Source organism: Coloeus monedula, assembly GCF_965178545.1.
Source record: "Coloeus monedula genome assembly, chromosome: 17".
NCBI lineage: Eukaryota > Metazoa > Chordata > Aves > Passeriformes > Corvidae > Coloeus > Coloeus monedula.
In genome coordinates this window covers 14,347,375-14,418,557 of record NC_138797.1, presented here as the reverse complement: position 1 = coordinate 14,418,557, position 71,183 = coordinate 14,347,375, and the positions used below count along the sequence as shown (strand labels likewise).

Sequence of the window (71,183 nt, the reverse complement as noted above, 5' to 3'; positions counted from 1 at the left end):
CAAGCCAAGCAAACAGTTAAAGCTATAAAATAATTATAAATGAAGAACAACCACCACAGGCTTCTCTGGGCAAGCTCCCCACCCTCACATGGAGGAATTTCTTCCCAATATCCCATCTAAACCTCCTCTCTCAGCTTGTCCCATTGATTGGCTGATAACTGCCCCACCAAAACAAGAACATACCCCCAAAAAATCATGAAGCTGCTGCTGAGCTTGGTTTGAGAAGCTTGGGCTCGTGATAAACTTGGGGAAGGAGGCTGTTATCCCTGCCACTTTGTATCCCAGCCTGCCATTAGTCATTTGAACTCACAGCATATGTCAGCCAGGGAAATTTCTGCAGTTTGGGAATACATTATTGGAGGGTGTTCTCGTGGACAAAAGCTGTCAAATATCATTAGCACAGCCTGTCCATCTTTTGTGAGGTTTTTTTTAAAGATATAAAGCTTGGAGCAATATGGTGTCAGTCTGTAGATTAAATTAAAGGTGGTGAAGTAGATACTTTATCGGATTTTCTACACAAGAAGGTGCAGATTTTCTACTGCTAATTCATAGGGCTCAGGAGAGATTCCATCTGCTTATCACGTGGCGCATTGAGGTTTTAAAGTTTTCCTTTAAATCGTTGTAAAGCCTATCAGGATTCCAGGGAGCTGACACCATGAGGATCATTCCAGCCCTTCTCTGGGCCGGTGTATGTAAAGTGCAGGACAATTTAGGTTTTCAAATCTGATGAGATTTGGTGAACTGAAAGAGGGAAATGTCAGCAGGGCAGAGGCAGGAAAATCCTGAAGGAAAGGGAGAAGCACAACCTCAGGCAGGCTGGTGTTGATGTCAACAGAGCTGGGAATTCCTGACAGCAATTTCTGCTGGGGTTGGGCTGGGCAGCAACATGCGGCTGATGCCAAAGCAAAGGCTCTGAAAACCTACGGGGCAGAGGTTCCAGGATTCCCTGAGTTCCCATGGAAAGGAAGGAATGCCATTCCCACCCTGGCTTTGAGGACGCAGCACAGCAATGCCTTGCTTGTGATTCAGAGGTGCTCGTCTCTCTAACGGCACTGATGGCAGCAAAAAGGTCAAACCCACCTTCATTCATCATCCCAGTTTTCCCCTGCAGGATCAGTTTGGGGTTGGTGGCAGTTAAACAGAAGAGGAATTGATTTTCTGGGTGAACACTTCAGAATTTAGCTGGATACAAAAGCAAAGCCATTCCCACTGTCAGACACGGGGCTGGATTGTGTCCTTCACCCTGGTTTTGGTCAGCCTCCAGATCAGCTTCATACCTTTGGATTATTTAGAAAAAACTCTTAAAGTTTTGCTGAACAAATTGCTTTTGGACAACTTTTTCTGAAGAAGGGAGATGTATTTTTGCCTGTTTCTAGCAAAGTGATTGGAGCTGGCAGCTCAGTTATGAAGCCAGAGCTTCATTTTTCAGACTTTACACAGCCACCAAAAGACTTCCACTGGAGGAGGAAGTGTCAGTAACAAATGGTTACAGTAACTCTGTAGTAAGAATTATTCTATTGCCTGTGGACTGTTGTAAAATCTCATTTTGACTTTTCTCGAAATAATTGTGTTGCAGGAGATCCAGGCACTGAGACAGGAATTGCAGTTCTGACATCTCAGCATCAACGCTGAACGTTCCTGACTATCCCAGCTCCCAGGTTCAGTTCATTATTTCACAAACTTTGTCACTTTTATTTCCTTGGTGACTGAAGTCATTTGGCAAGTTCATTGAGACTCTTGAAATGCTGGATTCAGAGAGCCTGTAGATAGATTTTCTCTTTGAAGTATTTTAATTATCAAGTTAAAAATCTGTCTTTTCCTTTAAACACAGAACACTTCTTATGTGGGGTGGAGATTTGCTGTGCAGAGCTTTGAGAAAACAGCCAGCTACAGAAAAATCTGAGTCCAGAGCACAATTTTTTTAGTTTTTAGTGCTTGAGTTTAGGTGATGGCAGTGTGTCCTTTAGATTGTAGCCAAACAGATAAATTTGTAGATAATTAGTTCCAGTAAGCAGAGAGCATTCAGCAGCACGAAGCTGGTATTTACATGGATCTCATTTCACCACTGGCTGGAAAACATGTTTAACATTTTCTGCAAAGCAGAAGATGACTTCTTTTCTCTCCCTCTCCTGTTTGATTTGCTCTGGTGTCTTTGCCCACCGCATTTTTCCCATCCAACTTCCCCGAGCCACTCTGCAATTCTGATGATTAAATGTGCAATTAAGGCTTAAGCACTATTAGCACAAGGGATTTGGAAATTAGGATGAGACTGTAACATTGACATCACATTTAAATGTCAGCACTGCTGGAAGAGAAGTGTGACTTTCATCTTGCAGGGAAGGGCTGGGTGGCTCTGCCGTGCAAATTCCTCGTGGGGAGGAAGCACCAGGGCTCCCTGGACCCAGCAGCAGCCCTGGAGTGGATTTATCCACCACAGTAATTTCTGGAATTATGTGCATGCTGACAGCATACAAATGGCACAGTGCAAATTATATTATTTTACCTTGTTTATCAACTTGTCATCACAGCCCTTTTCTTATTTTTTCCCCCAGTGCAGCGTTTTAAATCTGACTCATGCAGAGAAAGTCACAAAGACGCACTGGCCTGGCTGGATTTCCAGCAATATTATTATGAGAAATACATTAATTTGTCTGTATGGAAAGGATTTAAAGGTTGTTGCATTCATTTGTTACCAGAGCCTGAGCACTTAATCATCCAGACTCGCTGCAGCAAGAAAATTATCTCTTCTTCTCAACTCCATTAACAGCACTTCTACAGAGTCTTGAAAAATATAAATATTGGAGGATGTTAATGGAAATGACACCTGTACCTGATGTATTGGTGCCAGGAAATGTGATTAAGTGCCCTGTTAATTAACTCCTTTGCTCTGGTACTTGTAAAAGTGGAGTCATTTTTTAAAGGCAGCTGAACTGCCTGGAAAAGGGCACTGCTCTGATCTGGGGGAATGTGGGGGTTTTACATGGAGAATTTTACCTGCTTCTGGTTTTTAAATACTTCACTTCAGTTGCACACTTGATTTCCAACACCCAACAGAGATATAAAGCTGGAAAATCACTTACAGGACCTGGTTCAGTGCCTATTTATTTCCTTTGGTCGAAATATCTGAAATACTGTAAAGATAGTTTAAAAATATCCCATTGCTCCCCATATAAAAATCCCTAAGATGATGATTAACTCAAAAACGAGATTGATTCCATCAGGATTCCTCTTTGACTGTTTCTCCTCTGTCCCAAGCAGGTTGCAGAGCTGGGGACAAATCCCTCTGGCACACATCATGGTGTGTAACTCATTATTGGGCATAAATCATTCCAGCTTGTCCACAAGATTTTCTACCCAAGCTCTGTCCGTGTGTTTCAGGATGGTACAACCTTGGTGAAGAGACACAGGGAGTTTTTCCTGTATTAAAACAGATAAAAGGGCACCTTTTGGTTCAAGACATCAGAGCCAACAGCATTGTGAGTTGTACCTTCCAGAGCAGCAATTTGCTGGCTATTTAACAGTGAAATATTCGTTCCTCTTAGCTTTCATTCGTCATTTTTTTTGAGCTGCTTTCATTGACAGGACCACTCTAATAGCAGTTGTAAAAAATTATCACCCCAGCTCCGGGACACACTTCACAAGCAACGGCGACATCGCCTTCCCTCCGACATCACCTTCCCTCCCTCCGACATCACCTTCCCTCCGACATCACCTTCCCTCTGACATCACCTTCCCTCCGACATCGCCTTCCCTCCGCTTCCCCGCGTTTGCATCCCGCAGTTGTTAATGAGTTAATGATCTGCTCAGTTTTAATGAACAGAGCATCAATGAGGGCACAGGGAAGTGGACGAGAGTTCATGAAGCCGCGAGTGAAGGCTTTAATTACACCCCATCTCCAGGTCATTAGCTGCATAACTACCTGTGCACGAGCTGATAGTTATTGTCTCGTGGCACTGATGAATTCGGGGTTTGTTTGGATTGGGAAAAATGCTGAAATCCTTCCCATGAACAAGTCCCTGCCCTGGCTGGATCAGAGACCACACTCTGCATGTCTTCCTTCACCCCTGCTGCTGCTGCACATTGGGTTTAATTCCCATTTTCCAGCCTGACTTTGAATTAACTTTGCTGCAGTTTGGACAGGAAATCTTTGTGGGACCTTGCAAAAAAAAAAAATCAAGCAACAAGCATTTAATTTTTCATAAAGGAGTTGCTGACAGGGTTTCTAGAGGCTGATCCTGGTTGTGTTATCCTTGAACTCAGAGGTGCCTCAGTTCCCAAAATCATGTGTAAAACCAATAATCCATACCCCTGATAATTTTGGAGTGGGTTCTTGGCAACTGTAATACACTTCTAAAATAAATAGAATTTATTTTAGCTGCTCTGAAAAGGGTAGCTTAAAATGTACATGGGGTAATTTTTTCTGAGAGGTTCCAAACCTGCTTAATCCATTTTGCTCTGCACTTTACATGTGTAATTGCACTTGCTGCAAAGAGCATTTGAGTGAATGCACAGATCAAAGGAGCTGACAGCTCACATATACAAATCCTGTTTGCTCCTCACAGAGCTACAGGGCTGAGCATTTGCATGCACAAATCTGGGGAATTTTTAAATATCTGAAGTTACACTGCAATCAAATAGTATCAATCTCATTTCTAGCAGCTAATCATCATCTTAGGGATTTTTATATGGGGAGCAATGGGATATTTTAAAATTCTCCTGACAGTATTTCAAATATTTCAATCAAAGGAAATAAATAGGCACTGAACCAGGTCCTGTAAGTGATTTTCCAGCTTTATATCTCTGTTGGGTGTTGGAAATCAAGTGTGCAACTGAAGTGAAGTATTTAAAAATCAGAAGCAGGTTAAATTCTCCAGGTCACAACCTGAAAGATAAAAAGATGATGACTGTCTCCAAATTCCATCTGACTTACACAGGACAATGACACTGATTTAAAGCACTGAGTAATCACCTGGATGGTTTTCAGAGGGTTCATGTTTAGTGTGTGACACCAAGGATTGGTTTATTCCATGTTCTGCCCTTCTATTTCCCATTTTCCTGCCTTTTATAGCTCTCCTCTGCAAGGCAAAGAGAAAGGAAACAGCCAGAAGTTGATCCTGCCTGGACACGACCCTGTGGGAAGGGAGAATGGAAAAGCTGCTTTCAAAGCAGACAAGCTGAAAGATATTCCCTGATTCCTACTCTTCTGCCTCAAGATGAAATTTTGGTGATGAAAATCAAGATGAAACTGTGGGAATGTTAAAGAGGTGCAGCTGCATCCACAGATGTAGAATTTCCTATAAACGAGGGGAGCACAACCGAGCAGGAAAGCAGAGCCCTGAGCCTTCCCTCCCTTTTCCAGCCCGTTTCTGCTCCAGCAGAGAACTCGTGCTTCAGGCCAAGAACAATGTATGGAAATGATCCAGAGGGGTCACCTAAAGGTATTGCTGGGGAAAGAAGCAATTTCCAGCCTGAGTGGCACCCTCAGTTTGGAAAACTCCTTTGCAGTCCCACAAATCCTCCTGAGTTTTGTTCAGGATGGCCCTGACCAGCACTGCTTGAACAGACAGAGTTAAACCCTTTGCCCCATCCCCAAGGGGCAGAACACAGGACAGCATTTCCCAGGCAGTCCCTCTAAAATATCCCAGTGAAGGAATGAGGGAAGGGCCTGTTTGTGGGGCTGAGGGAGGTTCGGTGGCACATCCATCCCCAGCCAGCTCATTTTTCACTTCAGTCTTTTTCCCTTTGGTGCTGTCTGCAAATCCTGGGAGGCAGCTCGGAGATGTGCTGTGGGTTTGATCCTCTTGTACCTCTGGAGCAGCAGCTCTGGTAGCATTCCTCTCGATTTAGCACGGACTAAATGCAAGCTGTAATATTTTATTAAACTATTCCCACTTCTTCAGCTTGCTGTGTGAGTTAGGCTGTTTATGAGATGCTGGATGGTTAGCAGAAAAAAATTGGATTAACAGAATGCTACATTCATTTTTCTCTAACTTCTGGGTCAAATTTAATCAGCTTACAAGTCAAAGAATGCTTTCTGCCACAGCAGTAAACACAGCTGGGATCCAAAGTGGAGCTGTTGGGGGCAGAAAAAAGGCTCATGCAGTTACATTGTCAGCTAAATTCTTCTTTCAGGCTCTTTCTCACTGCTTGTGATCCTTGGAAGAAAGAGGCAACTTTTTAATTTCAGCAAAGGCCAGGTTGCCTGGATTGCTCATGTGGCTCCTGTCAGACTTTTCTCATTCCTAAGAAATCCCAGCTCTGCAAGTGCTACAGGAGAAAATTTATTTCTTCGGTGAAGCCCAAGCGTAGGGATTAAAAATAGAGAGGAAACAGAATTATTGTGTGAGGTGGGGTGGGGTTCACCCTGCTCCGGTTTTCTGACAGTAATCAAAGCTGTCTGCAATATTGCACAAGGTGATATCCCCAGTAAAGGCAGGAGAAGGTTGGGCATTTATCATCAGTTTATCAAATTCCCACTCCTGGTGTGCACAGGCCTCATCTGCAGTGGGAAGCCACAGAGCAGGAAAAAGGAGGTGTCTGACTTCACTGAGAAACCGTGGAAAGAAAAGACTTTCTGTCAAACACTGAATACAGCGATATAATACATTATCTTTCAGAGATCTTCTTAATTCTGACAATTCCAGTGTAAATTTGGTGACAGGATCTATTTTCCCCTTCGAGTTGGTGGCACTTCACAAGGACAATATGTCACTAGGATAATGTGCTTTTTCCCAAATGCCCCACTGTGCTTTTAGCCATTTACATTTCTGACGCCTTAATGCACTCTCTTTGCTGCTGAAATGAATGGCTCATTAAAATAATTCAATAGAATTATAATTTGTTTTATCTAATTATGTATTCTTTTAGTTGTCCCTTGGAAGAGTTTAGCTCCTTATCTCACTGCTGGGATGACCCAGCCACAAGGAATTTTTGTGGGGTTTTTTTAACCTCTGACTCGGATGCAACAAAACATCTCTGGAGGATCCCAGTTTGGGCATGAGCTGTGCCAGGTTTTATAGAACACCAGGGAATTTCTGGACCTGCAGAACAAATAGAAGGATTTTTGGTTTGAGCACATTGACATCTCCAGGTGTTGGTTTTTTGGGAGGCAGGGAATGCACATGGGAAAAGCAGGACACTTGGCAGCCCCTTCCCACATTCCTGTGGACACAGAGCTGCAGAAGCAACATGCTGGGATACAAACCAGCAAGAAATGAAAAGGCAGTGCCAGGAGGTGTGAGGAAAAGAGCCCAAATTCTCACCACCCAGCAAACTCCAAGGGCTCGCCTCTACCTCTGCGGTTGTCAGGAAATGGGAAGTTGCTCAGAAATTTCTCTCTGGCACCTCTCTTTATTTATTTCCTTGGCAGGATTGCTCCTTCATTAAAACATGAAGCTCCATAGCATCCCAAGGGCTGCCAAGAACCCAAGCAGTGCCTTTTGGGAAGCTCATCCCACAGAACCAAGCCTGGCATTATTTGCAGTCTCAGGAATTCCCTGTGAAGGGAAAAGACCAAGGGCAGATCAAACCCCATCTCCTTGGGCAATCAGGCTGTTTTCCAGACTGAGCAGCACCGTGGAAGTGAGACAGGAGCAGAATTCCCACTGTTCCCACTTCTGCTCAGTCTGGGAACAGCAGGAGCTCTCACCTTCGCTGGCTGCTGCACGGGTGGGTTTCATCCATGAGTTTGTCAGGTTTGGGGGAAATCTGCTTGGAATCAGATTTCTCTTTCTTGGCGCAGGGAACCAAAGGACCTCTCTGGCTCAGGCTCACTCTTTGTGGTGGCCAAAGCCACGCAGAACTCGTGGTTCTGAGCTGGTGCTGACCAAACCTTCGGATCCTGAATCCTTTCAAGGGGCACTCCTGAGCTGTCAGTGCCCACGGGAACCTTCCCCACCTATTCCCCACCCTCTCCCCCCACTGCCCAGCACTTTGGCTCCTGGTTTTGCCATTTTTTCATTGAAATTCCCTCCAAAAATGTAAATTTTGCTTTATTGGGTCAGAATCTCACCTGGACCATGTTGCAGTGGAAACCAAAACTTTTTTGCTGGAGTTTTTTAAATGCTCAGAAAAGTGCTTTTTCTGGGTTTTTTTTACAGGCAATGCCAGCATAGCTCAATTAGAGGAAAGCAAAGAGGTTCATGGAGCACTGCTGTGTTAATCACTACTGAAATATTACAGGTAGCATGGTGAGCACCAGACTCACAGAATTGTTTCACCAAAATTTGTGAGTTTCTCTCTGTTTTCCCACTCCTGTTTCTAGTCTAACTGAACCCAAACAAGAATACCCTTTTCTGATCATAATATTTTTTTTTCTCCAATTGTTTGTAAAGCAGTGAATTGTACAGCATGTTCTGAATATTAGAAGGCACTTCCTCACTTGGTCTGGAGCCAGTAATAAAAAGAAATTATAATGAGCGAATTTCAATTCCAAATGAACTCGTTCCTATGCTGGCTGCTGAAAATGCACGAGCCAGGCATTGCACTGGCAAAAGCAACTTGGATTCTCCCTTCTTCTCCCTGCCTGCCCACAGAAAACATCCAGACTGGAGTAGTTCAAAACGAACATGTTGGAGAAGGAAATGAACACCTGTTACAGTACTGGCATTGTCTGGCCCGGTTTTGAACTCCTGCTGCACCCAGAGTGCTCAAATAAAGGTTTATAGGCACAAGAGCAGGAATGTGGTTCCCTGGGCTGCTCATAAAGTACAAGCAGGTTGTAAGGGGTGAGGAGAATCCTGCTCTGTGCCACTCTGGGCTGGGGGCTCAGCTGTTCTGTTTGGGTCCCAGAGTGAACAAGTGAAAAAATCCCTTTGCACAGGTGTCAGCTCAGTTTGTGTTTGATTCATGTCTGAAACACCACAAAGAGGAGCACTTAAAACCTTGAATTCCTCCCTCTAAAACACCATTTTGGGTAGTGGTAGCTAATCCTTTTTAAACTGAAGACCCTGAACAAGCTCTTAAAACCCCACAAAATACCCCCCTGCTCTTGTCGCAAAATTGCCACGATTGAGCTAAAAATTATTGACATAGTTTTCTGCTCCCATATTTTCAGGGTGTTTCAAAGGACTTTTTATGTCAGTATTTGGTGCTGCAACATACACTTTGAATGCCTTGAGGGACTTTATCTTAGTTTTTTAGTTTGGGAAGTCCTGTGGCAATCAAAACATGAACCTGCTAAAATACAGGGCAACACAGTCTACTGAATGATGGTAGGGCTGCTCTCTGTGGGAGAAATAGTTACTGGAGCTTGTTAAATTGGAATGTAATTACAGCCAATAATCAAATAGAAAATATTCTGGTAGGAGGCGTCCCTGCCCATGGCAGGGGGGTGGAACTGGATGGTCTTTAAGGTCGCTTCCAACCCAAACCATCCTATGATTACATGATTTTTTCTAAGCCGAAACTCCACCAGACTTCTCTTCCTACTCCTCCTTCCCTCAGTGTTGTCCTTCCCTACCTGCCCTTCCCATTTAACTCTGGATACTTTTAAACAGACACCAAACAGTTAATTTTTGAGAGCATTTGAAACCCCAATTCACTCTTCCCAAAAGCCCCAGGTTTTTCATGCTAAAGCTGGGACAAAATGATGATGAATCAGCCAAGCCAGTAATTGGAAATCTGATTTTGAGTCAGCAGCCTCAGTTTCCTCTGCTCAGGGAGAGGAAAACATTGACCTTTCCACCTGTCAGCAAGCCCTGACTCACTGCTGACAAACTCTGAAGCTGATGTGCACTGCTGGCGAGATAAACCAGGGCTGCAAATCCCCGTTTTATCTTTGCTTTGGTGCTTCTCATGGGCCTGGGGAAGCGCCTCGGGCTCCTCCTGTCTCATCTGGTTATTCCTGGACCATTCCTCGCTGTGAGGTGAGCTGAGAGCCCTCAGCCAGGAGCTGGGCTTCATCCTGGGGGTGAAGGGCTGCCTGAGAATCTGCTGGGACACAGCAGGAAAATCCTCCCTGGTCAGTGCTGGGGTGGGCACAGGTCCCATCCTGCTGTCCCTGATCCCAGGAGCTCTCACTCTGCCTCTCCTGGGTGTGGAGAGGCAGAGGGGGAGGAAGCTGAAGGATGTCTGTGGTTCTGTTGTTTCTCTCCAGAGATCAGGGGCTCTTTTTAAGAATCAAATTGTCTGGCTGCTTCTGCCAGAACTGGGTGAAAATTTGGGCAAAAGCAGCAGAGAGAACAATTCCCATTGGCAGCACATGCCCAGAGCAATCCAGAACTTCCAGAGGATGCTCTGGCACCCCAGTTTGTATTCAGATATTCTGGTCTGAAATAGAAAGCAAGGCATTAGCCTGCAAAGGCATTAACTGCTGGGGTTATTCAGTGGAGCAATCCAGAACTTCCAGAGGATGAGGATATCACACCCTGCTCCATCTCCAGCTGACCCCAGCAGAACTTCCTGGCAGATTTGGAATAAGAACACTCTGAAAACATGATTGTACAACACAGAATGTTTTGGTGAGCTCACTTTCCCTCTCCCCTCTCCTCAGATCTGTAATTTAAATGTGACTGGAGGATGTGCTGAGGTAAAAACTCCAATTCCAGCCAAGGTGAAGGATTCTTCCCTTCATTTCTTCTAATTCAGCTTAATTGCCAAGTATGTGGTGTGATATTAAGTTTGGCTTCAGACTGGTGGTATGGTAATGGTTTTAATTTTCTCTCTCAGCTTGAAGACTGACTCGTAAACATTGGCTGACAGGCATATCTTTCGTCTCACTGGCAGTAAACTGATCTGTCAAAATTCCCAATGAATATTCCGAGAGGGAGAAGAAAAGTAATGCAATTCAAATTAGGTTAAATCACTTGAGTTAAGATTTGGGATTCCTCCCTCTCAATCTCTTAGGTGCCCCTTGAAGGTGTCATTCTGCATGAGGGATGTCCAGCTGCAGTGAAACACCTCCAGAAAGAGGTTCAGGGGTTTATTTGCAGTGTCCTTGTTCATGTCCCACCTCTCCACAGCTCTGCCCTGGGCTGCCCAGTGCTTCTTTCCTGGGTCATTCACTGCTGTTTCCATCACTTCTGCATTTCCTTCAGCGAAGACATTGTTTATTTCCACACATTCCACGAGCTGAAGATCTCTGATAATTTCTTATTTACATTTTAAAAGCCACCAAGTCAAACTCTCAGCACTGCCTGCACACTTTGAAGAGCGTTTTCAGCACTCAGATCGCTTCTCTGCTAAGCTGTGGTTGAAATTCAGGAATTGCAGTGGGCCAAGTGCTGCTCCTGCAATAAATTTTCTGGTCTTGTAAGGCAGCTGAGAGCGGGGTTTGATCCTGTTGTTAATCACCATAATGGTAAACAAACCCTAATGTTAGGAATGCATTAAAGTCAATGAGAAACAGCATTGCAGAGGGAAGTGGCGGGCGGCTGCATTTGCTCATTATCCACTGAATAACCCCAGCAGTTAATGCCTGTGCAGGCTAATTGCTTTGCTTTCTATTTTAGACCAGAAAAAGTCATATTTGAATACAAATCGGGCTGCCATGTTTATCACAGAGCATTTCTTTTTTTATGACTAATTAACTTTCTTTTGCACTTAAACTGCTAAAGCAAATTGAACTCCAGGCTCACGAGCATCACTCTCTCCTTTGGGGAACACATTTAGAATTCCAGCAAGGGATCCCAGATGATCTGGAATGCTTTATTGGCTCTTCAACCCTCACTTCAGATCACTCCAAAATCAAAGTGATGCTGCAAAGGGCTGTTTGTTGTGTGACTTGCAGCGTTCTCTGCTGTTTGCAGAGCAAACCGATGAAATATGGACGTGTTTATGAAATATTGCCCGGGAGAGATCATTTCAGGCACTCCAGTTAAATCTTTCTGTTTGCCACAGTAATTGTTCTTTTACAATAACAGTGGGGGTTGGAAAAGAATGGTTTGGTTACTGAAGATTGATTTTTGGATTGGAAGGGGTTTTTTTTCTTTTTTTTTCCTCTCTGTAAATCACAGAATCTTGTGGCTTTTGCCTAATCCCCACCCTGTCCCCAGCCCAGAGCTCTGAGTGCCACCTCCAGCCCTTCCTTGGACACCTCCAGGGATGGGCACTCCAAACCTCCCTGGGCAGTTCCAAGGCCTGAGCACCCTTTCCATGGGGAAATTCCTGCTGCTGCCCACCCTGAGCCTGCCCTGGCCCAGCCTGAGGCCGTTCCCTCTCCTCCTGTCCCTGTTCCCTGCGAGCAGAGCCCGACCCCCCCGGCTGCCCCCTCCTGTCAGGGACTTGTGCAGAGCCACAAGGTCCCCCCGGAGCCTCCTTTGCTCCAGGCTCAGCCCCTTTCCAGCTCCCTCAGCCGCTCCTGGGGCTCCAGAGCCTTCCCAGCTCCGTTCCCTGCCCTGGACACGCTCCAGCCCCTCTTGCAGTGAGGGGCCAGAACTGGACACAGCACTCGAGGTGTGCCCTCACCAGTGCCCAGCACACAGGGACAATCCCTGCCCTGCTCCTGCTGGCCACACTATTTTTGATATAAATTTTCTGGTTTTTTAGGCTGGTGGCAGCCTGGCTTGTCCACAAAGGTGAGTTCAGTTCCTGCAGATGGCGCAGCCGGAGGGAAATGATGTATTTTTAACAAACCGTAATTGCAGCACACGTTTCCATGACAGACAGTTCAGTGCCTGAACACACTTTCTGATTTTAGTGCATATTTTCATAGTTCTCTTTTGCACAACACTGAAAATCCTTTCAAACAGGGTAACAGGAAATGTTCTGAGTTTTATTGATGAGTTTTATTGACTGAGTGGGGAATTTGGGCACGAGGAGGGTTTGGCTCTGGTCTGGGCTGTGTTTGCATTTATGTAAAACCCCAAGTGCAGCCCAGTGAGGCGTGTCCTGAGCTGACCTGCCAGTTCAATTGTTTGTTTGTTTGTTTGTTTGGGAAATAGGGGTCATGGGGGCAGCAAAAGCAACTTCTTTTGTTCTGTTTGGTTCAGCACTTGCTAAATTCCAACACAATTGCTGCCAGGTCCTGCCGGAGAACCTGGATCTGCCAGCCTGCCTGGGTGTGCAGATGTTCCAGGCGCTGCTTGCCAACTTCCTGGAAGATTTTCTCTCTCGGACTGGGTTACTAAGACAACAGCCCCACTCGATTCTTTGAAGCCAATTCATTATTTGAACGAACAGAACGAGTCCTTCTGCCACTCCTTGCATTTCTCCAGTCATTTTTAGCTCTCACATTGCCTCGGGGTGGTTGCAGGGTGCTGACTTGTTAATTATGCAGCCTCTCTGTTCTCTGAAACTCCTCAGAATGTGCTGGCAGATGCTGCTGGACCAGTTCTCAGTGAGATCCTGGTCTGGGATGCTGCTGTGTGACAGCCACGTGAGGATCAGCTCGGGCCCAAAAGGCAAGCGCTGGGTTTCTGGTACATATTCATGAACAAATCCATCAAAAGGAGGTGGCAGAACGTTGTGGTTTCAAGTTATTGTGATTCATTCACTGTAATGTGATCTTTGTAACACGCACCGGACTGGGAACCAAATAGTGGGAGGAGAAGAAATACATTTGGCTTGAGAAGAATTTCTTTAAATGTCCTAAAAAATATAAATGAATGGTCCTTAAGGAATGCCGGAGTGTGGCTGAGCTGCAGCATTACAGAAATTCGGCATTCCTACAGTGTTGTCAGTGGTCTCTGTGATGGATCAGAGGCATCCATGGATTGATTTAAGATTAGTCCTTCCAACATTTTTAAGACTGAGCAGTGAAATGATTTTGTTGTCCTCATTCCTTAATTTGAGGCACTTTAAAAAAAAAAATACTGAACATGAGCTTCCTAGAGACTCGATAATTGCCATGAATTTTGCATTGAGGGTGCTCCAGTATAATGAAGATGGTTGGAAAACCTGGAAAGAGGGAGAGAGGTTAGCTGAAGGAAACATCCTAATTGCATAAATCATTACTCCAGGGCAAAACGTAATGAGAATTTTTTAAAACATGAGCTGTCTGCACTAAGACATCTCTTTAACCTCGTGCCATCGTGTCACACCAATAATTGTTAATTTTAAATGAATTCCTCTTCCCCCTCCACGTCACTGATGCTTTTGATTATTCTGAAGGAATCACAACAATCCTCAGGATTGATTTCCCTATAAAAAACCTCTTCTTGGTCCCCTGGTGGGAGCAGGTGACACCTGAGGCCATGCAGATCTCAAAGGGCTGCTCTGGTGTGACTGTGAGGACTGATAGGTACCTTGTGGGATTAATCATTTGGTCACAGTCCATCCTAATTCTGCCATAATAAATACCAGTAGAAAACCCAGATGTTGGGGTTAAATCCCCCTATTGCACATCACCCCCCTCAGTGAGAGCCGTGGCTGTCAGATGCTCCTCTGAGGCCCTTGCCTGGCTCTGGACCACATCTGACCCCCAAGCAGGAATAAAAACCTCCCCCACAGGACGTGGTGGGGGAATTTCTGTGCAGTCACAGGTGAACAACTGGAGCAAGACTAAAGAAATGTTTTTATTCAGTAACGTTTGAAAGAGTGATTGTGAGAGAGCCCTGGCTGGAGAGGCCCATTCATCCACTTGATGCCTCTGTGTGGTTACTCACTTTTACACAGGAAAAATCGTCTGCCACCTTCAGCTTTTCCCTCCCCACGGGGAAAGGCAGATCCGCACTTAGCTCACTAAAATATGGCCAGCTTTGGGATTGCTCACATCTTTACCCCCTGAGCTCGCATTCCTAACCTGCTCCTCCATTCCAGCGATGCCATCACTGGAATCTTGTTCCTTCCCCTGGGGGACGGGGCTTTTTCTCACTTCCAGCACACAAATGAAGCTCTTTGTCTTGTTGTTTTCGCTTTTATTCAGCGAGTTTCAGGTTTGATGCAAATCCCATTAAGCTCCCGGTGTGTGTTGGATCATTTTCCTCTTGCAAAGCTGCTCTGCTTTTCCTTCTGTTCCCTGCTAGGGAGAGGTGAGAGCCTCCACCAGCTGCTGTCTGGGCTGGGTGTCGTGCTCCTAATGCTCCTTGTCTGCTCGCCAGCATCGTTTGCAGAGCTGGGATAATGCCAAGAGAGGAAAATTGTACCAAAAAAAAAAAGGTGGTTTAACGTTTCTCCTGCATTTTTTAGTACCTGTAAATTAAAAACAACCAACCAACCAAAACAACCCAGAGCACTTTACCTGCGTGGCAGAGGATTATGGGGCTTAGTGCAATTATGGGGCTTTAACAAATGGTGCTTTTAATTGCCTTGTGCTCGTCTACCTGGCAGTGATTCAGGCAAGGATGTTTCTTGTAATCAAACCTGCTCTGAAGCACAAACCAGGCACGTCTCCATCCAGGGAGATCCCCACCAGGACCTCTCCGAGTGCCGGAGGAAGGGAGTGGACGTTTCCAGGCTCTGGATGCCCAGGAAGCCTCTTTGCACGGAGCTTTTGGGGTGGCAGATCCCAAATGTTGCCTCTTGCTGGCTCCTGTGAGCTGCTGTGCTGGACCAGAACTGCTCCTGGCACAGCACTAAAGGGCAGCACCGTTTTTGTTGGAATTTGTGCCGGTTTTAACACGCCAGGGGCAGGAGAAGAGCCAAGACCCCACCACTTACTGATAAAAAATGTAATTCTGGGAGGGTGGTGCTTAGAGGAAAGCCAGTGGGGTTTAGGTCTCACTTCAGCTCCTGCGAATCCTGTTGCCTCTGGAATATCGGAGATGCTGATGGGTCTTCTCACAGCTCTTCCCAGCCCTGACTGTGTGACAGGGAAGCAGAGTTACAGGGAGGAATGTCAATCACAAATATGACTTTTTGACTGGGTTGGTTGTTTTTCTAAAAATTCTTAATTTTCCCCAAAGCCACGAAGATTGATCAGCTCCACAATGCCAGGGGACATCAGACTGGATGCTCCCATTGGAACTGCAGTGGCTTCATCTCCCAAATTACTGCTTTTATCTTATCTTTTTTTTTTTTGTAAGTAATTTCTGACTGATTCTAAAATTCTTGTCACTGAAAGACTGAGGAGTTGTGAGCAGCACTGTAATATTTGCTTTTATCTGTCATGTATATTTTCACTTGCTTGGAGTTAATTTGTCACATATTTCATAATTACCATTAGCCATCTGAAACCTTCTCTGATGCAACGCTCTGCCAGCGTGGCCATTTGCAGTTACTTTCAATTAATCAGATTTTTAAATAAACCTGAAACCCTCTTTTGATCTTTTTCATATTTGCAGGACCTGCCTTTTAGCTTCACCACACTGTATTTTGGTACTTCATTCGTTTTGAGCAACCTTTTGCCCAAATATCTTTCAAAATATTGCAAAGTCCACGTAGGCTGATTTAATTTATATGCTTTGTGTCTGTTAAATTCTATTATTGAACTGTTAGGGGTTTTTTCCCCCGTTCTTATATTTATCAGTAAAAATATTTCCCAGCTCAATTAATGCTTTGCGTTAAGCTACAAGGAGCTATTTAGTTTCCATATGTGCAAGTTGTGTTTTATTTAACATTGATTTCTTTTTTAATGTGTGGTTTGTGCTTCCTTAAAGCCTGGACTGCTTTTTTTTACTGGCTCAGTTATGAAAGGCTCCAAAAGTGCACCCAGAGTTGATTGCTTTGCCTTTCAGCCCTGCAGTGCAATTGTTTGTGTTCTGGAATGTTTGGGAAATCTCTCCCTGCCAGATAAGGACACATCAAAGCCTTAATAGTTTATTTTACAAGGATATTTTGGAGTCTGTCTAATCTGCTGGCACGATTGCTTATCTTCTGCACTGCCACTTGTTGAGTGAAAGGATAATCTTCCTTTTGGATTAGGTTGGGAATCTTAGAGCAAAAAGTGCCCATGTGAGAGCAGTTTATTGTTGCTCCTGATGCTTCTGCTGAAGTTCAGGGAATTTACTGAGACCAGATCAGGTTTTCATCCTGCTTAGCATTAGCTCAAACTCCCTAAAAAGAGTCAGTAAAGTAAAATCAACGCCATTATATAGAAAAAGTTCTCTGCTTTTCTTCTAGAAATGAAGGTACAAGCAAAAAATGACAGTGAATCCACGGCAAAATGTTTTCTGGGATTACTGAGGCTGTCTGGGCTGAGATGTCCATTAAGAAATGGGCAGGACTAAATCAAAACTCCACACACATATTCTGATTATGGTGACTAAAAGATGGTTCAAACCAAGCTGTTCTTCAGGGTCATGCTGTGATTCTGAAGTGAAAATGCCTAGAAATGTGATTTTAAAAACTTAATTAAAAACCAATTGGTGATGTTAAACAAAGTCAGATTTTCACATTTTCAGTCTGTTTTTGAGAGGTGTCAACAACATCTGAATGTATTTAAAATGGACTTAGAGATTCCACTGATAATACATTTTATTATTTCCTGGCAGTGGTTTCAAGGATTTGTTACAATGCAGTGGAGTCAAATTCCTTAATTTAAGTTGGATACAGGAAAAAAAGTTCCAGGAGAAAAGCCACGAAAGAACTTTATTCATCAAAATCACCAATTCCTCACACTTTTAAAGCAAGAGCGGCACAAAACCTTTAATAATAGCAATTGTAGGTTTGTGTTTTGCTCATGAAAATACCCAATTGCTAAGCACATTTCCAATGACAATCTGTGTAATTAGATTTGTAATTATACATTTTGTTTGGCGGCAAACAGTTTGAAACAAAGAAGAAAATGTGATGATGAGCTTAAATATTACCCAGAAATGCTTTTTAGCAATGCTGCCCAAAGGAGGCCTGATAGAAAGTGCTGATTCTCATCAGAGGAAATAGGATTTGTAAAAGTTTGCTGTTCAGGAAGGGAAGTGCCCCAGAGTGTGAGGAGTGAGCAGACTGAGCAGGGATGACAGCACTGCCTGTTCCAGGCCCAACGCTGCTCCAGTGCCATGGAAACAAGCACTCATCCATGATTTATTGCCATGACTCAATCCAAGCATCACTTCTGCTGTCCTGAACTGAACCACAGCTGGGAATTAGGGTTGTCTTTCACTGGAGCTGATCAGTCCTAGTGCCCCATCCATCTCGCCAGGCAGGTGAGATTAACCCTCCCAATTAACCTTCCCAATTAACCAGAGAGACGTTTGAGCCTCTCACAGCAGCCTGGCTGTGCCATGGGGACTCAAACTGTCCCCAGGAGCCACAAACATCCATGTGTTCCATGAGATAAATTGCCCTATTTTCATCAAGTGATAACCACTATTGGCCTGGTTGTTGTTCCAGGATGTTCAGAAAAGTGGGAACAAGCTGCCAGAAAAGTGGATTAGGGGGTGACATCGTGACATCTTTCCACATCCAAGGGATTGCTGACCAGGAAATCCTGCTGGTGCCCAAAGGAGTGGCCCTGACAGCCTGAATGTCATTATTGATGTCCCCACCTTCTGCAGGAACATTTTTGCTCCTCTGTGAATTCCTGCAGTAAAAGATTAATTGTGGAGAAGAACTTGACCTGGTGAGAGCCCACCTGGAATCCTGCATCCAGCCCTGGGGTCCCCAGGAAGGACGTGGAGCTGCTGGAGAGAGGCCAGAGGAGGCCCCAGGATGAGCAGAGGGATGGAGCAGCTCTGCTGGGAGGAAAGGCTGGGAGAGCTGAGATTGTTCAGCCTGGAGAGGAGAAGCTCTGGGGTGACCTCACTGTGGCCTTGCAGGACCTGAAGGAGCTGCAGGAAAGATGGAGAGAGAGTTTGGACAAGGGATGGAGGGACAGGACAATGGAGAATGGCTTCAAACTGGCAGAGGGCAGGGTTAGGTGGGATATTGGGAAGGAATTCCTCCCTGTTTGGAGACCACGAGGAAAACTCTTAAGATGAAGGACAGACCCACGTGTCCACGAGTGCAGGCTGGGCTGAAGGGAATCAAACTCTGCCAGTTCGGATTTACTGAGACTCCAGCCAAAAGTTACAACAAGCAGACACCAGTTCCTCCAGAAAAAACCCTCATAAGGGCTGTTATGGATGGAGAGTGAAACCAGGGCTTTGGAATTACTCATCCATCACTCAGGGAAGGAGGCCTGGAACAGCCATGGCCTGAGCACTGCTCAAACACCATTCCATGAGTCAGGCCATTAATTTGTGATGCCACCACGGGAGTGCTTTGGTTTAGGTGCACAGTGAAGGCTCTTGATGAGTCAGGGCTGTGCCTTTCAGTACTCCTGGTCAGAAATTCCCAAGAATTGCAGGAGAGGAATGAATCCCTCCCCTCATCTTCCTGAATGAAGGCAGAGGGGAGCCTGGCACCGCTTTAAGCACATTAAAACCCCCTGGAATCTGCTCTCACTGCTGCCAGGAGCTCCAGGCCCTGCTTGCTCTTTGCCCTGTTCACTGCAGTTTATACCTGTGTCTAAAACCTCCCAAATCCACAGCAAAATGGGAAAATCCTGCACGTGGCAAAGCCTCCCTCCAAATGTAATCACCAGGCTCCCCCAGGACCCTGCAGAGGGAGGCAGCCAAACCCCACTGAAAATCCATTAAGAGCTGGGCTTCCTTCAGCCCTTCTGCAAAGCCCAAAGCACACAGGTGATTTCTGGAGCACAAAGCCATGCCCACAACTCCTGCAGTAGTGCCAGGAGCAGGGTTGCTGCCAGATTTTCATTGCTGCCTCCAGCCCTGGCAGTCTGAAGGGACAGGTAATATTGTTACAGCGAGATTAGCTGCAATTTAAAATTACTTGTCCCATTCCCACCTTTTGTTTTTTCTGGCAGTGGTTTGTGTTGAAAAAGGAAGCTCTGAGTGTAGAAATTCACAAAGACTTACTCTGAATGACCAAAATTTGAATTTCAATACCCTTGAGTAACCCTTAAGAGTCCCATAATAATGATATTATGAGGTTTTAACACAATATTTAAGTTTCAGCAGATGTTTTGTTGTGGGTTATGGAGAACACAGGTTCAGTAATTCTTCAGCACGCCATTTTATAATAATTTCTAACCTTTTGCCTCAGTGCTTTTTGCCACCCAAATTCACTTTTATATTAATATTCATGTAACATTTAAACTGCTTTGTAAACTACTGATTGAAAAAATGTGAGCATAAAGTGAGATAGACATGTCTGGCCACAAATGATGACAGAGTGAAATCTGAATTAATGTAACATTTAACTATCAGTGAGGAAACAGAGCGCACTGCTGGCAGGACTTGTTAATGTTGGGCAGGGCAGGTTTCTCAGGTTGTCCTTGTTGTTTTAGTTTAGGAATGAGTGGGGTTTGTATATTTTGTATATTTATTTTGTATATTTATAGCTGTGCCTCTCTCCCCTCTCTGCTCCTGCTGATCCGTGTGTGTCCCCCAGTCAGGACAATGATGAGCCCCCAGAGCCAGGCGAGCAAAGCCACCTGTGTTCATGAGGCCTTGTTTGAAATCATTTACATGAGAGACACAATTTGCAATATTTTCTGTGTAAATTGCAGGGAAATCAAGGATAATTGGGTGTTAAGTGGTTCTGCTCGGTTCCTCGGGGAAGGAGCTTCATGAGAAAGGTCTGCAAATCCCACCCCACTGCAGGCAGGTGCTCAATTCGTGGCAGCTTTGTTGGAAAACTTGATAAACTTTGGGTAATAATAAACAAATAATGTTATTGAGATGTTCCACAGTCAGAACCCCCGAGTTTGTGCATTGTTTTTGGGCGACCTGACACAAAACTGAAATCAGCTCTGGCAAACTTCTGTTTCCTGCACCACGTCCTGCAGAGGGAGGAAGACAAAATCCACCCTTGCCACCTTCCCACCAGCTCCAGGGCACTGGGAGAGCTTTGGCTTTTCCTACCCTCAGTCTTGGGGAACCCTCTTTGTTTTCAAACCAATTCCTTTTATTCAGGTGCCCAAATGCTCCTACAAATTCAACCCTGCCCAAGGAAGTGTTAAAATCCAGCCCCCAAATCTACTGCTCCTGAGGCAGCACAGAGTAACAAACTGCCTTGTAAACTGCCACTGTTTGGTGTCTTTTCCAAATGCCATCTGCGAGGACTATAATTAGAATATCTCCTTTTCCCCAACTCATTTAACAGCAATAAAAAGATCAAAAAACAAAATTTCAAGCATAAATTTTCTGTAGACGTGCAGCATTAAATGCTTAAAGCAGCATGAGGCAGGAGAAGGATTTGCCTTACAGCTATTTTGTTAACACAGACATCAGATTAGCTCGACATTAGCTCAGGAATGAGTATTTAGGGCAAAACAATAGGTAAGAAATGTCACTGGAACCAACTGGTATTGGAATCTATAAATGTGTACATTGAAGTCCAATTTAGAAACAGCTCGTGTTTAAATTTGTGATGTAAAGCAAAGAAGCTTCTACTTGAATTTTCAAGTAAAGCACTTGAACATTTGGGTTTCAACTGAAACTTAGCTGGTGCTTTTCTTGCAGGATAATAATGGCAAATTATTTAAATAATAATATGATGTACTTTATGTAATAATTTTGTGTAATAGCAACCAGCATCCTGTTCCAGCACTGATCACAGCCTGAGAGCTGGTAGGAACCCCAGATCTTTTTCTGGACAAGGTTAGAAGGTTTAGATTCCTACAGAATGTCGTTGAAAATGTCAGACACCATTAAATACAAGTCCTGCCCTAAATATTTCCCTGGGTGCCATTAATACTCTCCCAGTTGGGTTCCTTTGTGAACATACAATAGGCAAAACATGAATTTATGGTAGGATTTCTACACATTTGGCTGCCAAATCTCCCAGCTTGACGTTGGCAATTCCAGCCCTGAGAGAATGGGAAAATGCTGGTTGATCCCAGAGATTTTGATGTTGCCATCAGCAGGGCCAGGTCCTGTTTGGAAGGATCCCTTGGAGGAGTTATTCCAGGTGCTGTGGGGCAGTGAGATGCTCTTCCAGAGGCAGCACAGTGAAATCCCAACCCTCAGGCACACGGGAACGATCAGAACCCAGCCCTTGCTGAGGTCTGAGCCTCTGGCAGCGCTGCTTTGCCCGCTGCCGGCCCCACCAAGGCTGCGCTCACAGATTTTGGGACCAGCTCTGGGATCAATGTCCCTGTGCTGGCTCAGGCAGGAAATCCCAAGCAGGCAGTGGGGGAAATGCAATTTTCAGGCGCTATCAGCACAGGCTGATTCACCCCAGCGCTGCCACAGCCCCGGCTCGGAGCCGGGCTTTGATGCTCTGCGGGCTCTGATAAATCCCCTATAGGCACGGGGAGGATGGATGGTGACCCCCTGACCCTGTTTGATCCCCCAGCCCGCTCTGCAGATGCAGGAAGGTCCCTGGATGTGTCTGCAGGAGAGCAGCGATGCGAAAGCGCTTCAGTGCTTGAAACTGCCACCAAAACCACAAAGCGAGCGAAATAAACGTTGGGTTTTTCAGCGCTGGATTCCCTTGGCTTGCACATTCACTCAGCACGTATTTATTTCCATTTTAGCATTCCCTGTGTTGACAGGAATTTTGTTAGGGACAAAATATTCCAATCAGAGCAGAGTTTCCAGTGAAATGATGCATTTCCTCGGCTGCCCCAGCCCTCCCTTCACTCTCTCAGCCCCTCTCCACCTTGCTCTCCGAAAGCACAATTCTTGGGATGAAGCCTGCAGAGGGAAGGCAGTGGCAGCACTGTGCACAGTGACACGGTAGCCTGGTTAATAGATTATTTATTGGCATTAAATATTGATTATCAGTGGCTCCTGCTGGCAGGCACTTCCTTGCTTGCTGCACGAGGAGCTCTGCTGTTCCTGCTGTTAGGATGGGGGTTTTTGTAAGTTAAATGTTCAGTCTCATGAATTTTCATGTTTTGGCACTGACTGACATCTGCATAGTAATTCTGCCAGGGAGGTCTGCATGCATTCCACTAATGCAATTTTCTACCTGATGGATTTAAAAACCCCTGGAGCGAACGGGGACGTTTTAACCAAGGGTCCTGCCCTCACTCCACCAGGGAATGCTCGAATTTATGCCAAATTTTATGGGTTTTCCTAAATTCCGTGACCCAACACACAACTCCTCAGCCTGAAGCCTGACAGAGCTGGACATTGCCTGGCTCTTGGGAACAGACTGTGGATGATGTACAAAGGGAGAGGTACAGAAGGAGATGGAACAGCAGGGAAAAGTACCTGAGAAATCTTAATTTCAGAAGAATTCATTCACTCTAAATTAATTAGCACAATGACACGTAAGTGGGGAAGGAATTTCTGAGCAGTTCTGTGCTGTGGATCCAGCGTTTGCACCAGGGGAGAACAAGCCACAATTATGAGGCAAAACTAATCAAATCTCTGCATTCTGAAAGAAAGAAATTCAGGATAAACTTCTCTTTTTTTGGCTTTTTCCAAAATTAAATGATCCAAGGCAGCACTTTGCAAAAGGCGAATAAGGGATTTCAATGTCTGCAGTAACATGAGAGAACCCATCAGTTTTTATAAAGAATTACAGTCTCTTATTTCACTCATTATCTGTCACATTTCCTCACAGCCAGAACTCATCCAAATTCACAATTCCCACTGCAAAAATCAGAAGGAAATGTCAAAAATGTACCTCGCACCACAACAAAATTAGACACTGGAATGCCCAGCAGCTTTTCATGGAGATCCTGTGGTTGAAATATTGCATTCCAGTAACCCCAGGGCACTTGAAAAGGTCAGCACACTTCATGGTGATGTTATCATCTCCAAGCTCCTCTGGAATATCAAAATCATAGAGGAAAAATGTTGGCATCTTGACCTTATGGAGGCAAAATGGTATGGGGGCATTTAATAAAAAAATATTGACGTGTGCTACAGATTTCCAGAAAATCATTTCAGGGGGATCAAGTGGGAAATTTTATTTATTTATTTATTTTGATCAGGAAATGCTTGACTAGTCCCAGGAAATAACTTCCATGGAAAATATTGCTTCCTGAAAATAAGCAGTTGTTTATCCTTTAACTTGGGAAGTCCCAGAGGTGTTTAGCAGATTTCAGCTGTGATGAAATAATACCCTGGGCACAGGGGATGAGGTGCTGCAGATACAATAAAATGAATGTAACTTCCTTTTAAAATGTCAGGATTGCATTTTGGGAAAAAACTGAGTTAAAATTTGTGACAGTGATTTGTGTTTGCAGGGGGCTAAAAGCAACGAGCTCATCGTAGGGCAGCACGAGAGTTCTGATGAGATTAAAATATAACAATAATCCACTTAAATTATTAACAACAGGCTGGTGCTTCAAAGTGACCCTTGGCTCTTATCTTCCCAAGAAATAATAGTGATAATATTGGCATTAAAAGGAGAAGGATTTCAGTGACAGCTTATTAAGGAGGTCTTTGACAGTTTAGAATGTAGATAAAGATAAATATAGTGCTGCATTTCCTTGTGGTGAGGGCTAATAGTCAACAGACCCAGGGAAAGGAGAGGACTCCTGTCAAACCAGCCAGGGCACACACTTGCATATTAAAAAAGTGGGAAACAAGTTTTTTTCTGGAGATAGCACCGAGTGGAAAACCTGAACAATGAGATTTTCTGTCACATTCTTGGAGCGTGTTGCCCACACAGAATTAAAGTGCCTTTTCTCTTTGAAGCGTGGCGTGCGTAAGGGATTTGTGCTGTTCAAAGGGAAGATGTAAGCAGACTCTAATATCCTAATTCATCAAAGAATAAGCACAGGCTTAAATCCACCTTGGCTTAGCCAAGCTCTCAGGAACGTGTTTACCTGCAGGAATATGCCAGTGACTAATGAAACCAGCAGTGAGTGTTTGCAGGTCCTGCCAGGGATTAGAAGAAACGTCCAAACTTGCTGAAAAGCCATCTAAAGTGGCTCTGTTATTTCTTCCCTGCTACAAATGCCTTTGAAGCCCCGCTAAGACTCTCTGGTTTTGTTTACTGTTGTTATGATTTAATCCTGGGTTTAGAACTCACTTGATGCTTCCAGCATTAGTATTGAACAAAAGTGTGTTTCTTGGTAATTCCACAGCCTGGGCTTTGTCAGATGCAGCTGGTGTGTGTGGATTCCATGGAATGGTTTGGGCTGGAAGGGATCTTAAAGCTCATCCAGTTCCACCCCTGCCATGGGCAGGGACACCTCCCACTGTCCCAGGCTGTTCCCAGCCCCAATGTCCAGCCTGGCCTTGGGCACTGCCAGGGATCCAGGGGCAGCTACAGCTGCTCTGGGCACCCTGTGCCAGGGCCTCACCACCCTCCCAGGAAACAATTCCTTCCCAAAATTCCATCTAAATGTCCTCTCTGTCAGTTTGAAGCCATTCCCCATTGTCCTGTCCCTCCATCCCTTGACCAAACTCTCTCTCCATCTCTCCTGCAGCTCCTTCAGGCACTGCAAGGCCACAGTGAGGTCACCCCAAAGCTTCTCTTCTCCAGGCTGAACAATCCCAACTCTTTCAGCCTTTTCTCATAGGAAAGCTGCTCCATCCCTCTGAACCTGTTGCCTCAAGGTCATATTACAGACTTAGAATATTTCTCTGATTTCCGGTGTGTTTTGGTGCACGGGAGTGGAAGGTTCCTCTGTTTCTGACTGAAACATTATTTTATACATTCTGTAAAAAAGCTCTGTGAAAAGGAGCGGGAAGTGTAGATCCCAAAGTGAGGACTGCAGACTTGCCTCCTCCATCCTCAGCGAATCAGTCCTTCAGCTGGAGAGCCCTCCGAAATCCACTCCATCAATTAATATCTCACAAAGCCTTGCAAAGCATAATCACCTCTTCAAGTGAGAGCTGCAAGCACCACGCTGCCACTGCATCATTCCTGGCTGCTCCCAAAATGAGGGAGCCACACATTCAAACCTTCTATCAGAGGTGGATTTGGCCTCGATAATCTTTTCCTACCTAAATGACTCTGTGATTCTGTGAACTAAATAAACACGGGCATCTCTTCCCCATAGCCCTGCGCTCGGCCCAGCTGGGGGCTGCTCTCCTTTCTGTGCTCTGTGGTGCTTCCCTGCTCTGCCTTTCTTGCTGTTCCATTTGTAATTTCCACAGCAGGATAATTCCCAAAGTCACCTGTCTGGCTGACCACCTTGGGCTGCCTGGCTGACCACCTTGGGCTCCTGTATCTGTGACTCTATCCAAGATGTTACGCAGAGATGAGCAGTCCCCCTTGCCAGGACACGGTATTTATAGCATGGCACTAGCAGGTAACCCGTGTGGAGTCACCAGAGCCTCTCTCTCCTGATCTCTGGAGTACTTGGCAGTGTTTGCACATTCTTGGGAAAGGAGAACTTGGGAGCCACAGAAGGCAACCCCAGGGCCTGGTGCCAGGCAAGGCCTGTCCTTACTGCAACCACACGCTGCCCAGAAAACACAGCCCAGGCTCGTGTGGCATTTCCTCGGCGTGAGGCACGGCCACAGGGCAGCAGCTCGGGTTACCCGTCCTTCGGAGGACATTCCGGGGAATCCTGGCTGCATTTCAGGCATCTGAAAGACTTCCAGGGAAAGCCACTTTCCTGGGGAAAAACCACAGGTCTGAGAGGCAGGTGGCCCCGCACGGTGTGGCCGATCACGGTGCTCTCGGCTGAGCCACCTGCAGATGGAGGGCGGGGTGCGGGATCGGGGCAGCGGGGGCTGGCGAGGATGCGGGGGTGGAGCAGGCGGGGGTGGCACAGGGAGTGCGGACGGGGCTGTGGCAGCTCTGCCCCGGCCCGGGGCGCTCGGGCTTTGGTGCGGGAAGGTGCGGGGTGGAGCGGAGCGCTCCAGGGTGGCTCCGGGGGTGGTGCGGATCGTTCCGAGGGGCGGTGCGGGGCTGTGCAGGGCGCGGCGGGGCGTACCGAGGGGGACTGCGGGGTGTTCCGAGGGGGGCGGCGGGGCGTACCGAGGGTCGCGGCTGTCCCTCCCGGGGCGGTGCGGGGTGTTCGGAGGGGCGGTGCGGAGGGAGGTGCGGTGTCTCGGGGGGCGGTGCGGTCCCTCCCGGGGCGGTGCGGGGTGTTCGGAGGGGCGGTGCGGTGCCTCGGGGGGCGGTGCGGTGTCTCGGGGGGCGGTGCGGGGTGTTCGGAGGGGCGGTGCGGTGCCTCGGGGGGCGGTGCGGTGTCTCGGGGGGCGGTGCGGGGTGTTCGGAGGGGCGGTGCGGGGTGTTCGGAGGGGCGGTGCGGTGTCTCGGGGGGCGGTGCGGTGTCTCGGGGGGCGGTGCGGTCCCTCCCCGGGCGGTGCTGTCGCTGCCGGGGCGCGGCTCCGGCGCTGCTCGGCCATGCGGACGGGCTGAGCGGCGCTGCCGCCGCCTGTCCCGGGCAAGGATGGCTTCCAATTTCAACGACATCGTGAAGCAGGGCTACGTGCGCATCCGGAGCCGGCGGCTGGGGGTGAGTGCCCGGGGGCGTTTGCCCCGGCGCTGGGCATTTTGCTCTTTTGTTTGTTTTTTTTTCCCCCTGCTGCTCCTTTGTCTCTTTTTGCAAACTGAGCTCGGTGGGTGCATCCGCAGGGGAGCCAGGAAACAAAAAGATGGGGAGAGAGGAGTGAAGGCGCCTAAATATATAGTATGTATAGGTGTGTATGTATATATTTATTTTCTCTCTCTCCCGCTGGGAGCCGGGGATGCTGCGCTGCCTCCACCTCCCGGCGCTGCCCTTCGCTCCGAGCGCAGCTCCGGGAGGGACCGGGGCTGGCGGTGGCCGTGCCCCGGGACTGGGGGTCCCGAGAGCTCCGGGCAGGGCTGAGCTGAGCGCTCTGGAGCCGCTCAGGTGCTGCGGTTCCTGCTGCCAGTTGGGGTTTAAGGTCTTGCCTGGGACGAGTGAGGGTTTGCGGTGTCTTCAGGGCTTTTAGCGTCGCTTGAGTTGCGCGAAATGAAAATTCGCCAAGCCCGCTTTGGCTGCTGGTGTAATTTTAAAGTTGTTTTCAGGTTGTTTTGCTGCCACGGCGTGTTCCCGGTTCCGGCTGTAGGTGCTGGATGTGCCGGGAGTGGCAGGGCAGTTCCCCGCAGTACCTGGGCTGGAATGAGCTCTGAAATTCCTGGGCTGTTCCCCCAGTCCAGGGGCTGCTGCTCCCCTGAGCCGTCCGGGGATGGGACTGGAGAGCTCCATGTCCCTTAGTGAGCCTGGCTCAGGGGGATGCACCTGGAGGGACGCTTTGCATGTATAAAACCTTATCATTTGTGATCTCTCTCTCAGGACAGGAAAGAAACTGATTTATTGTGTTTATTCCAAACTGATGGGTTGGCAATTCAGAATTTGTTCGTTTTGGTGAAGTGTCTGTGGTCCTCTGAAAGCTTTTGCTGCCTCACTGCAGTTACAGCTCCCATCTCTTGCTGTATCCATGGGCAATGACTTCTCCACAGTTTTGGTAACTTCCATCTCCCCGGCTGTTTTGGAAACAGGAAAGCATTTAAAAGTCTTCCATCAGGCTGGATTTCTCATCCCTGCGCTTGCAGGCACAGTTCATCCTGTAATACTGTGTGATTCTGTGACAGACTGAGGTAATGTCATTCGGAGAGGACCTGTAGTAAATTTGGCACAACTGGTGTGTCATGATTCTGTTTCATTACTGAATATATATCAGTGTTCAGTTTGCTCCAGCATAAAGGATGAGTAAGATTAGACTGTGATACATTTTTCCATACTGTAACAGTGAAGCTCAATGAACATGTGAATCAGGCTTATCTAACTCCAGAATAGTTGTAAATGCTGTCAGTGCTGGTGCCTTTCCTTTATAAAGGCTTTCCAGACCTCTCTGAGGGTGCTGGTGGTGAGGAAATGTTGGATGCCCTCTTAGGAGATGAGCCTGTGACAGCTGAGTGCAAACATAGAGAAATGGAGAATGACACCGAGTCCATGGAAATGGAACAAATGTGAAATGTTTCCTTTGAAAGGACAGTTTGGATTTTGTTCCAGTTCCAAAGGTTTGTATCGTTATCAGTGGCTGGAAAGTACAGAAGGGGTGATGAAAAGTGCTTTGTGAAGCAGTCCAAGCCGAGTCCCAGAGAGGTGCCATGGCTGAGGATAAGCCCTGAGCTGCCCTCAGCTCTGATTTTCCTGTCCTGACAGCATTCCCGAGCTTGAGAGGGACCTTGGGAGGTACTGGGGTCTGGCTGCTGCTGCTTTGGATTTGGTGCTGGAGAGGTGACCTGGGCAAACCCTGCTCCATTTGTTGGGAATAACCAGCCTGACCAGCAGCAAAGCTTTTCTCTCCTGGTAGTTTCCAGCTTGGAATATTGGCCCAGGACTCGAGAGCAGGTGTGGCTGCAGCTTCTTCCTGTAGCATTTTCTGTAAGCTGCTTACAGCCCAGCACCCTGACTGAGAGCAGAAATGGGTAATTATGATCAGTCTGAGTTCTTTAAAGGCTGGACTGGAGTGTGTCCCTGCTCCTTGGTGCACCTTCCTCCTGGCTGCAGGTGTGATGTGACACCTGGAGCTGGCTGAGCTCCTGGCTTGAGCAAGAGCTTGAATTCAATCTCACTGTGTGGCTGATGTGGGCTTGGCTCCTTCAGAGGCTGAAGGATTTATGCCAACAGGTTGTTTTCTGGTGGCTGTGCTGGGGAGGGCTGTGGGACACCCAGGAGCTGCAGGTAGGAAGGGAAAAAATACTTTAGATTATAAAATAGTAACTCAGACAACTTTCCCATGCTGTGAAAACATCAGGAAAGATGAGCCTACTCCAGCCCCGTGTAGGATTCCTGTTTAATTGAGAGGGATCTCAGCACTCCCTGTGTGACAGGATGTGAGTGGGAGTCACTGAGATACAGTCCTGTATTCTGGTGGCACAGCTGTAATCTGAGCATTGTCTCTCCAGGCTGAATGCAGCTCCTGGCTTTGACTCTGTAGCGCTGTGGTAATTCCATCTCTAAGGGAACTGGGAGCAGAGCTTGGAGCCACAAATTACCTCAAGAAATGACTTTCCTGAGTAACTGGGGTGCAGGTGCTACATTTGGAATGAAAGGGGTGCAGAGAAGCAGCTTGCTCAAATCCAAACCTCTTTTAAAAGGAACGTGACAATTCTGGAAGGCCCTACTTTGTGATTCCAAAATTGAATTTAGGCTAATTGGTTTTGCACCTGAACTCTTTCTGCGCACTTGAAACGTGGAAGTTTAATTGAGTATTATTTAATAGAATAGTTTCCATAGCAACATTTGTATCACATGTGTCTTCTGCAGAGCCAAATATATTCAGGAGAAAGCTCACTCTTCCCGATTCTTTCCATCCTTATAGGGAGAAAAATAATTCCCTCAGCCAATGGTGTCGGTCTGGTGTGTCATTAGCAGTGACACACGGGAGGCTGTGTGCTCGAAAACTGCTGACAGGGCACAAGCACAACCTTCCAGAGTTCTTTAAACCAGGAAAAAACCAGCTTTGCTTTGGGAGGAGGGATTCTGTCAGAGACCACCAGGACCTGTGTTTTGGGAAGGAGGACACCCAGTGCTTTGCAGTCACCTCTCAGCTGATTCAAGGCTTTATTTCTGTATGTGAAGCTTTATGGCCTCTCTCTGTCTGGAAAGGCTTTTTTGTGCTTAGGATTTGAAAATCACACCTCGTTCTGTGGTACAGGCGTGTCCTTTCTGAGGGGGAGCGCATCAGGGAGATGGTTCCCAAATGGAAAAGCCTGTTCCTGTCTTTCCGTTTTTGGGGTGGGTGGATGTGAACACACCTGAGCTTTGGCTTTAGGTTGGGCTGGCTCAGCTGAGTGCTCAAATACCAGCTGAAAATCAAAACAGGAGCCAAGCTTTGAAACAGAGGCGTTTGTAGCACTGGTGAGCCTGAAGAGCTGTACAAGGGAAAAGGCACCTGAGGCTTTGTGGAGGGGAGGGAGGCTCTGCCAGTACTTGACTGACTGGAAAACATCAGCTTCCAGAAACGTTCTCACTGGTTTGCTTGGAAAAGAGGTGTTCCCTTCTTCCCAGCACAGGGTTTGGCTGTGCTGGCTTCCATTGCACGCTGCTGCTTTCCAGGTGGGATAGAACACCTTCCTGAGACAGCTTGGGATAAAACATGACTGTGCTTTGTGCCAGGCTTTGTCTGCTCTGATCACACCTGGCTGCTGTGCAAGTGTTTCCATTGTATTCCCATTTTTCAGAAGCATCACTTTTAAACTCACGTGAGCTTCATTCTGTGTGCTGTGGTGTGGCACAAGGTGGCTCAAAGCTCTGTGTGTGCATTCTGTTACTGAACAATCTTCCAGGAGAAATTCCAGGATGGACAGCAAATTTTAAACTTTTGTGGCTTAAAAGTGGTTGTGGGGCCATCTACAGCCATTTGTGCTCGGGTGTGCTCTTCCCTCGAGTCACAAGCTCCTCAAAGCTGCATCTGTCATGTCAATAACTCTTAAAATGTCTTTATTCCAGAAGACTTTTAATGTGAGAGTCTGTGCCATGATCCAGTATAAACCCGGGTTGAAGTAAGGAATGCATTGTGGATAAAAAATAAAAGGCACGGTTGTTTGCACACTTATTTATTTCATTAGAAACAGAACAAATGCAGCAGTTGTGCTGCTTTCTGCTTCAGCCAGCTTTCAAACTGAAACTATTTCTGCTCCCTGCCTATTTTCGACATGTTAATTCAGGTTGTCTTCATTTCATGGTGGAGATGCAAGACTAAGACAACTTTGGCTCTCACAGATGGAGCAGCAGCCTTCCCAAGCCTTACAGGTTATACAAGCAGGATAGGAGATGCTGAAATAACTTGAATATTAAAATTCAGGTGAGCCTGTGTTCTGGAAGAGGACAAAATGTTTCCTTTTATAAAAAAGAGGGTTATTAAAATAAGAAAAGTAGAGGACAACAGATGCTGCCGAATCAATATACACAGATTGCTGCTGTTGCAGCAAAGAAACACTTAAACAGTCCTGGCAATCTGTTGTTTGTTAGAAAAGCCTTCGGAAGTATTGAGCTGTGTAAAACAAATCCCACCACTCACTGGACACACGGGATGTTTGCAGCTCAGGACAATAATCCGAGCCCTGACCGATGTGTGGAGCTCTCAGAGGTGGGCATCACGAGCAGGCAGCCTGATTTATTTTCTGCCTGCCTCGATTTTATTGAGGGTGTATCCTGCGGGTGCGGCTCTGGGAGGCTGCCCCACGAGCTTGCATTACCATGAAGGCATTGCAGGCTGTTAAAAACCCTCGTTTGGGAGGATCCACTGACTTATGGAGCCGTGCAAACAGCCGAGTGTCTGTTCCTAAAAATGCAGAGACTCCTTGGTCTGTCTGCCAGGGAATAAAGCTCGTGGAGGGGAACTGAGGGGCAGAGTGGAATTCTTTTTAGCCGGGAATGTGTCTGGGAAGGAAGTGCTGCTGCCAGGTTTTTGTCTCAGGAGGTCCCTTCCACCTTGAGGTCTGTTTAACAACACTTCTAATTAAATCCCCAGCCTGCCCTGGGGGCTCTCTGCAGCCCCCTCTGAGTTATGCAGGGAATGATCAGCCTCAGCTGGCTGCTGGAGAGGGCCCTCCATGGAAATGGGGGCTGGCTCCAGAAGGATCTGAGCACCCAAGGTGAGGTTAGCGGGGTTTCAGTGCAGTTCTGGTGTTTGTCCCTGGCGGGTTCCTGAGGACAGGTCAGCCCTCCTCCTGCAGGGGTTCAGTTGTGGCTTGTCCAGCCTCTGGAACACTCCTGCAGCCCTGCCTGGGGAGAAGTCAGTCCTCTGATGGGGTCAGATTTGTGCAGGGGAGTCTTCAGTTATGGCTTTGACCACCTTTGCTGAGGATGGAGAAACTTGTGCCCTCCATGTGGCAGCAGGGCTGTTTGAAGGGCCAAAGGTGAGCTCAGCCCAGAGCCTTTTCCTTCCAGCTGCTGCCTTTGCAGGGCCCTTTTCAGGCTGTGCTGGGTGCATGGGACAGGGATTGAGCCTGTCCTGCTCAGGATTGCCCTGGGCACTCCAGGGGAGCATCCCTTTGTGTGGTGTTCTGGACATGGTTTAACACTGATCTGAGCCAGCTTAGCCAGATTCACTGAAATCCCACTCACTGTGAGGTTTGGGAAGGCAAAATTAACAGTGGCTGTGTCTCCTGTGGAAGATGTGACTGCTGCGACTACAGCAGTGGAATTGTTCCCTCTTTAGCATGACCCTCATTGAGGACAGAAATTGGATCTGTGTGGGTCAGGTTTCTGTGCTGGATGGTCCTGACTGGCCCAAAACCTCTTAATCACATCAGGGGGAAAGAATGTGGTGTCAGGGGTGTCCTCCAGCACAGAATTAGGGCACTCCTGGCCAGCCCCTGGCAGGGATTTGTAGTAATTCAGTCTTCAGCTGGTGACAGGAGGGAGCTGGGACTGCCACAGCTCTGCAGCCTGTTCTTTGTTCCTGGGAAATGCTGAAGTGCTCAAATATTTCTGGATTGATTAAAAAACTCAGTGAAAAAAAAAAATTCTTAGGTTTCTGGACTGCCTGCTACTCATTTTGATCAGTGATTTATTGACATTAAACTTTCACCTAAAATGAGGAGGATGGGATGCTTTCCTGTGTTTGAGTGTTGGGTGAGGAGTTCCCTGTTGGACACTGGCCACGTGCAGGACTGCACTGGGAAGATCCAGCAATTTTGTCCTGTAGGTTGTTCCTCAGGAGGCAGAGCATCAGTGCTGACTGCACACCCTTGTTTTAGATGGGAAAACTTCTGCCTCCTGCTTAGAAATTCAGAGAAACTTTGGCATAAAGCTCAGGACCTGTCCACTTCAGGAGACACATTTGATTGTGGAAAGCTGCAGAGAAATTCAAGCTCTCAGGGTCTGCTGTGCTTGATTTTAATTAAACTGAGTCCTGTGGCAGCTTCATTGAGGAGATCAGTGTTGAACATTGCCAGTGACATGTACTTTGACAAGTTCTGCGTCGCTCTGTTTCTGTGAAACCCTGTGGGAGGAGAGGTAGAGTGGGGAAGAGACAATCTGCAGGACTAGAACCATATGGTGGAAGAGATTTGGTGCTTGAGTACATGTGCCAGAGAGTTAATGTGGGGATTTTAGAGCATGAGCTGTGAAAACGGGAAAGAAGGATGATGTAAGGCTGGGGGAAGGAGAAGGAAGAGTTGCCTGTATCTACATTTGAAGCAGCTTTATTAATAAAACTCTGCTCACCTATGCAGATCCTTTCAGTCTGGAAGTTGGAGACAAGGAAAAACTGAGCAGATTTCTCAGGCACCGACTTCAACCTGTGAGATATTAAGCCCACTGGAAATTCAGAGTTTCAGCAAGCTGCGAGATAAGGTGTTAGAATATATTCACAGATATTAAGGTTTCTTACTGCTCAGAAGTTGTCAGCGGCAGCGGGGATGGGATCCAGAACATTCCTTGGGAAGTTGGAGCTTTCTCCTTGGGCTGGTGAAGGGGAGGGATCCCAGAAAATGCCAGTCAAGCCTCGTGCAGCTCCAGCTGCGTACTGGGGCTGAAGCAAGACCCCTGTGGGTTCCCGGTGGCACAAAGTTAATGGGATGAGAGCCCAGTGTCTTTATGGGGTCAGCTCTGGGATTGGGGTTGGAGAAAGGTTTGTCATTTGGGTGCTGTCACCTTGTGTCACCCCTTTTTTTGGGGGAGCAGGGTGCTCAGCCCGGCTCTGGGTGAGGTAAAAGGAAGTTTTGCAGCTCCCATGGTGGAATTACGTTTTGTTTCTTTTAGTATTTGACTTGTGGGAACAGCTTGGAGAAATAAGGGTCTTAATTTGTTCCCAAAGAACCCCACCAAAATCCAAAAAGGACAAACCTCAGAACTATTCCTGTTTTTCTCCCCAGAAGATTATACAGGTCATGATTTGGAGTATGATTTCCTGGTTTGACACTGGCCCATTTTAGGAGGAGGAATGGCTTTTCTTGTGCTTTCCAGCCTGTTTTCTGATAAATTACCTCCTGTGTTCTTCTTTGGAAGATGGGCTCAGTTTGTGAAGTAAAACAATCAATTCCAAATTTTTTCCTGAACTGAATTAACGAGTGAACAAGCGGCTCTTACCCATTTGCTATCTTATTCTAAGGATGTTTTATTGTAACAAGTTTAATGCAAATCTAACCAGATCACCCTTTTCCCTTTATCCCAAGTACTTCCCTGACCTGCTGTTTGCAGATCTTGGCTCTCTCCTTTTCCCTATTTGCTCTTCCTTCGGTAGAAAAATCAGTGATTTCTGGAGGTGTCAGCACCAGCCCTGCAAGGATGTGTCAGGGATGATTGCAAAGGCAGTGAAAGAGAAAGGAAACCCAGTTATAAACAGGTGAGATTTACTCTTTGGTGATTCTGATGTCTTTTCATCGTCAGTTCCTCTCCCAGTGTGGAGGAAATTCTCCTGCTGCTGTGCATGGGCATTGCCCTGGGGTGAGATCAGGGATAAATAACATTTTGCAGTGGCTGTGGAAACACTTGAAAGAAAGTAACAGATGCTAGGGCTGCTCCTGAGACTGACATCTTAATTTGAGACTGACATCTTAATTTGGTGTTTGTGTAGCTTTAGGAATGCCGTGGAAGATGATGGACTGTTCCATTATCTTTTTGTCTGACTTCATCAAGTGCTGTCAAATACCAGCGAGAGTTCAAGCTGTTGAAATGATTATTGGTGGGGTTTTTTTTTGCTTTACTGATAATAATGTCACTTGTTTCAATTCAGAAGATCAACAGGGTAAAATGAGTGGTGTTTCTCCCCAGTAATGTCAATGGAGGAGGTTAAATTGTCCCTTTACTTGCCAAGGAGTGTTTGTCTGGTGAATTATCAATGAATGCCCTGTGTTTGGCAACGGGAAATTTCCTGTGAATGTCTCCAGGAAGGTGAGGGGGGATGTTTGGTGATGTTCTGAATTGACTCGTCCCGTGGAGAGGAAGACTCCTGGCACGGTGCTGTGGTAAAATACAAGTGGCTCTTCCCTGTTAAATGGAGGAGTGCAAATTAAGACCGTTCTGCTAAGCTTTTATAGACATTTTTAATGCAGCTTTCTCGAGGTTGGTTCTACCTAAATGTGAACGAACTCCTGAACTCTGTCTTTAATTAGTGCTACACAGCTGGGACGTGAGAGATTCACACGAGCTGGGTTTGTCCATTTGAGCTAATGTGGAGATCCGCCTGGAAAAGTGCAGGGGAGCTGCAGGAGCTGGTGGAAAAAGGAATTCTACCAGGGAAATATGGGCTCTGGAATCCTCATTTTATTCAGTGTTTCTTTAAGTCAATATTAGTCCATTCCTCCAACTCGAAGGAAAAAAAAACCCAAATAAACAGGAGCTGCCTGTCCCTCCTTGTGCCTCTGGAGGCTGAGCAGAGGGGCAGGATCCTTCCCTGAGCAGGCACTGAAGTGTTTGGGAAGGGAAATCCATTCTGAGTGCCAGGAATTTTCCCTGGAGCAGCTTTGAAGGCAGGCCCAGCCCGTTCAGCAGTTCGGGAAAACTCCTTCCCTTGTTTCCTGCAGCTCTCAGGTGCTCCTTACCCCGATTTCATGGGCTGCAAATCCCTCACTCCTCCCAAAACGCCGCGTTTGGTGAAGTCCAGCCTGCGGTGACTCGCTGGGAGCACGATTTGCTCTTTCATTTTAATCTTTCACTTTGATTTTAAAGCTGCTCCCCAGCAGCCCGGGGAGTGACCTGTGGCTGCAGGGCTCTGATGCCAGGAGTGAAGGGGAAATGTGGAAGGAATGAGATAAATTTACCTCGTGCTGGGACAGTGCCACGGACTCACCTCCACACCTGGAGCTGTCTGCAGGGATGGCATGAGCTGTATTTATCACACAAAAACCTCTGCTGCTTCCTGGAGCTTGCAGGTGAATGAATTGGTGAATGGCAGGGGATGACGGCAGGCCAGGGATGGGAAGTTATTCCTGTTATCCCATCTGTGAGTGAGGGGCTTGCAGGGCATTTGTCACCCTCAAGCAGCTCCTAACAAGCATCATGAACTGAGTTTTGCAGGTGGGCAGCAGGTCTGGCTGAGCTGCTCAAGGATGGAGGAGCTGCAGCCCTTCTCCCATGTCTGGCTTTGGATGCTGGCAGCGTAGTGCTGGAAAAATCACTTTACTGACAGAAAGTCTCCATTCATGTGCAACTTCTGCCCTTTTTTTTGGTCTCCTTAGGTGTAATCTTAAAATTACAAGTCCAGCTCTGAAATGCAGCTTCTACAAATGATTGTGTGCTCTGGGGGGTGAAAACCTGAGTTTGTGAGTGAGTCCAAGTGTGCAGCAGGTCCCAGCTGTGCCTGCTGGGAGAGCATCCTGCTGCCCTGGCTTCAGCAGGAGTGTCCTTGTCAGAGCTGTGACTCTCACCCAGAGCAGCCTCTTGCATCCCATGTCCTAATTAGTGAGCTCCGTGAGCTGCTAATGAGCTGTGTCAATGCCCTTTGCCCCCCACAGCCAGTGGAATTCCAGTGACCAAATCAGGTACTCTGCGACACAAAGGAGTAATTCCAAACCCTAACTCACTATAAACTGTTCTGCATCTCCCTAATCCTAAAGGGTGCTGATTCCCGGGATTGTGCCGTAGCCTGGCCCGGCAGGACGGCACATCCAGCTGCAAATCCAGCTGCTGGCAGCACGAGCTGCCTGCACAGAGCCCGGCTTTAACCTCCAGTGAAGCCTTCACTATTTCTTCTCCCTGGTTACAGTCCCAGGCTGATTCTGTCCTATCCAGTTTCATGCCCAGAATTAACTGTGCCCGTGTACAAAGCTTAGCAGATGTTCAAGGAGCTGAATCTGATACTTAGCTCCAGCCTGGCTGCTTTTTTTCAGCTGTCACTGGCAAGGGAGGGTTTCTGCTGGAAATGCTTCTTGGCTCTTCTTTTGGAGTGGCTCTTCTCTCCCCTGATGGCCTTAAGCAGCCCTGAATTATAACCTTGTCTGTGTATGATTTATAAGAAACCCCAACGAGCCAGCAGACCTGTACTTTGAAGGCTGTAGGTCCATAAAAAACCAGCCTGGAAGTGGAAGGATATTTCAGATAATGCTCTCTCTAATGATACCATGTCCAACTCATCAGTTTTGCAGGGAGAGCAGACTCAAGTCTTGCTTTTAATGTCTTTTAGGTTGCATTTAAGCAGCACATCCCAGCGTGCAGTGAGTAGAGAGATAAATGACTCCTTTACAGAACACTTGTGATATTCCTGTGGGATAAGCAAGGTCTAAACCCCAGCCCTGCCTGCTCAAAGACATTTTCCATTATCAGCTCTCACTGTCCAGCTCCGGGTGTCCCCCTCCTGGGTGTCCCTGCCCCTCGAGGTCCTCAGTGCTGCTTCAGATGGCTCCCCTGCCCTGTCTGAACCACAGAGTCCTTGCAAAGCCCTCCAAAGATCGTGTGCCAGAGGGATTTTACTGGTGCACTGCTTCATCACCTGGCCAGGATCTGTAATTAAGGAGCTGCTGAACTCCAGAATTGCAGCTGCTGGGTCCATCAGCAGTTTGAAGGGGATGTTGCTGCTTTATTGACACTTGCAGTGATTCACTGGAAAAGGCTCTTAGAAGCTCCCAGGTGTCCCTTGAACACTGTTTTACCATCTAACCCTCCATCAGGCTGGAATATCTCAGCACATTGCTCCCTGCCCTTCAGTGAGCCCGGTGCCTCTGGGATCTGTGCCAGCAGCAGTTTGGGGGAGCATTTCCCCCTTTATCCGAGCCAAGGACTGATGGCCAGTTTGGAGCAAAATCTGTCAGTGCTGCTTGTGTTTCCCTGTCCCAGAGCACAGCGTGGACACACAGCAAAGCAGAGAACCCATCCCTGGCTTGTCAGCAGATCCTGGGTGAGCTCTTTGGCCGTCTGCGCTCAGATGTTGCTCCCCAGCTCCCTGCGTGGCTCAGACAACGTGTCACAGACTTCCAGCTGCTCAGGGGGGTTTGGCAGTGAATCTTCTCTGTGGAGTCAATCTTGTGTGGTCCTGAAGGACCCAAATAAATGAAGATGTAGAACAAAGCTGCCTTCTGATTACCGTGTCAAGTGGGAATGTGTCTGTGGGCTCAAATCCAGCTCTTGGGTGTTTGAAGCTAAGGTTGGAGGAATGGCTTTGAGCCTGAACCATTTACAAAAATCCCACTTCTGGTTGATGTAATTCCAGTTGGGAGGGGAGAGTTTTTGAAGAGAAAAGACTGATTAAAATGCCTGATGTTTCAGAGCAATAGGAATCTGTTGTGACTTGCATTAACACGAGTTAAAGGTGCACAGGTTCCTAAAGATCTGCCAGGCACTTCTGTGTGCACTGGCCTTTCAGCAAGTCCTGGCCAGTGCCAAAGCTGGGGTTTGTAACTTGAAAAAACCTTTGCAATCCTGAGCAACATTGTGCATTCTGAATGCAATCAGAGACAAGATTACAGCCTCATTCCCTATTAGCAGCTGTGGATGACTCTCATGTCAAATATTGTTGGTGGAGATGCAGCCTGAATGAGGTTTATCCTTCCCCAAATGTGTTCTCAGGGGAGAAGGAAAAATTGAGATTTTCTTTAGTGCCCAGGAGAAGGAAATAGCTGGATGCAAACCAGCCTTGATTGATGCAGTCACTATGGGCTGATGGCAGGGAATATGGCTCACTCAGAACACATGGAATGGGTATTCTGGGACAGGGAAATCGTCTTGTTGCCAAGAGCGTGGATGGCTTTGCAGACAACACGTGGGCAACTCTGCTGCTGATTTTACACAGCCACTGATCCACTCTACAGGGATCATTTAAGTCCTGCCGAGCACAATTCCAGTTAGAGACGTTCACAGCCATGGGATTCCATCCAGTGATCCATCTCTTTGTAATTGTTCCATGCTTATTTTGTGGCTTTTCAGGCTGAAATAGAGCTGAACAAGCTGCCAGTGTGGGGGGACATGGGCATGGGCTGGAAAAGGAGAGGGGCAAGCCGTCATTTTAATGCAGGAAATAATTCCAATAAAATAGTTTGTGAGCTCATGGAGAGGTTGTGGTGCCTTTTCTAGGGTCACACAGTCCCATTCAGATGAGGGATAAACCAGACCTCTTGGTACCCAGAGCTCTTTACTCGAAAGCAGCTCTCCAGTTTTCCATGGGGAACAGCTTCCTGATGGGGATCTGCTGCCTCAGACACGTCTGGGGAGGGGAGGGGATGGAATAAAGGAGCTGCAATCTGTCTCTCTTGGCACGGCTTCATTTTTCTAGAAGCACAGCAAAATTCTAGATCCTGTCCCCTCACAAATTTCCTTTGAACTGAAAACAATTTCAGGGCTCATCTCCCACCTTTTGACTCAGAAGTGACAAATTAAAGCCTTTTTTTTCATAAATAGAAGAATGGAAATCCAAACCCTGGTGGGCTGCCTGTATGAAGAGCTCCCTTTGGAAGGACCTTGGACCTGGAATTCCAGCCCTGCCAAAATCCAACAAAACGCTCAAATCATTTTCCATCTGCAGCCTTCAGGGTGAGCTTCCTACCAGCCTTGGGTAAAGTGGCCACATTTTTTCCTCCAAAAGGTAAAAAAAAAGGTAAATTTCAGGAGAGACTGAGGAATTTCTCAGGCATTGTGCCGTGCCTTTGCTGTTTTGTGTGTTTCTAGAGGTTACTGGAGTCACCAAAGGCAAATCCCTGGCAATATTCCAGGGTTTCTGGAAGGGATCCCAAGCTGCAGGAGAGAACGTGCAGCTCCTGCTCTGGAAAAAAGCAGAGTTTGTGTTTATGTGATGGCGAGTTCAGTGTCCCCGTAAATGCAGCTCATCGGAATGCTTTGTTTCAGGGCAAAGTGCAGAAAAACATTCCCTCTAGGTCCCTCTGAAATAACAAACAAACAAGGGTGGGATTGTTTGTTTTGGTAGTCAAGTAGCTGTGCTTTCCTGCGGTGTGGTGGAGGCCACATATCTCAGTTTTTAAACCAGCCAGGTTTAAACCCCTGCCTTTGAGATCAGAGAAACAACCTTCCCCCCTCCAATTTCTACATATTTGGCCATTTTCAGATGGCTTTTTAGCGTGGTTCCTGAGCAAAAATAGTGAGGGCTGGGGCAAAGAAATTCAGATTTCAGCTTCTAAATTAAAATACTTTGTTTCTAATCATGTGGAATATTCTATTCCATTCTTACTGTGTGGAATAATCTGTGTTTCATGTACAAAGCAGAGCATTTTAGGCGCTTGGAAATCCAGCCCTTGGTGATCTTTTGCTCAGCTGAGGAGGTGAGGACTGCCAGGTCTCCCTCCCACCCTCATTTCCAGGATGCTCCAGGGTTTGGGTCATCATGTAAGACATCAACCCCTGGTTTCAGTTTCCCTCTCTGCCTGAGAATATTCTCAAACCCCGAAGCTGAGAAAATCAGAAGAATTTTTTCACTTTCCTCAGCCGGATCCATCCCTGGAAGTGTCCCAGGCCAGGTTGGATGGGCTTGGAGCACCCTGGGATAGGGAAGGGTGTCCCTGCCCGTGGCAGGGGGGATGGGTTGGTCCAGTTCCAGCTGAGCTCAGGTTTGCTGAGGTCTCTTTCCAGCCCCAAGGAGGGATGGGCATTCCTGGGCATTCCTGCCTGCTTGGGAAGCTCCGAGGGGCAGGAATCCCGATCCTCACATTGCATCATTCCTTTGAAGTCACTTCAGTTGTGGTAATGATTTATATCAGATCATCTCTGGAGCCAAAAATAGAACTGGCTTGATGTGACCTTGGCCGTGCAGAGCCTCTCTGGGAGTCGGGTGATCCACTTCACAAACAGCCGGGATAGTCCCCTGGAATTTCATGTTGTTACCTGCTCCATGGCCTCCTTCAAGCTGAACTTTTCAGGAGAGGCCGTAAGGAATAGAAGCTGATTTTTGATACTTGAATTAAATCCTGAGTTGGACTTTCTCAGAAGATCTCAGAGGGAGACCTTGGTGGGTTTCAGGTGCTGTGCAAATGCCAGCTATTCCTGCTCTCCCAGCACATCAGACCCTGATTTGCTGTTTGGATTCCCTAATCACTGTCAGGGCAGGTAATTACAGCACCACTTCCAGCTAATTCCTATTCACGGAGCAGCAGGGAAAGTGTTGGCTTGGGGGATGAGTGAGCTCAGTGTTCCTGATGGAATCGGCGCCTGGGAGCATTTGGGGCTGGTGCTTCGTGCTGCTGGCAAGCAGCTGTGGCAACACAAGCAGCTCATGCAGTCCATGCCTTCAGCCTGAAGTGCTGACACGTCTCAGGCACAGCCCTGACCGTGGTGGCACCAAAGACCTCGTTCCTTGCTCTGTGGTGGAGCTCAAAACAGGGTCTGGGATTCACTCTTTGTCCTGGGCATGGCACTGACAACTTTTCAGTGCTCCCAGGAGGATGCTGCCAAATTATTGATAGAATCATGGAGTGGTTTGATGGGAAGGGAGCTTTAAATCCCACTATTTTTATTGCTTTATTGCTGGAGATTCAGGGTTTCCTGTAGTTTATGCTCTCTAAAGGTGATGCTGGGTGAGTTTTATGTACTTGGAGAGCACAGAGGTGGGACAGTGCTGACAGTGCCCATTCCTGATATCTCCACCATCCCATTTTTGAAGGTTTTAAGCAGTGAGGGTGTGTCTATTCTTCTGAGTCTCTTTGTAAGTACAACAGCAAACGATTACTGAAGGATTCTTCCCTTCTTTGGGCTTCTAATGGCTGAAGTTAGAACTACAGGGTTTTGAAAAGCAAAAGGGCTGAATACTCAAACTTTGGACAGTCTCTTTTGGGTGGGATTTTGGAGATTATTTTTCGTTATCAGGTGGGAGGAGATGATGTTGGCCCAGCAAACCAAATTCTCAGAAGGCAAATGTACAAAGTCTCTCCCAGCAGAAGTAGGTGCATATTTAAATTGTGGCTTTGGTGTGAGCTGTAACTGTGGTCAGTGATTTCTGAGCAATCCAAATCAAACCCTTGCATTAAACAGAACAGGCTGAGTGCCCAAAAAGCTGGAAAATGGGAAGAAAATCCTGATCAGTTCAGCTGGTGCCTGGCATGGGAGCAGCCTGGCCTTGAACTAAATGCTCCTGCAGCCACATGGGCCAGGAGTGTGAGAGTCTGTGTGTGAGATGGGGTGGGAAAAATGATACAGCTGGGAGAAACAGCTAAAAACTGGTGAAAGAAGCACAGCCAGTCAGTTAACAACCCTTTGTGGGTTCAGCAAGGGAGTTACAGCTACTTTTCATGAACATGAAGAGTTTTTTGACCCAGCAGGGGTCAGAGGATAGAGCTGTTTTCCTGTTGGGAGCTGCCTTAGTGGGGCAGTGGGATGTTGTGATGGGTCCCATCACTGCTCACCCCACTGAATCTGTGCTGTGAGTGCCTTGCTGATGGCTGGTCTGATTATTTTTTTCTTTGCTTTTGAAATCACACTAATTTCGGTGGCAGTTTTGATTTATTTCGAAGCTACCAGGTGTTACTTTGGAATTACTGATGAAGTGTGGGCTGTGAACAGTTGGCAAGGCTTGTAATTCCTGCCTTCTCTGCAGGCAGTCTGAGCTCAGCTGAGAGCTGTGGCTCTGAATGCAGGAGCACGGCAGAGAGTGCACCAGAATTAAGGGATGGCTGGGAAGATTGCAGGGAATTGTGGCAGGAGCTGGAGAGATGAAGTGGCTTCGTGCTGCGGTTGGAAAAGTGTTTTAAAAACCACTCTGCACAGAGCCTGCCCCAAATGACTTGAATTTAAATTCAATTAGACCCTGGGAGCAAAATGACAGAATGGTGCTGGGTTCTGCAGTTAAATAATCTGCTTTTTCCCTTGTCAGTAATTCAGTTCCTGCTCCCTTGTGTTACCCTTATTCACAGCTGATGCAGAGTGTCACCTCTCACTCAAGAGTTGCTGGCTGGATCCAAAGGAACAGGATGTAGCTCCCCAACAGCTTGGGCTTGTGCTCCCTCTGAACTTCTGAGAGTCCACAGCTGATTGGGGATTTAACTTCTCTGTGAGTACTGGTGATATTCAGGCCACTGAAGATGCCAAGTTTATTCTTCTGTGTCTCTAGATTTACCAGAGGTGCTGGTTAGTGTTCAAGAAAGCTTCAAGCAAAGGGCCAAAGAGGCTGGAGAAGTTCTCAGATGAACGAGCTGCTTACTTCAGATGCTACCACAAGGTAAGGCACAAGGTTCTCTCAAACTGTTTTTATCTGATGCAATATCAAGAATAAAATCCAAAGTCTTGTCTATTAGTTGGCCTGAAAATTGAAACTTTTTTAACTCTTAGGGTCCTAAAGCTGTTTGTGGGTGCTTTCATTCAGTGGAGGCAGAGTAAACGTTCTTTGTAGCAAACATCTTGCTGAGTGAGTGGAGAAGGGCTTTATTTTTAAAGCATTTGGCCTTTCCTCAGCCCTTTAAAATCACATCTGAAATACTTCCCAGTGGCTCCTGCTCTTCGTGTTTACAGTAACATGGAACACGGGACATTCCCAGGAACATGGGAATTCAAAAAGCACTTGGAGGTTCCCATTTTCCTGGGAATTTGCCTCTGTGGGAAGACAGGAGCCAGCTCCAGACATGAAGGACAGCATGGACCTGGTGTGAAAACCTCTGCTGAATTCACTGGTGTTACAAGAATGAGGATTTTCCCTTCAGCCGCTGCTCTGGAGTGATGTGCACGTTTCATATTCACCTGAGAATTTCCGTGTGTCGTTCTCCTGGGCGTGGAGGTGGAAATGAGAAACCTTTTAATTCATAATAATTGTCAGCAAAAACTGAAGGTTAGGAGTGATGGGCATGAATTCCCAGGAGCTTGAGGCTGCTCTGCACTTATTTGGACAGACTTTTAAGAGGAAATCCTGAGGGAATCCTGTCTCTGAATCCTGTCTGCGTGCCATGGAACCTGTAATCGATTGGTCATAGAACCCGTGGCTATTTCTAATAAGTCAGGCCCAGAAATAGTTAATTCATGTTTATATTAAGCAAGTTGCAGAAGTAATGAGGGCTTTTTTCCCCTTTTTTGGGAGAGGGCTGCACAGAGCCCTCTGTGTAAGAAATGTGTGAGAACTTCCAGCTCTGTGTGAAACTGCATTTATGTTATTATATCTGTCAATTATTGATGCAATAATCAATAATTTGTTGTCTTGTCCACTAAATTAATGCAATATATGAGCAGCACCTTGGGTAATGGATATGAAATCCAAGAGGAGCCTAAATGAGACTGGAATTTCTCCTCTTTCACAAAATTCCATAGGTCAGCACCTGTTTGCAGGTGTTTAACCCACCAGCAGCCTGGACCTGCAGACTCAAGCACCATGGAAAGCCTCACTAGCTGGGAGGGATTTTCACTTTTAGGCCAAGTTTAGTCTCTACTTAACAGTTACTTCATTTCAAGCTATTGCTTCTCCTTTAAATTCTGGATATCTCTGGTAGCTGATTTGACAGGAATGAGTGATGATCCAACTCTAGAAACTGTCCCTGGGGACTTACACACAAATTTTGTGTGGTTTTTATCAGAACTTTGCCCATCACATGGAAAGGACCTCAAAGGTCATCCAGTTCTACCTTGGGGACACCTTCCCCTGTCCCAGGTTGCTCCAAGCCCTGTCCAGCCTGGCCTTGGCCACTTCCAGGGATGGCTCTGGCTGATGGAAAGTGGAAAAATTGCTGACTTTCTGGGGTTCATTTGGATTTTGAGAATATTCTCAGGCAGAGAGGGAACTGAAACCAAGGATGTTGAGTAAGGCTCTTCTCTGGTTTAGAGTTGTCAGCTCTCCAAGCTGACAGGTCCCATTTATTTTTAACAAACCTCACTGAGAGGGAGCTAATGAATATTAAATGACATTTCTGGGCAAAATGTACTCATTTACAAAGAGCACAGGTGGATAAAAATGAGGGTTTTTTTTAAAATGAGCCTTGTAAATGTGTGAAATTCAAACGTGGCAAATGATGGAGATTCTGAAAGTATTAAATATGAGCTGCTGGAAGAAGTGAAAAAAGAGCATGTCTCTGCTGCTCTGTGTTAGGCTGTAGTTGAATGATTCTTAGGAAAACCAGAGTTAATTATTGATAAAAACACCCAACAAAGAATATGGCAGAGACTTCAACACTCACTGCATGTCACCTGCTTTTTATTTATAATATTGGTGGGATTTTGGTGCTGAAGCCATTGTGCAGAGGTCTGGGGTGGTCACTGCTGTCCTGCAAGGGTTGGTGGTGTGGAGAGGCTCTGCTGTGATAATTCTGGTGCTGTCACTCGGGGACAGGAGAAGTTAATCCTGCAAAAAAACCCCCAAAACCCAGGCGGACCTGTGAAGGTGTCAAGTGTGCCACGAGCCTGTGCTAATGAAGGGTTCAGGGTGGGAGATGAGAGCAAAACCTCACCTGCACATCCCCGGGGTCTCAGGAACACACTGTCAGCAGGATGCAGTTTGTTGGGTTTTTATTGGAGTATTAAGGATTCTACTGGCACATCACGAAGTCAAAAGAAATAAGAATTTTTTCCTTAAAGTCAACTCCTACCTGGGCTCTGGAGTGATTCTCAAATGCTGCTGAAAGCAGCTAAAAAAACTGAGGAGCCCTCACTCAGCCCATCAGTCTCGGGAGAGGTTTAATCCATCATAAAACTGTAAAGGGTAGAAAAGGAAAATGATGAATGGAGCTAATTTCTCAACAGCCCCTGCCTCCTTCACTCAAGTGTTTCCTTCTGAGGCTTTCCTTTTTCCTGGGATGCATTGAACTGCTGTGTTCCTTTGATTTGTTGGTGCAAAGGGGCTGACAGGGCCCTGGTTGTGGTGGCACCGTGGTGGCACCGTGGTGGCACCAGCTCCTGGGGCTGAGGCTGGGCAGCAGCTCCTTTCTTTCCCCATCTGAATTTTGGGTCCCCAGCAGTGCCTTGGTGGTGCTCCTGTTATTTTGGAGAGTCCCATTTGTTTGCATTTGAATGTGTCCCTGTCTGCAGCTCTGCACCAGGGCCTGAGCTTGGACATCCTCACCACGGGAAGAGCAAACCAGAAATAAATACTTTTTTTGGTCTAATATTAACCTTAAATCCTTACTAGTCCTGCTCTGCTTTTTAAAAGTGGAAAGGTCACAGTGTCCTAAAATAAAGGTCAAGTGAGAACAGTCATCTGTAGCTGATGGAGTAAACCGGGAATTTGCACACACAAAGCAAATTTCCCACTTAATTCCTTTGGTCCCACAAGGGAGGGAAAATAATTAGGATCCAGGCTACAAGAGTTGCTTTCCAGGTGACTGTCTGATTTTCACTTGTTAAACGTAAATAAGCAGCCACAAATTCCCACATGCTTGAACAAAATACTGCTGGAGGAAGGAAGAAATTCTTATTTCTTTTGACTTCGTGATGTGCCAGAAGAATCCTTAATATTCCCATAAAACCCCAGCTAATTGCACCCTGCTGACAGGAATACACCGAGTCCTCGAGGAGTTCTAAGTTTTAATCCCATTGTGTTAATCTTGCCTTGAAACAGCAGAAGTAATTTAAACAGTCTTCCTGTCTGGTTATGGAATAATCCATTTGGAAAATTGGACTGTGGAACTTGTAATTGTTTTCCAGGCAAAGCTGTATCACAGCAAATGAAATGTTTCAAGTCTGACCACTCTGCTAATAACGAGCTGTTAAACATTTATTTTAATGAATGCTATCACTTATCTGTGAGCGAGGCGTCAGGTTCAAGGCTTTCAGAGAATTAAAGGAACTTCTCAGGGTGTTTTGGTGTCTCCACTAAAATTCTGCCTAGTGGGGCTTGTGGAATATTTGTGAGGAAGAGAAGAGAAGAAGAAGAGAGAAAAGACAAGAGAGAAGAGAGAAAAAGAGAAGAGAGGGAAGGGAAGGGAAGGGAAGGGAAGGGAAGGGAAGGGAAGGGAAGGGAAGGGAAGGGAAGGGAAGGGAAGGGAAGGGAAGGGAAGGGAAGGGAAGGGAAGGGAAGGGAAGGGAAGGGAAGGGAAGGGAAGGGAAGGGAAGGGAAGGGAAGGGAAGGGAAGGGAAGGGAAGGGAATGGGCTTTAAGGTCCCTTCCAACCCAAACCCTTCCATGATTCCATACAAAATTTAATCTGTTATTTTTACTTAGCAGGTTAGAGATGTGCAGGCAGCTCTTACCAGCAGGAGTGAGCAATAACATTTCCCGTTAAATGCTCCCCTGGGGTTTCCTGGGGAATGTTTGATTTGTTCTCATCACGGGGCAATTTTCAGTGAGCTAAGACAGAGCCATGAATCCTTAATTAAGATGAAACCCCAAAGTGCTTGGGAACCATTGAGTGTAGCAGTTGTGGAGGCAATAAATATAACCCCTGGTGTTATGCTCTGAAATGCTCCCCATATTTGAGAATTATGCACTAATTCAAACAATAGTTGGAATGCTGAGGAACATTTTTTAGGAAACTGCTTTTTGGGCATGTTTTTGATGGGAATGGGAGAAGTGGAAGAATTTTGGCTGAGTGGATCTGTCAGGCTGAAGCTCTGCTCGTTCTGTCAGCTGGGAAATGACTGATTGATTAATCCCTGGTCCTGGTTCAGAACTCTCTCACCACACAGCTCTGCAAGTATTTTTGTTTTTAATCTAATCAAATGCATTTCAGTTATATGGATTGTCATCTTAATCCAAAGGAGGCTCAAAAAGGAAAAGGAGGGGGGAAATATGCAAAGGGAGGTCTTTAAACCTTAACAAAATACCATTCTTCTTGTCATTTCTCTGCTAATAGGTCTGATATTTGTGGTTTACCCCTCAGTTTAGAATTAATTTGCTAAGTGTACGTTAGTTCCTGATTTCAGATAAATAAAACATACACGGATTAAACTACCCATGAAAACACTCGTTTTGCAAGAGCCTGGCAGGAGGAGAGCTCTTTTAAAACGCAAAAAATAAATAAAAAAAAAAAAAAAGGAGAAATAAACCAAACTTCAGCCTCAGTATTTGCAGGTGTTTGGTGCCTGCTCCTGGCCGGGTTCCAGGAGCGTGGGGGTGTTTGCAGGCTGCCGCCCCGGCAGTGTGAATTCCAGGAGGATGTGCCAGACAATTGGGACCATCTGTTGTGCCAGGGGAGCAACAGGGAGGCTGCTCAGCCTGCTGGGCTGAGCAGGGCACTTGCTGGGTGGCACAGCAGGTCAGGGATCCTGATTTTTTCCAGAGGACTGCTCCCCTGGGAGCACAGGTGCGAGGTGGAGCGCTGGCAGCAGGAATTGCTCCTTGGATAAAGCTCTGGATCGTGCCAGGAGGGACCACTGCCTGAGTGGAGAATACCCCTGGAACTGGGAGAGGTGGAGGCAGCCTCAGCCTCGATGGCAGCTCAGATGCTGTCAGGTGAAGACTTTGAGGCCCCGCTCTGTGAAAAGCCTCCAGGTGCTTGTGGGGTGTTGTTTTCCAGACATGGAAATCGGGTGCCACGAGATTGTGCCCAGGACGGAAGGAGTGGAAGCTGGAAAGTTGGATTCCAGCCACTCTTCTGCAGAGAATCATTGGTGCCCCTGAGTTCGGAGAGTCCCAGAGTGCCAGATTGTCCATCTGTGTGTGCTGCTGAGCACCCTGAGCCGTGTCACAGCACCCTCAGGACTCCTCTGCCCGCAGGCAGGCCCTGGGATATCCAGCAGGGACGCTCAGACAGGAGCTTCCCATTAGCAAAATTCCAAGTCAGCCTAAATCCTTCATTTCCAAAATGTAAGTTCTGCTGTCTCAGAACTTACATTTCACCCAGGGCTGGAATTCATTAGCACATTCCCTTGCAGGAAATGCAAGTGTGCTCGGCCTAAATGTCAAGGTGGTTGCTGTCCTGGATGGGGAAAATCTGGTTTTCTTTCCCCTTGCATTCGAATCCTTTCTTGGCATCTGAGGAAAATACCTTGGAGTGGAACTTGGCAGCTGTTTGTGCTTGACCTGCCGTGTCCCAGGGAATGGGTCATGACAGGTCTGTATTTAGCAGTGAGTTGGGGTCTCTGGGGGATGTGCTCCCATCACAGCGTTTCCTGGAAGAGGGTTAAAAAAACCCCTTGTGCAAAATGAAGCCCAATTATCAAGTCTCAGTTTTGACACTTCTCAAAATCTCCAACCTGGAGGCTGGAGAAACCTGAGTTCCAAATTTGGCAGCTCTGCTGGAGGTTCCCCATGGGATGATCCTTCCATTATATCCTTCTGCTGCTGCCCATGGGATGAGGTTCTGGACATTGGCTGTTATTTATAATTTTTGGGGAGATGTTGCCCATGAACTGCCCTTTGTTCCTCCCATTCACAGTAGGAAAAGCTTCTCCAGGGTCTTGCTTGGAAGTGTGATTAATTTAAATAAAGAATTCCCCCTCAGACAAATTTTGGAGCATTACTCATGGGTTGTGAGGGTGAAAAGTGCATGTTAGAAATATGAAATCACTGTGTTATGGATTTACTAAAGCTGTGTACAAGGTAATACCAATTTTTTTTTTTTTTTTTTGTATAAAAGCGATTTTTCCAATTGTTTTTTGGCAGCCAAGCAACAGAAATCTGTGTTTACGGTCTGAATCTTTAATGCTAAAACACTTTCTGATAATGAAAACTGTGATTTTATTTTTGTTTGGTTTTTTTCAAGTGGACCATTCTAACAAATCCTCAACTTTCCATCAAAAAAAAAACCAAACGTAGAGAGCAGCTTTTCACCATTGTTTTTTCCTCCCTGCTGAAAGCTGTGCTGGAACTGGGAGTGCTGGAACTCCACTTGGGTGAATCCTTTAGATTTCCATCTCTCCTCTCTCTGGTTCTGCTGCACCAGGTTGGTCTTTCTCATGCCTTTCGTGTGAATATTGCTCAGACTGGAGGGAGCTTTGGTTCCACCTTTTTCTTGGCTAAAATTCCTATTGGGATGGTGATGTCTGGAGGTGAGAGAAGTGGAGGACGTGGCTGCTGCATCTCCCAGGGCTTTCCCATGGAATTTCCGAGGTGATTCCTGGCAAGGCGGCATTTCCTCAAGGGCCATCACGGAGGTTCAGAGCCTGTTGATGCTGTCCCACCTTTTTCTCCCTCCTTTCCCTTCTCTCCTCTCCTTGCCCAGCCAAGAACAGACAGATCTCTTCCCAAGCTCCTCATTAAAATCCCAAATTGTGCTTTTCCAGGTCACGGAGCTCAATAATGTGAAGAATATCTCGAGGCTGCCAAAAAGCACAAAGAAACACGCTGTGGGCATTTATTTCAGTGATGACACCTCCAAAACCTTTGCCTGTGAGTCAGGTGGGTGAAACAGTGACGCTCCTTAGAAAAGCTCAGAGCATTATTGTGAAATTATAAATATGATGTACCTACACAGAGATTTTCTGGGCATTTATACAGAGCTTGAGGCAGATGAGTGGTGCAAGGTGCTGCAGATGGAGTGCCTGGGAACACGAATTAATGACATTAGCCTTGGAGAGCCTGACTTGTTGGCATCTGGAGTAGAGAGGGAGCAGAGTGGTAGGTACAGAAATATTGACCTTTTGAATTGTTAATTGCTTTATTTTCAAGCCTTTTGGACTGTATGTACGGATATTGGAAATAAAGAGGAGCAAAACTGTTTTTCCAAGCCCTCCTTCCTCGTTTGGGGGGGTTGGTTTTGGTTGTTCAGGGGTTTATTTTTGGCTTTTGGTTTCAGTTGCTGCCAGTGATAATAAATAAGTTAAATGGAATTATTTTGGAGTAGCACTTCTCTTTCTCAGATGAGTTAGTTGCTCTTGGAGATGGGAACTATTTGTTGTGTGGGGTTTTTTTGTGTGATGTCAGTGACTGAGGCTCTGTAAAGAGAATAATAAATAACAGTAATTGCATGCAAAACCTGACTCCGTGGCTACTCCACTTTCCTATGCAAATGAGCTCATTACCTGCACAAGCAATGTATTTATTCATGCACACAATGTTATGAGCTGTTTGCAAATATCAGGATTATGCTGGCACAGCTCTCCTCAGGCTCTGAGTGCACACACAAATATTTGATGCCCTTTGGGTGCAGCATCTGACTGCCCCAAACGTGGAGTTTGTTGAGTTATTGGAAGGAATTCGTTGTGTGGGAATGAGCAGTTCTAAGTGGAAATAAGATCTTGTGTTAGAGATGGAAAATAGGAAATTCCTTGAATGACTTCCACGTTTGCTGGGCAGGGATTTTAGACTAACCTTTTGTTTTTCTCCCAGAGAGATTCAATGTGTATTTGATGCCATCCCCTAATTTAGATGTGCATGGGGAATGTACCTTGCAGATAACATTTGAGAATATCTGTCTTTGGGACATCCAGAATCCCAGAGTCAAACTCGTCTCTTGGCCATTAAGTGCCCTCCGGCGCTACGGGCGGGACCCAGCCTGGTTCACCTTCGAGGCAGGGAGGTAGGTGGGACTTTGTTCTCTTGCTTTGCCTTCCTGGGGGTACTTGGACCATTTCCAAAGGGTTTCCAAGGATAAGGGAGCTGATCTTCAACCAGAGGCCAGTCTGGACCCATTCATACAAAAAAAACCCAATTAAAATATAGAAACAAACATAAACCCCCCAAAAACTCCAATTAAAACAGTGAAATATAAACGAAAAAAAAATCCTCTGTTAAAAATACTGAAACAAATATAAACCCAAATAAAACCCCTCTCCATCCCAGCTGAATGGAAGCAGTTGCCAAAGTGCCTGAAGGGTGTGGGAGAGCTGAGGTATCCCAAGGGTGGAGGCTGACAGTGTTTTATGGTACTGTATGGAGTTATTCTTAAACAAAGCAGTCAGTGAGCCAGGGGTTTGGATGGAAAGATCTGGGAAGAAGAGGTGAGCATCATTCCAGAGTTTGTACAAGGTTTGGGCGCAGAGTTACGGAGTTTTCTCAGGAGAAGTGGAGTTGGATGTCGAGGGCAGTGGGTGCCAAGTTGTTTCCCAAAAGCAAATGAAAGGAATGAAGGGACTCCTATTTTGCATGGATCTTTTTGACAAACGGGTTTATAAGAAAGCTGAATGGAATTCCTTGGTTTAGAGGTGTTGCTCCTCCGGCTCAGTGGTAACAAGCTTTGGGTGAAGCTGGGGCAATACTGAACTGAGCCATCAAACCCTTGTGAGGAGATACTGGAGGCATTATTTGAGATGAGCACATTAGAGAATTACAGCAGTGAAGGGGAAGCAGATCACACAATTAACTTACCTGGAAAGGGAGGAGGCACTCAAGTTTCCATCCTCCATCTTAGTGCAGGATTTAGCCCTCCTGGGGAGGGGAAAGGAACACATTTTCCTTTGGCTGATCATGCATTAGCCATGACAGGACAATGCATTTGGGACTCTGAGGATTTGTATTTGTTGTTTCAAGGGGAAGACAAAAGTCTGCAAAACTCATTTAAAGTCCAAAGGGGGAGACAAATCAATGCTGCCTGGCACAGATTCCAGAAAGAGCCTAAAGAGAAAAAATCTGGGTCTTGTGCAGGCACTCTCCAGAGCTTTCACACTTGTGATGGAGCAGCTGAGTCTGTTTGGCAACAGCAACACAAACATGGCCTGGAACAGTAAATGGCACGAGGGCTGCACAGAACCACAGGCAGAGAGGTGGAAATAACTTTGTTCCCTCTTCAGCCACCTTTGTTTCCTCACTCCTCATGCAATGGCCCTTTTAGAGCAGCACAGGAAGGTGTTGCTGGTTCGTGGTGACCTGGAAACTTCCATCTCCCACGTGGATGCCCTGTGCTCTTGCCTTGGCAGGATGTGTGACACGGGAGAAGGGCTGTTCATCTTTCAGACCAGGGATGGGGAAGCCATCTACCAGAAGGTTCACTCGGCTGCCCTGGCCATAGCAGAGCAACACGAGCGGCTGCTGCAGAGCGTGAAGAACTCCATGGTATGGGCCTTGCTGGGATGGGGATGGGGACTGGGATTCCACACTGGTCATCACCCAAAGTTGTGCTGCTTCAGGGGGATTCTGATTATTATTATTATTAAATTCTGCTCGATTATAAAATTTAGGGCAATATGTATAACTGGAGTTCCTGTTCAAGGATAACAACAACAGGGAAAGAGAGTCCTTGATGTCTGTGGGTGCAAAGTTATCGATAAATGTGAATTAATACAGAGAAAATCAGCTCCTGTCAGTGCACAGTCTCATTAATTTCCTTTGATTAATCAGCACCACGAATTTGTTTGGAAGCATTTCTCATCAGTCTGCTTGCAAAATGTGGCTCCTGCTCAGTTTTCCATTTGCTAAGTGGTGTCTGTGCTCCAAGCATGGTTTGGGAAGAATCAGACAGGTTCCCTGGGAAGAGCTTGACACTTTGCTTGATTCTTTCAGAAATATGAGAAGAGCTCACCTGCAGCCAGCAGTGCTGCTGGTTTGCCCTTTTCCAGTAAAAGATCATCTAACACCATCTTTGCTGGGTTTTACTTTCTTCTTTAAAACCAAGAACCTCTTAGTTCTAGTTAATGAAGGGAGCTCTTGTTCAAAAATATCTAAATTTGTCTTCAGTGGAGACAGATGGATAGATGAGACAAGTACTCAACAGTGACTAAATTAAGCAGATTAAAATTAACCTAGGCTAGGTCAGCATAACTTCAGTAACATTTGTAGCCCAGCAGGGTCAGAAGGGATGGAGGAACCTGTTGAGGGAACAATTTCATGTTCAGAAAGCAGGGATCAGTTCTGAAACGACAGTGAATAGGTCTACAGGCAATTTCAAGTTCGTTGGCTTTGCATTTCTGGAATAACGTCTTTAATAGATGATGTAAAATTTCCATCTCACAAGTGCCCATAGACTCAGCAGATGCAAAGTTGCTGTAGATTTCAATAGGCAGCAGCTGCACAACCTCTAAAAAAGCTTTTTCACAAACACTGTGTCCCACCACGACCCCTAAATCTAATTTTGTAGGCCCTGCAGTGCCAAGGGAGGGGATAACAGCATATTCCAGCTGAACTGAAAGTCTTGGAGCTCAGTAGCAGAATACAATTGTTTCAGCTGAGTCCCTATGTCCTGGATATGAGTTCCCCACATCTGTCAGAAATGTTGAAATACTCAGTAGGGCTCTGTGTCTTCTCTGGGGCCCAAGCATATTCAGGTTTAGAAGCTCAGGCCGAGCTCTGTTGTATCAGGTGGCTTTTTCTGCTCATCACAGAATATTTGCCAAGAACCTCTTTGTTCAGATTGATTGATTTCCCCTGTATTTTTCTGCTGCTTTTGAACACCTCACCGAGGGCTTCATTCCAGATCTTTGCCCTTTTTTCTAAGCTGTCTGTATTGTTTCTGTCTCCAAGAATTCCTTACCCTGTGTAAATTTTTGTATTAGTGAAGCTTGAGCTGTTACCTACAGAAAGGGCAAGTAAAGGAAGAAGGTAGGAGATGTGGTGGTGAGAAATGAAATCCAGTGAGTGTTTTCTTTTTGCTCCTGGCATCCTGACCACTGCCACATCCATGGGGGGATTACCCAGAGCTGAGGGGAAGGTTTGATTAAACCACCTGAGGGGTCCTGGGCAGGGAAAAGGAGAAAAGAAAGGGAAAAAGGGAGTTGAATATCCCATAGTGATGGACTGAAGCAAAGCTGCCAAGGAGTGCTCTGATGTGTCTGGCACCTCCTGGGCTGGAGCCTCAGCCTGGCTGTGCTGCTGAGGAGCTGAAAGAGAGCTCTGAGCATGTCTGGGACACTTCCACAACTTATTTTCAGTGAATCCACAGCTCCTCCCTTTTCTCTTTGAAAGGGAAGAGCGAGCTGCCTTTGTTTAGTGACTGTAAATCCACTCTGGTCATTGGTGGCTCTTTTCCTCCAGGTTTCTCTCCTTTCACTTTCACATTGCCAGAGAATGGAAAGCAAAGACCTGTTCAGGTTTGATTTTGAAACCAAACCTAAGAAATCTTCAATCATCTTTCTTTTCTTTCCTTTTGGAGCCATGGTCACAACCAATCTGAGAGAATTTCAGTGTGCAGGGGCTCATTTTCCATGTCAGTGCCAGGTGCTGCTGTGGGATGGAGCCAGGGCGAGTTGTGCCTCCTCCTTCTGCTGCCACAGAGACACGGGAGGTTAATTGTGCAAATGAAATCAGTCACCATTAAAGCCTCCTGTGCTCGCAGTCTGAGGTGCTTTGATGAAATGTTGTGTATTCAGGACAGAACATGCTAATTTTTATCCTCAGCTGTGGTTTTTTTCAGCTTTCTCCCCTGCTGATCGAGTTCAGGAGGGGCATCTCCTCTGGGCCTTCTCTGTGGCACCGTTCAGCTTTGCTCTGGCTGTGTCTCTGGGGTTTTCCCCCCAACACAGCCTGGTGGTTTTTGCTCTCCTGCTGACAGCAGAACCGTTCTCAAACTGCCCCAGCTCGCTGTCCAGCTCCCCAATAAATGAAACCTCCAAAAAACGATACCTGCAGCTGAGCATGCCCTCCCCACGGTGCTCTGCTGATTGGCACTCCCTGGAAAAGATGCCATGGTTTGTTTCCATGGTGCTGAGGTGTGTGGTGACACTGCAGAGGGCTGGAGCTCTCTGATCAGTGTGGTGTAGGTGGGACCTTGCCTGGGGCAGTGATTCACATCCAGCTGATGTGGAGGTGGCTCCTGTCAGAGCAGGACTTGAGCTGGCTTTGGTTTGCTTTAGTTTTAAACTAAAGTTTTTTTATTAAACCAAATTCCAGTTTTTTAGCTTCCCATCACAAGTGTCCCTGCACAGAGAGGAGGCTGAAGGCACCTCTGAATAACTTGGAAATGCCTCTTTCCTTCTCCATGTTTGCTATTGGGTTTTGCTCCAAAATACACTGATTTTCTTGTAAAAGGTTCTTTCACCTCTGGTTTTGTGAAACCAAAATTCAAAACTTACTCTTTTGTAAAAAGGTGTCTTCATAAATTAGAAAAGTCTAGGGAAGCTTTGGTATGTTTGAACTGATGTTTCCCTGAGCTTTGGGAGGAGAGTTTTAGCTGCATTGTGAAGCTGATGATAAAATCCAAATACTTCTATCAGCTTGCACATTATTGAGTTGATGGAAGCAAAAGTGCCTTAAAGTAGTCAGCTCTCCTGTGTTAAGTGCAATGTCGATAACCAGGGGCTGTGATTATGTAAGGAAAGGGAGCTGAGGGCGCTGCATGAGGGGGCAGCGTGGGATGGGGCTCCCAGCAGGGCAGTGCAGCTCCTGTGCCATCAGCTGGCACCTTCCTGGGCTCTAGGGGAGGGAGGTGAATCGAAAATGCTTCAAAATTAATGAGAACAACTTGTGAAACACGCCCAGTGAGGTTCTCCGTGTGCCGAGCGGGATCTGGCTCTGGGAAGTGGCCGGTGTAGCCGGGCAGCCCCTCTGGTGGCACGGGAGGATCCCAGCACTGCCCTGCCCGCTGCTCAGCCCCGCTTTCTGCTTCAGCTGCTTGAGTTAGGACTGCCCTCGGGGGCAGCAGGGCTTGCCCAGGAGCAGGGCAGCACCAAGGTGAGCTGGAGCAGCAGCAGTGGGACCTAACCCAGAGCAGTGTGCCCTGTCCCAGAGCTGTGTGCCCTCCTGACCCAGAGCTGTGTGCCCTCCTAACTAGAGCTGTGTGCCCTCCTGTCCCAGAGCAGTGTGCCCTCCTGTCCCAGAGCTGTGTGCCCTCCTAACCCAGAGCTGTGTGCCCTCCTAACTAGAGCTGTGTGCCCTCCTGTCCCAGAGCTGTGTGCCCTCCTGACCCAGAGCTGTGTGCCCTCCTAACCCAGAGCTGTGTGCCCTCCTAACCCAGAGCTGTGTGCCCTCCTAACCCAGAGCTGTGTGCCCTCCTGTCCCAGAGCAGTGTGCCCTCCTGTCCCAGAGCTGTGTGCCCTCCTGTCCCAGAGCTGTGTGCCCTCCTAACCCAGAGCAGTGTGCCCTCCTAACTAGAGCAGTGTGCCCTCCTGTCCCAGAGCTGTGTGCCCTCCTAACCCAGAGCTGTGTGCCCTCCTAACTAGAGCTGTGTGCCCTCCTGTCCCAGAGCTGTGTGCCCTCCTGTCCCAGAGCTGTGTGCCCTCCTAACCCAGAGCTGTGTGCCCTCCTGTCCCAGAGCTGTGTGCCCTCCTAACCCAGAGCTGTGTGCCCTCCTAACTAGAGCTGTGTGCCCTCCTAACCCAGAGCTGTGTGCCCTCCTAACCCAGAGCAGTGTGCCCTCCTGTCCCAGAGCTGTGTGCCCTCCTAACTAGAGCTGTGTGCCCTCCTAACTAGAGCTGTGTGCCCTCCTAACCCAGAGCAGTGTGCCCTCCTAACTAGAGCTGTGTGCCCTCCTGTCCCAGAGCTGTGTGCCCTCCTGTCCCAGAGCTGTGTGCCCTCCTAACCCAGAGCTGTGTGCCCTCCTGTCCCAGAGCTGTGTGCCCTCCTAACCCAGAGCTGTGTGCCCTCCTGTCCCAGAGCTGTGTGCCCTTCTGACACAGAGCAGTGTGCCCTCCTGTCCCAGAGCTGTGTGCCCTCCTGCCCCAGAGCTCTGTGCCCATGCAGACTAACCCGGGCAGGGGGGAGTTCAGGCTGCTTCAGTACCAGTTCTTGCAGTGGTTGTGCTGTCCCAGACAGTGTTCCAGCCTGTCCCTGACCTGCTGTCCTGCCTTGCAGCTGCAGCTGAAGATGAGCGAGCGGGCGGTGTCGCTGGGCACCGTGGTGCCCCTGCCCCGCAGCGCCTACTGGCACCACATCACCCGGCAGCACAGCACCGGGCAGCTCCTCGGCCTGCCAGGTAAGGGGCACTGCCCTGCCACCTCCCCAGAGGGTGGCACTCAGCCTCGGTGGGGACAAGGGCATGTCCTGTTTGGGATGGACAGCTCGGCACAGGGGGTGTGCCGGCGTGGTGTAACCCTAACCCTAACAACCGGGAAAAAAAGCCTTAAAGGAGATCTTTTTCCTGGTTCTTTCTTTCCGACACTAGATGGGGCAGGCAGCACGCGGAAGGCTCCATCCAGGGGAGGGATGGAGGATGGAAGCAGCGCTTCCGTGCCTGGTCAGAGCTGTTCCATGGATGAGGGCATGGGAGGCGGAGCTGCTGGTGGCACAGTCTGTGCACTGGCCTTACTGTGCCCTTCCACGGAGCCCTTTATTAAACCAGGGCTGAATTCAGGAATTTAGCATGGAGCTGGCATGAGATAAATTGGCTGCGTGGGTACAAACCACTTGTTTTATATTTAGAAAAATGTCTTGCTTGTTAGACTGGGAAAAAAAGGATCCAAAAGAGCGTTTTTACATTCTAAATGAAAGTCAGAACTTTGAAAAAAATAATTTGCTTTGTACAAGTTTCTGTTCTGAAGGTAAAGAAAATCTGTGTGGATATTTCTGAGCTGGAGCAGCAGATTGAGCAGGGATAGATTTAATTAATTAATCTCTAGCTCCCATATTCCCGTGTGTCAGACACTGACTGAGGTGCCTGTGTGTAACTGGGGTTGTTCTGTTTTTTCCATCTGGCTCTCCATGAAGACGTTTCCAGCCCAGTGAAGCTCCACCGCACGGACACTTTTCCAACCTACAGGGCAGAGCATCGATAAAGATCTGGGAAGAACTTTACAAACTCTTTGTCTTCTGACCAACTGCCCCAGTGGATGAGTGGTGATGACAAGCAAGGATGGAAATGCAGAGAAGTTCAGGTTGGACGAAAAATTCTTGCAATACAAAGGATTTTTTAAACTTTGCCCAAAGCGGAAACTCTTCCGTGGATATTGGAGAGAGGAACCAAACCACCAAACCCTCTGGTGTATCTTTTATATCTTACAGCTGGACAGAGGAGAAATCACTCCCTAAACACTTCCCACTGGTTTTGTATGATAGGATTGTTGTAAATATGTGAGACTCCTGCTGTAGTGTGGTTATTTTGTCTCCTGGCAGCTGTGTGTTCACCGCTGTGTCACCCTGGTTTGTGGCAATGCTTCTCTTTAGTTATTCCCATTATTGTTACCCTGTTTCTGATCTCTGGAATGGTGGCCAGTTTGAAGCAGCTCTTGGATACCATTTTTCCTGTTTGAAGACTTGATTGATTTCTTTTAAAAGAATCTCCTCTTTCCTGTATTTATTTCCATCTCTGTAAACATTGAAAATAAATAAAAAAGTCCCACTTAGTTTGTGGTGCAGTGTTTTTTGTCATTCAATTAGCACAAGCTAATTTTCTTCTAGGACAGAATCATGGTCTGGGGCTTTGAGTTAAAAACAGAAAAAGGTAAATGTTGGATTTCCACGTGCAGGAGTGTTGTAGGAACAGAGCTGGAGGGGAAGGAGGCTCTCAGGGAAGCCAAGCCCTGGCTGTGGTGAAGGTAAATGTGCTTCTGAAGGAAATAAAATCAATCTGCCATCGCTGTGGAAGGTACCCCACAGTGCAAAGATAAGCATAATTTATTGTAAATAAGGATTATGTTCATTCCAGAGCTGAACTGCTCACACAAACAGGGATTGAAAGGCATGTTGTGACTAACAGCCCTTTATCTTCCAGGTTTACTCCTGCTAATGTATTCCCTCCCGAGCTGGCAGCAGCTGTTGTTTTATCAGGGATATGACAGTTCAGTAAATGCTTTTATTCACCTTTCACTCATGCAGTGATTGATAGAACGCAGCTATCTCTGGCTGAACACTCCTATTACAAAGAAGACCAAAAAAAATCCACTCTAACCTTGGCCTTTAAATGAAGAGTGGTTAAATCAACCAGCTCTGAGATGATTCTTTCCGGTGAAACTGCCTGGCAAAGCTGGGCAAGCAGCCTGGAATCCACGTTGCTTTGAGTTATGGGGGGTGTATGACACAGGATCGAGGAGCTGCTTTGGTTTAATTTTTGGTACCAGCACATTGAGTTATCTTTGCATCACTGCTGCCTCAGAAGGCCCAAGGAATGAGGGAATTTGCTGCTCCTGGAGTGGATGGCTTTTTGGCAAGGGCTGCCTGTGTTTGGAGCTGGCTGCCAGGTGCTGTCCAATTATCCTTGAGAACTCCTGGTCTCTGTTTTCTGCCCTACACATGGACCCTCCACAATAACAGCCCCTCACAAAGGGGTTTTGAGCTTGGGCTCTGTGTAAAAAGGAGAATGAAAAACAATTTACAGACTGGTTTCAATTGCTCCACCAAATTCCAGCACAGCCTTTTTTATATCCTTCAGCCTTGTTCTTTCTTGAACGCCTCATGGAAATGCCAAACCCCTGGACCCTTTCATCCCACAAAATCCACGCTGCAGGTCAGAATAGTGGAGACAGAAGGTTATGTGTTAGGGGAAGGAGAAAAAGGGATCAGAGAGGAGGTGTGGAGCTGCTCACCCTACTTTTCAGATCCATGCTAAAAAGTTATTCCAGTTTTTGAGCAGGTCTGAACCAGCAAACTGGAATAGCACAGTGGGTAGAGGGAGAGGGTCCAGACTGCAGCAGAACTCTGGGTAGTGATCCTAAAATCTTGGAATCAAATGCATTAGGGACGAAAAATACAGATCTAATATCAAGACTTCCCATTACATTTCTTTTCCGTAGATGTTTTTATTGCAGGTAACAAAATGCGAGTGGAGTGATTTAAACAGCACAGAGGGCAACACAACAGCTGGAAATAAATCCTGGTGCTGCTGGGAGAAATGGGATGGGTCACATCATCTCCATCTCCATTTAAAGGGACGAAGGGACATGGATTTGCACCAGGACTTGCTAAAGTCGCTCAAGACCTCGAGGTATTTTTATCATAGTTCAAAACTTTTTTTTTTTCCTTAAATAAAGGAGATCTTCCATTTTTTGCTTGACCAATATGTAATAAAGCAATATTTGCCCCCTGGAGGGAGGCCAGTGTTTGAAGTGGGTTTGTTTAGCACTTGTCTGAGTGAAACACCTTTATTTTTCCAGCTTGCACTGCTGTCAATGCTTATTCCTATAATTGTGAGTGTTTAGCTTTCCTTTCCCTTACACCTTACGGCAGAAAAGCATCATTAATATTTAAGTAGGTGAGCGTCTCTCGAAGTCTGTGACTTGCAGCCAGATTGGCATTAATTTCAGTAATCACGCAGATAAAATTAATTCAGTGAGAGTTGTATCTGAGCCCTGTTGCTGAGCAATTGTGGGCAGTGAGTAACAACCCTGCAGCCTCAGGCGCTGAGATCAGGGGGCAGGATGTGAAATCTCTGTGTACTCATTAACTCTCACAAGGGCAGACTGATCTTCTGTTTCCATGAACACTAATGAAGCATTCTCTGATTTTTAGGGAATATTCTGCCACTACCACGAGCCCTGTAGTGTGTAAAGAAAAGCTGTTTTCAAACACGAGGCTCTCACTAGAAGCCGGGCCTCGGCTCTGTTGATTGCTCCACACTTCCTGCATGGATTTACAGATGCCAGGGGAAAGTTTGTTGTGGTTGCTTTCTTTTTAGTATTTATTGCCTGTGGGTTCTGTTTCTTGACAATCCAAATGTAGGGAGTTAGGTGCTGAGGCATTCAGGGTGCTTGGTTTGTCCATGAGTGTTTTCCCAGCTTTTAAACACTCTGGGAATCTCGCAGGTAAAAGGAGGGAGGGGCTCATCTGCTCTAAGCCATCACAAAAAACCCGTAGTTTTTTCGCGCTGGTGAAATGAATTTTTGGCTTTCCAGCGGTAGGATGTGAGAAAATCCGGGGAGGGAATAAGCAGGAGTAGTGGGAGCGTTCGTGGCTCCGTCGGGCGCGATCCCGGAGGCTGCCGCGGGATGCCAGCCTTGTCCTGGGAATGGGATCCCCGGCGCCCGGGACTGCCCCGGGACTGGGGCTTGGACAGAAAACTCCCAAAATGTTTCACACGGGGTTTTATCCCTGCTTTGTGGCGCCTTCCAGCACCCCCTGCCCGCGCCCTGTGCTGCCCTGGCTGCCGCAGCGCTGGGGGCGGAGGGGTGATCCCAGTGGGGTGATCCCGAAGGGATCGTGTGGCGTGGGAGGAGTTTCCCGTGCTGCCGTGAGGAATCCAGCGATGTCCATCCACATGGGCCCGGCTTTCCAGGCTCTATTAACAACCTGGATTTCATTTTCTCCTTCACTCTTTGCTGCCCCGTCCCTGGAAGTGTCCAAGGCCGGGCTGGGACAGTGGGAGGTGTCCCTGCCCATGGCTGGGGTGGCACTGGATCATCTTTAATCGTCATCTTTAATCAGATCATCCCACCCAAACCATTCCATGATTCTGTGGCACTTAATTTTCCAAATCCTAACAGTGGGAATGACACACCTGCAGTCCCCAGGAGAACCCTGCAGTAAAAGTCCTGCCATTTTCACAAACAATGGGATAAGGACCACATAAAACAGTGCAGGGACGTATCTGGTCCTACTGGACAAATTATGTGTTAAAGGACACATATAAAAACGAGATTTAATTACCTGTGCTCATTAAGATGCTTTGATTGGGGTTTCTTTTTGGAGAATTGCACCCAAGCCACAGTTAAAATCTGGCAACTGCCTCAGTTTTGTCTCTCAGATTTCTGGGCTGACTCTCCCTAACCTCATGTCCTACACTTTTATATTCTGCTGTGAGCTTCACAAATCTGCCATTCTCCAGCACAGAGGTGGACACGCTGTTTATATGAACTATTTAAAATCATGCCTTTATCAAATTACAGCTTCTAATCAGATATTGTCTGTACTTTGGGATGACTGGGTAAAGGCTTTTATAAAATGACGAAGAGAAATTCACTTGCTAATGGGATTCATTGTATCTTTTTGACTGAGTAAAGAGATAGGCTGTATATGGACCAAATGCTACACAAAACCTGTTGTTCATTAAACTGGAGAAAATAATTGCATAAATACTTATTTCTCCTTCATGTGGAGTGACTCAGCTGAAAGCCAGCCAGGATTAATGAGGTATTTCTGGCACATTCAGTAAAATGAAAGTGCACCTACATAACAGATAAATGCTGTCCTGCAGCGTAGGGAGGGAAAAGGTGGCAAAATTGAATTTATAGCTCCTCTGCCAGCTGTGAAAGAGGAGGAGTTGGAGTGACCTCTCCCAGCTGGAGCTGCTTGGGAATTCTGCTCTGGAGTCTCCAGTGGGCTCATGAGTAAGCTGCCCTTTTCTTCATATATTTGCCTCAAAATGAAGATTTCATGGGCCTTTTCATTGTAATGGGGGTAGGGTTAGAGGCGTTCTGTGTATTCAGACCCTGAAACGGAATCCAACCAAATCCATCCTTTTCTCTCTCCAGAAAGGCAGCAAATATTTGCAAGGAAATTCTTGCTGGGGCAGACTTCTGCTGACCTTTTGCAGTGAGCCAGGAAGGATCGATCCAAGGCCAGGATCCACCTGGAGCAGCAATATATGGAGTAAAAATTCCATTTATCTTTGTTTGGAGAGGGTCTGTTATTTCTAGTATTTGTTTACCCCATGTATTACCCAATTCAGTGATTTACACAGTGAAACAAAATCAATTGGAAGTTGCTTTTCCTTTGCCACATGTGACTGGCCAATCCTTGTGGAAAATTGCTCCAGTTGTGTGATCTGTGGTTCAAAGTGAGAACAGAATGCTTAATTAGAGTTTAATTACCTTGGAAGGTTTGACACACTCTGATTGCTTTTGTTTCATTCCTTTCCTTGCTCAGAGGTCTCTTTTGAAGTGTCTTTGTTTCAGCTGATCCAGGTGCACAGGTTGAGCCTGCAGGAATATTTTCCCTTCAGTCTCATGCTCATGTGTGACCTGGTAGCAAGAGAAGGGTTAAAATGGGCCTGATCCTCAGAACTGATGGCTGAAAGCCTCAAAAATTGGTTTACATAGATGAGTTTATACAGACCCGGCTGTTGTGTTCTAATTCAGTTGCTGTTTTTAAGGCCAAAAATAGGGTTTATTGAAGAACTGGGATTTTGGATGTGGAAATCCACCAGTTACCCACCACCTGCTCTTCTGGCACCCTGAACTGGATGAAGGATTTTCCCCCAGGGCAGCCTAAACTCAGCTTCCTGGTCTAACCAGCTCCTAAGATGCCAGTGTTTTGCTGGATATTAAGATTGCATCAATCCCAAACCGCAATAATTTGGGTGCTGGGGTAAAAGGAAGCCCCTTGATTTAGATCCTTGTCTTTAGATTTTTGTTCTGGCCCAGAGGGAGTCTGAAAACTGCTCTGCTCCAAACGGCCCTCGTGTTTGGGCAATGTTGTTTGGGTCTGGCTTTTTGTTTATTTAACTGGAATTGGCTCCCAGGTTTCCTCCACTGGGGGAGGGCAAAACCCGAGGCAGGAGCAAATAAAGGGGAGAATTTTGGCAGCAGTGCCCAGCTGTGCTGGTGTGGGAAGATCCCTGGGTTGTGGGGGAAGCCCTGCCTGACCCAGACAGGAAACAAGGGGAAGGCAGGAATGAGAATTCATGGACAGATTCTCACTCTGAAAATCTTTGCAACTGTTCCAGTATCCAAAGCACTTTGGGGTGTGAGTTTCACTCAAGTTTGGGATTAAGATGCAATTTAAATGGTGTAGAACCAAACCTTTCATTGAGCTGTTACTGATGAAGGAGTTGATTGCTGATTTATGTTCCTTATCTTTCATTATATTCCATTTCTGCTGTGCAGGGGGTCACAACAGAGTCTCTGAACAACCACTAAGGCAGAAGCAGCTGATGCTCCTAAAATCACACCAGATTCTCCTCAAAATTGCTGTGAGTTGCTTTTTCCTCGTTGTTGTCTCTGAATTTTGCATCCTGCTCTCCCAGCCATGCCTGGCATTTTAATGGCCTCACAGTCTGGTGTCTATTAGGGGTTTTATTAGTATTAATATGGTCTATTTTTCCAGCTGTCTGCTTCATTATATTTAATTTCAGAGTGGTTCTGAAGTCCAGGCTAAAGGGGAGCTGAAAGTTCATTTGAAAGCCATTAATAAATGCCTCACATTGGGTTGTTCCTGCAGAAAAGGCTCCAGCAACCAGCTCCTAAGGACTCATCTGACTGACTCCCCACTTGGAAAAGAGATTTTAAACGCATCTCAGCACTCTTTTAATGCCCAAATAAAAGGTTTTTCAGGGCAGAGCACCTCACTGTTCAAACACACTGACTGTGATCTGCAGCTGAGTTTGCTGTGGGCTCAGAGATCAACTTCCCACAAAATTGCAGAGGTTTTCTACAGAGGGAAGGACTGAGACATGAATTCCCCTTTTGCTGGAAGATCCATGTAGGGACAGGCAGGTGCTGGGGAGCTCCCACCTGATAATTCACTCACAGAGCACTGGGGAGGTGCTCCCTGGGATTTATGTGGGACATAAAGCTGTGCTCAATCTTCCTCCCTCCCTCTCCAGAAGATGATTTAAGGAATGAGGAGAAATACGATGCTGGGCCCCATCTGGCTGCTGCAAGGAAGGGCTTTATTGTTCCTTTAATTAAATACCCATTTTCTTTGGAGCCCAGAGTGCTTTCCCTGTCCTTGTCAGGGCTGCCAGGCGGGCAGAGTTACAGCTGCCACTCGCCTTGGAGCAGGAGAAATTGTGGGAAGCAGGACACAGCACAGACACGACAGGGATGTGTAATTCCTGCAATGCAGCTTTTAGCTGGACATGTGAGAAGAAAGAAAAAGCCTCTGCCATAACACACTGGTTGTGCCAGAAACAACTTTGATCCTGGGATGTGCTCAAGCTCACAGTGTCAGAAAATAGCCCTTTCCCAAGATGCAGCGATTTCCTGCTTCCCTCCTTCCTGGCACCCAGAGAATTCTGAGGGAAACCTTGTCCTGAGGACTGGTGTGAACAGGAGCCTTCATTAATTTTACCTCAGACCCCAAATTCTCCCTTTCTTAGACAACAGCTTCTTATCTCTGGCGTGTTCAAAACCAGAGCCTGAGATCTGAACCTTTTGCCCCAGGTTTGGATGAATCCCTTGGATTCCAGCAAACCCTGGTCTGCATGGCACAGAACCAAACCAAAGCACAACAGTTTGGAAATTCCTGCTGTTCTCTGGGGGCAAGCCCCAGTTGGTGTCTCTATTTTTGGGATGTTTGCCTAGTTCTGCATTTCTCTTAGCAGAGTTTTTTCTCCGGCAGCAGCAAGGCAACACAAAAGTCATCTTTTACAATTTCCACACAGGGTGGGAAGCTTTAGATCCTGCTGGCTCCTTCCAGCAGCCCACAGCCAACATTTATCTCCTGACTCCTCTAATAGGATGTGACTCCTCGTGGCATCAGGTTTGGAAAGGCTGCAGTTCACTGGGTGCATTTCATCCCCTCTGCCCGACGCTCAGGCATTTTGCAGAGATTGAATCTTTTAAAACCCAGTGCAACCTCCTGGTGAGGGGATCTTCTGCCAGCGGCTCCTCCAGTGCTGCTGCTCCGTGGTGACCTTGCAGGAGCCCATCGGGGATGAACATGCAGGAGCATTCAGAGTTCCTCAGGGTCTGGATTTCAGGGAATTGGCCGCACTGCCCTGTGCTGCCTGAGAGCTGCTGGAACCAGCACAGCCAGTTCCTCGGTTATTTCACTCCTGGTGACTGTGAAAGTCCGCAGAACACGCTGATAACTTAAATATCCATTTCCTCTCCTCAAAGCAGAGATGGAAGATAGGATTCATTCCGTCAGGGAGGCAGCCGGAGGGAATTCTGAGCTGTCAGCCCAAGCAGTGCTGGCTATAAACCATCTCTGCCTCTACAAGTATTTGTGCCATTCCTGATGAGAGCCTTTAATCATTCCCACTGGTGCAGGACAGGCAGGAATATCCTGGATTTTCCTGCCTGAATGGACTGTGCAGCTATCTGTGTTTTGCACTTTTGTTCATTCTTTTAAATAAACAAGATTTGTGAGTCCTGTGAGGAGTGGCTGAGGGAGCTGGGGGGACCCAGCCTGGAGAAACGAAAGGGAATAAAGATTTGTAAATACCACACAGGGAGTTTAATGCATTTGAATTAAACACTCCTGGTCTCTGCTGTGCCCATCGTGTGCACTTTGTTTTTGCCCATGGTCAAACATGGACTGAGGCAATTTAGCCAAAGGAATGAAAAGCAATGGGAATCTGCAGAGTGCCAATGATCTAATAACACCTGTGCTTGTAGGCCCAACATTCCTGACTCTCTTTGCCCTGCAGCAAAACCATGAGATCCAAGCAGAAGTGTGCTGAGATGCTGCTCTCGAGCCAGCAAACTGCTGACTACCTAAAATCAGCTGCTGCTTCAATTATTCTTGGTAGGGGGATGTAGCTGTGGTTAAAATAGGTGTTAAATTGTCCCTGCAAACAGGAAATAAAAAAAATTTTAAAAACCCAACATGCTGGGACAGAAAAATCAAAGCAGATGATTCTACTTCTCTGATTAAGCAAGGTGAGACAACTGTTTAAAGGTGTGAAACTGGGGATTAGAATGAGAGATCTCTCTGGTAAGGCTCTCACCTGCCTGGTCTGTTTAGGGGTGATGTTGGACCATTTCTCACTGTCCACTCTCCACTTGTCTTCCACTATGGAACCATTCAAATACTTCTGCAAAGTAGAGTTTGGAGGGCAGTATTGTCCTTAATCAGAAGAATAAACCCCAGACTGTCCTGCCAATGCACACAAATTTATTTTCCCAATATGCAAGGTGCAGAATTGCTTGCCCAGATATTCTTCCTGTTGCTGATCCCTTTCCTGTGAACTCCAAACAATCGCAGCAGATGGTGAAATTCCCTGTATCACCTCGGAGCAAGGCAGCAAGTGCTGACTCTTCCATTCTGCACCAGAGCAGCCTGGGACCCCGAGGACTGCGGCAAGGATGGAGCCGAGCCAGAGCCCTGCTCGTTGCAGAGATCTTTGTCCTTCCAAGCAGGGTTTTCCCCTTTCTTCCTTTCCATTTTAGTTGGTTTCAGGGTAACCTGTTCCTCTCTCTGTGGGGATGCTCTGGGTAGGGCAGTCCCTTGTCCCCAGGTTTGGTGAAGTGTCCTGAGGGCTCGGGATTGGATTTGAACAACTCCAGCCCAGCTTTTCCCCTGACATTTTGAAGCTGTTGCTCTCAGAAAGTGCCTCCTGCTCCTGTTCAGCCCTACTGGAACAAAGCTGGTGGCATCAGGGAAGTGTTTTGTGGAGGGTGAGTTATGGAGACCTGCCAGGTCCCAAAACTGTCCTGGGTGTCCTCAGAAATGTGCTGGATATTTATGGCCTCCCTTAGCAAACAGATGGGACTCAGAAATGAGACTCAGTTTGGGTTCATGGAGGGGCTGTTTGCCTTTTCTGGGTGCTGCCAGGATATTTTGTGGAAATGCTGGATCTGTTTTTAAGGGAACTATCGAGCATGAAAATGTTGAGAAAAAAGGAATTATTTTAAAGGTAACAGAGTAAATGTTTGAGGATATCAAAATACTCCATCATAAAAAGGGGCTTGGCTTTGCTATTTTTAAAATATTTGTCTTAAATTAGGGGTCAAACTTCAGTAAAAGCAACACAGATCAAGGCTCTTACCCTGTGCAGGTGGAGATGTCATTGGCCTGGCCAGGATCACCTGGGCTGCCCACCCACCCTGGGCCCCACAGCCACGTTTAGGACAGACCCTGGGCTTTCCAGATGTTTTTTGCCTGTTCTGGGCAGCTCTTTGCTCAGCCTCCTCTGCCTCTGGATCCCAGGTGCTGCTGCCTTTCTGGGATGTTCCTGGAGCTGTTTGGGGACCCCTGTGAAGGTGCCTCTGTGCTGTCCCTTTGTGCTCTCACCCTCTGCAGAGCTCTTCCACTTGGGCTGCTCCTGGACAGAGGTAAAACCTCTTTTAAAAATAAATTATACTGTTGCCTCAATCAAACTTTAACTTCCCATCTGGAAATGTTGCACCTGAATCCAGCAGGATGTGGGGTCCTCAGCATCACCCCTCCACTGAAGTGCTGCTCTCCCCATTAACTTCTGTCACTTCAGCTGTCACAGTTGAATTTATTCACTCCCAGGAAAAAATATTTATTTGCCTTGCCTCTGGAGTGGGAAGGCAGTGATTAGCCAGGCAATCAGGAGATGTTGATCTCCATAGAAATCCTATCCTTCCTGACATGAATGGGAATTATGGACCCTTAAACTGTATTAGTTCCACTCCTTAGGCAGCCACTGTGCAGGGAGACAGGCGAATTTAGCAGCCTCATCTGCAGCCAGAGAAAAGCCTGCACTAATTTTGGTGTGCTTTGGGTCAGGGCAGGAGTCTGAATAATTATACCTGCAGGATTAGAGCAGTGAGAGTGAAGGAAGACCCCTTATCTTGGAGCTATCTCACTCTGGAGATGCTGGAGCATCACTGCTCAAAGCAGGCAGACCAACAACCTGCTCCAACTTTTGGGAAGTAGATTAAAAGGAAAGGATGGATCTGATTGATTCCTATTTTAGTGCTGAATACCTGAAGGCAGCATTGTTCCTTGAGCTCTCAAGGAATATCTCATTATTTTGTGTTTATTTCTCAGTGTGTCCGACTTGGTGGATATTGTTCCTGCATTGGAAAAGAAAAATCCACTCAGATGTGTTTGACTGAGAAATCTCCCCAGGAAAACAGAAATTATTCCAGAGGGTCCATCTACATAAGCACACATAAATTTACTTCTTAAATATGTAGTAGAGCCTTTCCCCTGAGGAGACTCTGGAGCTGTGCAAATATGTAGCAGTAATTAATTACAAGGCAGGAATAGATTCATGTTGCATGTGAGGACTAATAAAACAAAATGTGTGTAACCAAGTGGTGTCTGTAGGGTAAGGGGAGCTGGGCAGGGAGCTCAGACAGTGACAGGGAAATGTTCAATATCCTATCAAAAGGAAAGTGCAGGATTTCATCTGAATGACATTTTCTGTACGGAACAACTATTTATTTTCACAGCTCATATTTTAGATGAACAAAAACATTTTATTTCCTCTTGCCCAAGGGAGCTGGCTTTATTGTTGCTGCTGAAAAAGCCATTTCTTCTTTTAGGAATGGCTGCTGAACATATTATTGAGGTTTGAGTATTAAATATCATTGCCCTGCCTGTGTGTGAGCTGGAGATGAGAACGAGTTCCTGAAAACACCTTCTGTGCCCTGTTCTCAGCCTTTTACCATTTCAAGGTTCTGCCCCAGCCCTGCTGCACCTCAGCCTTTCTCTGCTGCTGTTTGATGCCTGGTGCAGCAAAGGTCTCTAAATGATGTGCAGGTGGAGGTTTAACTGGAATCTAAAACCCCGTTGACGAGCTCCAGTCTGATTTACCCTGAGTCATGCACTAAGCTGAACTCCCAGGGAATCAGGGTCTGGATGCAGTCACGGTGTGTGGAGGAGCCACTGCCATGCCTGTGACTGTTTTAGCCCCCAGTGATGGGAAGATTTGATAGTGTGGATTTTAATTTAGGGTATTAAAAGGGGACTCAAGATCTGGCTATTTAATGTGAGAATACCAAGAGGAAAAAGCCATGTGGGGCACTGAATCCAGTTAATTGCAGTGGGAGGCAAACACGTGAGAAGATTTTGGTCTGGAATATCCCTCCAGAGCAGAACATCTGAATTTCTGCCTCCAAAATCCTGGCACTACAAAGCACTGCAGAGGAGGCACAGGATGGGCTGGGAAGTGCTGTGGTTATCCCTGCTTTTCCAGGCTCCTCCTGCCTGGAGGAGAAGGGGAAACCCAGCATTGATTGACTGCCTGAGACCCCCTCCGTCCTGTCCCAGGGCTGGTGTTGCAGTTTCCCAGACATAAAGTTCTTCCCCAAGTTATAGTTCACAGCTCCCTAAATATCTTATTTAAATGGCTTCTTTGCTCTAAATATTTGCTTTCTGACTTGTCCACAATTTGAACATTTCATGAGGTCAAAGCAGGACACTTTCTGGAAACCAGCTCAGGACTGCAGAACAAATTATTTCCACTCAATTGAAAACCTAGTGCAGATCTTTTTTCTTACTCTTTTGAGTATAAAATTCACTATTTCTAATAAAG

General features: G+C 46.8%; 1 protein-coding gene across 1 annotated transcript; it reads left to right on the top strand.

Annotated features, from left to right (window-relative positions):
• Nucleotides 1-27,076: 27,076 nt before the first annotated feature.
• On the top strand, nucleotides 27,077-58,911 carry DOK5 (docking protein 5; the record flags this gene model as incomplete). The annotated part of the gene is made up of 8 exons (XM_082293044.1): nucleotides 27,077-27,142; nucleotides 43,593-43,700; nucleotides 50,617-50,731; nucleotides 50,831-50,950; nucleotides 51,662-51,851; nucleotides 53,188-53,323; nucleotides 57,992-58,112; nucleotides 58,844-58,911. 8 exons carry the CDS (start codon nucleotides 27,077-27,079, stop codon nucleotides 58,909-58,911), a joined length of 924 nt encoding a protein of 307 aa, XP_082149170.1.
• Between the last annotated feature and the right edge of the window lie 12,272 nt (nucleotides 58,912-71,183).